Genomic DNA, 70397 nt, shown 5'->3' with positions numbered 1-70397 from the left:
ATCCTGCTACCAGTCACTTTCTCATAATCCCTGCCTACATGTGCATATCTACCTCAAATACGGCAGTATCACTGCACATTGTAAGATCTCTTATTTTTATTAGTTGTTCTATAGTTTCTACCAGCATGTCACGTGTGCCACCAGAGGAAGAAAAATAAATACTCGAGACCACTTTTACTCCACACACAGAGACGCGTACAAAGCTCTCCCTCACCCTCAATTTGGTAAATCTGACAATAATTATATCCTCCTGATTCCTGCTTAAAAGCAAGAACTCAGCAGAAAGTATCCGTGACTCGCTCAATACAGAAGTGGTCAGATGACGCGGATGCTAAGCTACAGGACTGTTTTGCTAGAACAGACTGGAACATGTTTCGTGATTCATCCGACGGCATTGAGGAGTATACCACATCAGTCACTGGCTGACGGTTGTTGGATATGGCAGGGCTTGCAAACTACAAAGGGAAACCCAGCCGCGAGCTGCCCAGTGACGCAAGCCTACCAGATGAGCTAACCAAGTCTGCAATATATACACGTTTCAAGCAGACCACCATAGTCCCTGTTCCCAAGAATGCCAAGGTAACCTTATTTAACCTTTATTTAACCAGGAAGGGCTCATTGAGATTTAAAATCTCCGTTTCAAGAGCGTCCTGGCCAAGATAGGCAGCACCAAGTCATTACAAAAATTACAGACAAACAACATGAAAAACTACAAGTAATCTAGTAAAAACCATAGAATTCACAAGAGTATAACAAAATCAAAAACAGCAAATTAAAAACATTGACAGGCCAGGGAATCAGTCTCAAGATCATTCATCAGTGTTTTAAAAATACCAATCGGGACAAGTTCTTCCAGTTTAAAAGTATTTTGTAAGGCGTTCCAAGACGATGGCGCAGAGTACATAAAAGCCCTTTTACCAAATTCAGTTCGGACATTTGGAACAGTTAGCAGGATAAAGTCCAGCGAACGAAGAGAGTACCCACCACATTTCTGAACAATAAAAATGTCCAAATGAAAAGGTAGTAAACTCAAAATGGCTTTGTAAATGAAAGGTATACCAGTGCCTGAGCCTACGAGTGACTAGAGAAGGCCAGCCAACCCTGGTATACAAAGTGCAGTGGTAAGTAAGGGTTTTGCAGATTAAAATAAATCTCAAAGTGCCATGGTAAAGGGTGTCAATTGATCTCAAACAATGATATAAAATATAAAATATCCCCATAGTCTAGTAAAGGCTTAAATGTATCTGATACTATATTACTACATCAATAACCTGCCTAAATGACCACCGCTCCGTAGTACTCACGTCTGTAGCTATGAAGTGTTTTAAAAGGCTGGTCATGGCTCACATCAACACCATCATCCCAGAAACCCTAGACCCACTACAATTCGCATACCGCCCCAACAGATCCACAGATGACGCAATCTCTATTGCATTCCACGCTGCCCTTTCCCACCTGGATAAAAGGAACACCTACGTGAGAATGGTGTTCGTTGACTACAGCTCAGCGTTCAACACCATAGTGCCCTCAAAGATCATGATTAAGCTAAGGACCATGGGACTAAACACATCCCTCTGCAACTGGATCCTGGACTTCCTGAGAGGCCACCTGTCAGGAAGGGTAGGTAACAACACATCTGCCACGCTGATCCTCAACACGCGAGCCCCTTAGGAGTGGGTGCTTAGTCCCCTCATGTACTCCCTGTTCACCCACAACTGCGTGGGCACACATGACTCCAACAAGACAACGGTGGTAGGCCTGATCTCCGAAAACAATGAGACAGCCTATAGGGAGGAGGTTAGAGACCTGGCTGTGTGTTGCCAGGACAACAACCTCTCCCTCAACGTGATCAAGACAAAGGAGCTGATCGTGGACTACAGGAAATGGCGGGCCAAGAACAACCCCATTCAAACCGACGGGGCTGTAGTGGAGCAGGTTGTGAGCTTCAAGTTCCTTGGAGTCTACATCACTAACAACCTATCATGGTCCAAGCACACCAAGACAGTTGTGAAGAGGGCACGACAAAACCTATTCCCCCTCAGGAGACTGAAAAGATTTGTCATGGGTCCTCAGATCCTCAAAAAGTTATACAGCTGCACCATCGAGAGCATCCTGACTGGTTGCATCACCGCTTGGTATGGCAACTTATCAGCAACCGTCAGCAAGGCGCTACATAGGGTAGAGCGTACAGCCCAGTGCATCACTGGGGCCAAGCTTCCTGCCATCCAGGACCTCTATACCATGCGGGGTCAGAGGAAGGCCCTAAAAATGGTCAAAGACTCCAGCCACCCAAGTCATAGACTGTGCTCTCTGCTACTGTAAGGCAACTCTAGGTCTAAAAGGTTCCTAAACAGCTTCTATCCCCAAGCCATAAGACTGCTAAATAGTTCAATCCAATAGCTACTCTGACTATTTGCATTGACCCCATTTTTTACGCTGCTGCTACGCGTAGTTTATTATCTATTTACATGTACATTAACTCAAACTGTACACCCGCACATTGACTCTGTACCGGTACCCCCTGGATAAAGCCTTGTTAATGTATTGTGTTACTTTTTATTTTGATTATTTTTGTAGCAAATATTCCCTAACGTACTTTAAAAAAAACTGTATTGTTAAGTGCTTGTAAAGTAAGCATTTCACGGTAAGGTCTACACGTGTTGTATTTGGCACATGTGACAAATACTGTTTGATTTGATATTGAATACTGCAGTGTTGGGTAGCGCTTGGAAATTAAGCATTTCGCTGTATGTGACAAATGTGGCAAATCAAACTTTAAACGAAGCTGAAACCACCCATGGTAAGGTTTAGTGGTAGCTAACATGCTGTTCATCTCTCTTCCTCAGGACACCATAGACAAATTGCACCCTCTGCCTTCAATCCTGAACCAGATTACAGAATCTCTGGGCCCAGATGCTCTACGGATTACTGTTAGCAGGTGAGGTTGGCGAGTGCACTTCAACATGTGCACCCTATGTGTATTGCACATACGCATTTTTGTAGACCTACTTGTGTGCGTACATAGTTTCACAATCTTTTTTTTACGTCTCGCTTCATTGTCACGATTTGTCTTTTTCACAACAGCAACATTGGTCATTCCAAGCCGACCTACGTGCCCCCTAAAGATGTGGGCAAGTACAGCCCTCTGCACAACTCCCTGCAGCAGCTGCCAACAGATGTGAAGGCCGGCCAGCGGAAAGAAAGTTTCCAGGGGGTCAAGCGAGACAGGATGAGTGCCAGAGAGAGGAAGCCAGTATCCAGGACCCAGAGTGCTCCGCACAGACGGCAGATGGACCCCAAACAGCAACTGAGGAGACAGAGCAGCACTGAAAATCTGCCGCCGGAGGACCAAGAGGCAGAGCAGGAAGCCAACCCTCCACTTGACATTTCATCACCACAGAACGTGAGTTTGAAAATCTTGGTCATGTGGTTTCAATTGTCAACATTCAAACATTCTATCTTATGTTGACATTATCCTCATGAAGTACATGGTTCATAGTCATAACCTTGCATTGCCATGTGGTTGTTCTGCTGAGAGTCGATGGGTGGGAGGAGTGATTGAATCTCACGAAAGCATCCCCTCTTCTTGTGTCAGAGTGTCGGTGTAAAGGCTCCTCCTGCTCCAGTGCCTTGGATCAAAGTGTCCCAGAGCAAGGAGACATACGAGAGGAAGGTAGAGAATGAAGAGATCAACCTACTGGACAGGGTGGGTTCATCTTCATATTATTTACCATCCAGCAATGCTGCTCCTTCCTCTTTTGCATTGATTACGTCAGCTCATCAAAGAAATACTGCAATGATGAAACTGCTTGATCACCATGATGTTGATTTGTGATTTAACCAGCATGCACAGGAGCTGTCGGAGCTCCGCCTGGGGCTGGAGCAGGTGACAGAGAGTGAGCTGGAGATGGCCAAGCGGCTGGAGGACTTCATTGTCCAAAGTCAAGATCAGAATGCAGTCTTGTTGGCTGAGGTTAACGAACTGCGTAATCATCTGGCTGTCCGTGAGGAACAGCTCGCTAGCGCCACTTTCAGGTGAGACAGTGGAGTAAGAGGGACAGATCGAAATGTCATAAAATTACATTCACAACCTTTCAAATGAATGAGTTTATTTGGTTTGAAGATGAACTAAAATGCAATTGTTAATCGGCATCATAGGCTGGGGGTTATCGAGGAGGAGAGGGAGGAGGATGAGAGGAAGCTGAACGTCGCCGTGGCAGCAGCTGAGCGAATGAACATACTGGTAAGACTGGAGACATCTACCACAATCATTAAGATAAAGATGAGTTATGACGAGTGTTTAGGCTACATATTAATTTTCAATTTCTCTTACTTGCCCACGTCTTTAGGGGGCATGTAGGTCGGCTTGGAATGACCAATGTTGCTGTTGTGAAAAAGAAAAATCGCGACAATGAAGCGAGACGTAACATGACTTGAAAAGCAAAACTAAATGTAGCCGTTTGTTGCTGTGTGTTCTCAGGAGGAGCAGTTTGCAGATCTGCTGAAGGACAGGCACCAGCTCAGTGGAGACTACACCGGTGACCAGAGCAACACACAGTACCCTGGGATCGGGGCCAATCATGTCAACAGCATCTGAAGTCAGGCTGGCAGCACAGAGTTGTATTATAGACATATGCCTAGTTTAGTCCCCATAGCTTTCACGTTCTCCCCCCCCAGAATTATGTTGTTTTGCCTGATGGGTGGCTTACTTTCAGAAATTCAGATACTGTATGATGCTTTTCTCATGATAAAACTGAGTAAATGTATGCATGAATCTTATCCTGTGTCCAATTGAAAAAAACAGAAATGAACTAAAAAGTCACAGGTATGCTACACCTGTTTAACATTGCACTTACTGTGTACACTGCACTTGAAATATTTGTGGAACATTTTTTGATTTGACAGGAACAGACTGATCGAATTTGAGTGTAGAAACGTCAACATCAATGATAGCCTACGGCAAGAACAGTTTCCCTCTCTGCAGTTTAACAAAATGAATGTAAGGATACCGCACCTTGATATGTAATTAAATACATCGTTGTCCTCTTTTGATTCACCACTTCTTAGAATGTTGTCCATTTTCCATCCATTTTGAATGCAGATTTACCATTTCTGTGAACTTAATTAAATAAAAACTTGAATAAAACAATGTACCGTTCAGCGTTTGTGTGAACTTGTGTTGTGTGTGACTATGTGGTCTACTTGGTAAGAATGACTGAATGACTATTGCTAAATAACAAAATAAACTGATATGAATGTCCATGAGTCAGAGAATAGTTGAATTGGTTTATTGGAGAGCATGTGCAGTTATTCTCCGTATACACACTTTTTTTATGGGCATTGTATATACTCACTTCTTAATCCCCACTGATGCGTATCAAAGTAGTGTAGTGGAGGTATACGCTGTATCTATTAATGAGGCTGATGAAACAGATCAGAATGTCTAATTTATAAATGTTGATATAGTATTATTTCTTCACATTTTAAGCGCAGCAAATGAACACCTGGCAGTAGGCATACGGACAAACGTTCCCAAATGCAATTTGCGGGAAAACGCGTTCTAAATTCGCACCGCACATGTAAGCGGTTTCATGGACAGAGACGAAATATATGTTTGAAATTTATGAAGAGAACGGTTCTAAAGATGCAACAACTATCCTGGGTTGCTAATATGACTAGAATAATGCCTTTTGCCACTAGACAATTAAATAAAGATGAATTGAAAAGCCAATAGAACAGGAGAGCGCATATGAAGAAGTCTTAAATTAAGTCTAACCATGTTTCTATGGTGGGATTTTGGCTATAGGCTACTTTGAAGCAAGTTAAGACATGCCTCATAATATGAAGTAAAACGTCCAGGTTTCAAACAATTAAGGAACAGGACAAATATAGCGATGCTAATGTTAGGCCTAACCGTCTTCTTGTAAAGATATCATCTGGTAAAGAGATCTTCTGTTGAATCTGACAATTAATCTTGATGATTGTACAGTCGTGTCAAATAACACTGTGAAGGACCTCGGCGTTACTCTGGACCCTGATCTCTCTTTTGACGAACATATCAAGACTGTTTCAAGGACAGCTTTTTTCCCCAGCTACATAACATTGCAAAAATCATAAACTTTCTGTCCAAAAATTATGCAGAAAAATAATCACAACAGACAAAGATATATAGTTAAGCAAACTTTACTAGGCATGTTGTCAACCAGCACATTAACAAAGTAAGTAACAACTGGTTTCCGTTTCCTGTGCAACATCAATATGAGTAACATCAATATTGCTACATGTTCTCTTTTTTCTTTTCTTTTTTACAACAAAGGCAGACTCCACCTAACTTTGGCTTGTAGTCCATGTCTGCAATAAACTGGAATGTGAACTGAATGTTTGTTTACTGTCTCCGACTGTCCATGAATTATTATTATTTTTTACCTTCACACAAATTCATTCAGGTGTATAGGTATTCGGATGGCGCTACCAGACCTTGTGTGGGGAGTGTTGATTACATCAGGAGTTGCTTGACCTGAGATGTTTGGATCTTGTTGAGGTGCAGTGGTCCGCCTCTAGGTTGTGTTCAGCACCCTGCTGGGCGTCAGCTGGTGCTCTGTTAACCGGCTCTGTGCCAGGCTCCTCAACAGTGGGGAAATCCTCCCCTATTTCTCTGCTCTTCCTCAGGTGTCACCTGTTCCTCCTGAAGTCTTGTCCCTGTTCAGTCTTCACCTCGTAGGACCTTTGCTCCACAGGTCTGACTACTGTGGCCCTCTGCCACCACTGTTTCTGTCCAGTGAGTGGCTGAACTCTCACCCTGTCATCTCGTTGCAGCTCTGTGAGATCCTTAGCAGAGGTGTCGTAGTACTTTGGCTGTTTCTGCAGGGCCAGGTACGGGACAGCACCTGCTCTCTTTGCTTTTTTGCCATCAGTCTTTTGGCTGTTTTCACTGCCGAGTCCACTTTCCCATTACTTTGCGGGTATCCTGGGGACGATGTTTCGTGTGTAAAGTCCCAAGCCTTGCTGAAATTTCGGAACTCGTCTGAAGAGTACTGGGGACCATTGTCTGAGTAAAGGATGTCAGGTATCCCATAGCGTGCAAAGTGTACCTTCAGTTTTCAAATGACCGTTTTCGACTGTGTGTTCTCCAAATGGTCCACTTCCCAGAAGTTGGAGAGATAATCAACTGTGACCATGTAGTCTCTGTCGTTGAACTAGAACAGGTCAGTCCCTATTTTTTCCCAGGGACGCTTTGGTGCTTCTTGTGGCCTCAATGTTTTTTTCTGCTGCTTCATACCCCATGCAGTGCAGGTGCTACATTGTGCCATGTTTGTTCTCAGCTGTGCATTCATGCCTGGCCTCGTAGACACACTCGCAAGCTATTCCCTCTGTTCCTATGTGTGAAGAATGGATTCCCTGCATTATCTCTGACCTGTGGGCAGTAGGCACAACGACTGAAGATAACTCCATTTTGCACACTCAGCTCATATCTGTTGTGAAAATACATGGCTACTTCCAAGGGTACATGTCCTTTCACGTCAGGCCACCCTTGCAGGATCACATGTTTCAGTGTCTGGAGCTCCCGGTCCAGCTCAGTGGCTCTCTGGATGTGCTTTAGTCTCTCGCTTGACACAGGGAGGTAGTGTATCATACTGATTGATTCCACTTGGACCTCCCCAGGGCCTCTGTTGTCTTGCTCTGTGAGGTACTCCCTGCTCAGGGTGTCGGCCAGCAACACATGTTTTCCCGGAACGTATCGGAGACTGACCTCGTAGTTTTGGAGTCTCATGAGCATGCGTTGTAGTCTTTTTGGTGCGCTGAGGAGAGGCTTTGTCATGATGCTCTCTAGAGGTCTTGTGATCTGACTGCACGTCGACAGTTTGTCCATATGTGAATTGGTGGAGCCTCTCCATGCCAAACACCACTGCAAGCAGCTCCTTCTCTATCTGTGCATACCCTTTATCAGTCTCTGTCAGGGCTCTGCAAGCAGCTCCTTCTCTATCTGTGCATACCCTTTTTCAGTCTCTGTCAGGGCTCTGCTGGCATATGCTATTGGTTGTCCTCCCTGCATCAAGGCTGCTCCTAACCCACTCTCTGAAGCATCACACTGTAGTACAAGCTGCTCTGTTGGGTTGTAGTATTTCAGCACAAGGGCCTGTGCAATGGTATCCCTGATTTCATTGAAAGCCTGCTCATGTCTCTCTGACCACTCCCACAGTGAGTCCTTGTGTATTAGATGTCACAGTGGTTCGCAGAGCTCCGTGGCGTGCCTACAGAACTTGGCTAGGTAGTTTACCATGGCCAGGAAGCGCTGCACCCCCTGTACATCTGTAGGCCTAGGCATCTGTTAGATGGCTGTCACTTTTCCTGGGTCCACTTTCAACCCCTCCGATGTTAGCAGGTGGCCAGTGTAGGGCACTTCTTTCAGCCTGAGCTGCAGCTTCTCCGGAATCAGCTTGATATTGAGCTTCCTGACTCTGTCCAGGAGCATTTTCAGGTTTTTGTCCTGGTCCAGAGTCGCTGCTTCATCGTTGTCTCCTTCTCCCACAATCAGTTTTACGAGGGTATGTTTGGCATACTGAAGTTTATTTTGTGCTTTATCCGGGTAGCCGGAAAGTAGAGCAATGCAATAGTCTAACCTAGAAGTGACAAAAGCATGTGTAGCATTGATGTTACACAGGAAACATAAACCAAACTTCAGTTAGTGCTAAACACGGCTGCTACAATCTTGACTAATCCAAAAAATGTGATCATATTACTCCAGTGCTGGCCTCTCTACACTGGCTTCCTGTTAAGGCAAGGGCTGATTTCAAGGTTTTACTGCTAACCTACAAAGCATTACTTTCTGACTTAGAATATGTGGACAACTACAAATACCTCCAAAATCCCTACTCAACCTATTGGATGCAGTCTATCACAGTGCCATCTGTTTTGTCACCAAAGCCCCATATACTACCCACCACTGCGACCTCTACGCTCTCGTTGGCTGGCCCTCGCTTCTTACTCGTCGCCAAACCCACTGGTTCCAGGTCATCTACAAGACCCTGCTAGGTAAAGTCCCACCTTATCTCAGCTCACTGGTCACCATAGCAGCACCCACCTGTAGCACGCGCTCCAGCAGGTATATCTCTCTGGTCACCCCCAAAACCAATTCCTCCTTTGGCCGCCTCTCTGGTTCCAATGACTGGAACGAACTACGAAAATCTCTGAAACTGGAAACACTTGTCTCCCTCACTAGCTTTAAGCACCAGCTGTCAGAGCAGCTCACAGATTACTGCACCTGTACATAGCCCATGTATAATTTAGCCCAAACAACTAACTCTCCCTCTACTGTATTTATTTATTTATTTTGCACCCCATTATTTCTACTTTGCACATTCTTCCACTGCAAATCTACCGTTCCAGTGTTTTACTTTCTATATTGTATTTACTTCGCCACCATGGCCTTTATTTTGCCTTTACCTCCCTTATCTCACCTCATTTGCTCACATTGTATATAGACTTATTTTTCTATTGTATTATTTACTGTATGTTTGTTTTACTCCATGTGTAACTCTGTGTTGTTGTGTCGAACTGCTTTGCTTTATCTTGGCCAGGTCGCAATTGTAAATGAGAACTTGTTCTCAACTTGCCTACCTGGTTAAATAAAGGTGAAATAAAAAATAAATAAATTACATGGGCTTGCTCCTACCTATTTTTCCGATTTGGTCCTGCCGTACATACCTACACGAACACTACGGTCACAAGATGCAGGCCTCCTTACTGTCCCTAGAATTTCTAAGCAAACAGCTGGAGGCAAGGCTTTCTCCTATAAAGCTGCATTAATATGGAATGGTCTGCCTATCCATGTGAGAGACGTAGACTCGGTCTCAACCTTTAAGTCTTTATTGAAGACTTATCTCTTCAGTAGGTCCTATGATTGAGTGTAGTCTGGCCCAGGAATGTGAAGGTGAACGGAAAGGCACTGGAGCAATGAACCGCCCTTGCTGTCTCTGCCTGGCTAGTTCCCCTCTCTCCACTGGGATTCTCTGCCTCTAACCCTATTACAGGGGCTGAGTCACTAGCTTACTGGTGCTCGTCCATGCCATCCCTAGGAGGGGTGCGTCACTTCAGTGGGTTGAGTCACTGACGTGATCTTCCTGTCCTGTTTGGAGCCCCACCTTAGGTTGTGCCATGGGGGAGATCTTCGTGGGCTATACTCGGCCTTGTCTCAGGATGGTAATTTGGTAATTGAAGAATGTCCCGCTAGTGGTGTGGGGGCTGTGCTTTGGCAAAGTGAGTGGGGTTATATCCTGCCTGTTTGGCCCTGTCCGGGGGTATCGTCGGACAAGGCCACAGTGTCTCCCGACCCCTCCTGTCTCAGCCTCCAGTATTTATGCTGCAGTAGTTTATGTGTCCTGTGTGAATTTAAGTGTACTCACTCACTCACTCACTCACTCACTCACTCACTCTCTCTCTCTCTCACTCAGAGGACCTGCGCCCTAGGACCATGCCTCAGGACTACCTGGCCTGATGACTCCTTGCTGTCCCTAGTCCACCTGGTCATGCTGCTGCTCCAGTTTCAACTGTTCTGCCTGCGGCTATGAAATCCTGACCTGTCCCAGACCTGCTGTTTTCAACTCTAGAGACAGCAGGAGCGGTAGAGATACTCTGAATGATCGGCTATGAAAAGCCAATTGACATTTACTCCTGAGGTGCTGACCTGTTGCACCCTCGACAACCACTGTGATAATTATTATTTGACCCTGCTGGTCATCTATGAACATTTGAACATCTTGGCCATGTTCTGTTATAATCTCCACCCGGCACAGCCAGAAGAGGACTGGCCACCCCACATAGCCTGGTTCCTCTCTAGGTTTCTTCCTAGGTTTAGACCTTTCTAGGGAGTTTTTCCTAGCCACTGTGCTTCTACACCTGCATTGCTTGCTGTTTGGGATTTTAGGCTGGGTTTCTGTACAGCACTTTGAGATATCAGCTGATGTACGAAGGGCTATATAAAAAAAATTGATTTGATTCTTCTCAAAATTGGGACAAATAATTACAGAGAGAAGAAACCGCATCAGCCCCTCGAAAGTGAGGCAGCTTGCATTTCTGAATGCAAATCTCTCATTAAAGCAAAATATGTTCAGCATTGCTGTGTGCTGCTGGTTATACCATGGCAATAAGAGATAAAAGAAGGACCAGTTTAATGTTTTAAGTGGGATGCTGCAGTTTTACACATTGTTATTTATTTTTCTTTGATATGGTGCAATATTCTATTGTGTTGTTCAGATTGTATTAGTTTTTATATGCACTTTGTTTCTATACATAAAAAAATGTATACTTTAAATGCACATCTGTAATAGCAACCTTTTTTACATTTATTTCAATTTGTGGGATGCTGCAGTTTTCCAAATTGTTATTTATTTTTCTTTGATATGGTGCAATATTCTATTATGCTGTCAAACTATCGCAAACTGTTTGACTTGAAAAAATACAAAAAAAGAGCCGGAATGCCCATCACTACTCATAAGTGCTAAACCAACTGATCTATTTTGTTATCAAAGCTCAAGTTTTGAAATATGATATGGTCTGATTAACAATATTGGCAGCCCAATCATACAGCCAATATGCTGTGATAATGTATTAGGCCTACAGCCCAAACCTCATTCCTACAAAACTGTATGTGTGAGGTTTAATGTAAAAAAAAAATACATCTAAGGAGTGGATCTCAGCTTGCTTTTTGACTGCGAAAGTGATCTTGACTCGGAAAAGGTTGGTTGACCACTGGCATAAGGGGACGACAAGTTGATAAGAGCCAATCTGTAATTTCGATTAAGACATTAATGAGCGAGCTAGGACAGATGTAGTCGATATAACTATTTGTATAACTAATGTACAGCAACAGAATTCAGAACATGGGCCATTCTTACAGTGTTCTCCCTGTATACTAAGTCAGAACTGTAGGATAAATAAAGGGGGCATATAAGCAGACAATAGAAGTTCTTACAATATTTAATTATTACATTTCTCTAAAACAGGTTATAGGCTACATGTGCACCACCAAGTCAGAACAGTAGGTGAAATGAAGAGGTGATAATAGACCAAATTATTTGGGTGAGGCACATGGGCTACTAACAGCTTACTACACAACATAGACTTAGTATTACTTTCTTAGCTACAGTATACATATCTTATTGGAATATTACATCATTTATGCAGCATCATACAATACATTTTTGGACTCACCTTGTTGTACTGTGATCACTTGAACAGGAACGATGGTCCTTCGTTGGCAAATTTTGTCCACCACAGAAAGCATTGAGATAGGCTGAAACATCTGCATTTTGGAGCAGCGTTACTCAAGAAAACAAAAGAGACCATGTTTATATGCGTCTTTATTAACTCAATAATATATATACAGGTATATACATACATTTTTTTACATTGTTTGCCAACTGATATGTGACAAAAAAAATAATATTATATATATATTTTTTTCATGTGGGGCTCAAGCCCCACCTGCCCTGAATGACAGGTCGCCACTGGTCATTAGGCCTGTCACCTGAATTGATGCGTCCATGCGCGCCTCGGTCTCAGCCACTCATCTCTGCCTTGTCCGCAAGCGTCTCAGCCACTCATCTCTGCCTTGTCTGCGAGCGTCTCGGCCACTCATCTCTGCCACTCATCTCTGCCTTGTCCGCGAGCGTCTCGGCCACTCATCTCTGCCACTCATCTCTGCCTTGTCCGCAAGCGTCTCGGCCACTCATCTCTGCCTTGTCCGCAAGCGTCTCGGCCACTCATCTCTGCCTTGTCCGCAAGCGTCTCGGCCACTCATCTCTGCCTTGTCTGCAAGCGTAAGTGTTCTCCTCAAACCACAAGGTGCATATACCACCCAGTTTCCAGTCAATTCGCTAATGTTTCATGCTGCTGATATGCAGTACTGTTAAATAATGGAGTAATAGCCTGTAGTTTTTTGGGGCTTGTTGTATTAATGCTTTCACCCCGAGTCTGTCATAAACCCTTAAAATAGAAGACTATCAAACCGCAACTGACTCAACATTCCACACAAAGCAATGTTGTTTACTCTCAGGTATGGCCGTGTATTGATGCCCCAAAAAACTACAGTGGAGCTTGTATTGGCATAGTGTGGGCAGTATGAGGGGGGAAGAGGCTGAGATCCAGTATAAGGGAGAAGTGGATACAGGAAATTAGTTTAAAGAGTATACTAAGTAGAACGTCATTATGTACAGTCTACATTTTTTGTTGTCTTTTTTTAAGAGAAACTGGGCCCCTCTCCAGTACAGTAGGTGGCGGTAATGCACCATAACGTTGGATGCCAACTGCGGATAAACCCCACCGAAGAAGAATCCACAGACAGCTACTCAGAACTCGGACAAGTCAGGGGACGTACGTAGAATACGTTTGTCAGCTATCAGTGGACTTTACAGCCTGGTAAGTTTGATTCCGTTGGCTACTTTACTTAAAATATCATACATGTTCAGGAACATTAAAAAAAAAAAAATCATGAAGGCCTAATAGACATACAGCTGGCCACTTCACTTAAGCAAATAATGTAATAACACAACATCTAATTTCTCTATCCAAAAGGGGAAACGGTAAGGTTAGAATCAAAATAAAGTAGATAATGACTTCGCGCAACGATAGTATCTTCAAAACGCAAATATGTAATATATATATGCACCACGGAAGCAAAGACTGTAAATAAGTTTCGTTTCGCCAGAGTGACGCACTGAAACTAGAATACCATTCTACTAGCGACAGGATTTTCTTTCAAAATAAGAGTCTCCCTGCAAGGATATGGAAAGCTTTGTGAGTATTCTTTTGTTTAACACTAGTTACGTACAATTGTTTTTCAAAGCATTGCAACCACCTTGGAAAAATAACCTTTTTTTTTTTTTTAGAATTCATTATTTATACCAGCATTTAATTTGAAAGTTTACACAAATGCTGTTCTGTAAATACAGAGTGTTGCTGGCCTTTTACTCCACATTGGCCACAATTTTTATTTAACCTTTATTTAACTAGGCAAGTCATTTACAACGACGGCCTACCCTATATACACTGAATTACATACTGGTTTATAGAGAAAAAACAACTATTATTTGTGCCGGTGTTCCCCAAGTTTTCACAATCATTGTAAAGCCCTAGTTATGTTTTTGCAACCTGTGTGAAATGGCTAGGTAGTTAGTCGTGCTTGCTTGTGGCGTCTCAATCAGTGACGTCGTGCCCTCAGACCTTGAAGTAGTTATTTCCCTTGGAAGTAGTTATTTCCCTTGCTCTGCAAGGGCCACAGCTTTTCTGGAGCGATTGGAAAGGGGCCGAAGCAATACACTGACAGTAATTTCAGAAGATTATTTATTTAATGTGATTTGTGATTCATTTAAGGAATTAAACAAATCTGTCCAAGATTTTAAGGTCAACCCTGTTACGTTAACTGAACTCGCATTTTAATATTGTGAAGCTATTTCTGTAAAACATCTAATAGTCAAATCAGTGTAAAAGCAGGTGAGCTGGTTCTACTCTTTTTGCCCATTTTCTGGTGTTCTGTGTTGGAAAACTGAGCGGGTTGAGAATAACACAGCAATCCTGCTACTTTATTTATGGTCAACCCTGTTTATTTATGGTCAACGTTCAACCTTGCTACTTTATTTATGGTCAACGGTCAACCCTGCTACTTTATTTATGGTCAACCATGCTACTTTATTTATGGTCAACGGTCAACCCTGCTACTTTATTTATGGTCAACCCTGCTACTTTATTTATGGTCAACCCTGCTACTTTATTTATGGTCAACCCTGCTACTTTATTTATGGTCAACCCTGCTACTTTATTTATGGTCAACCCTGCTACTTTATTTATGGTCAACCCTGCTACTTTATTTATGGTCAACCCTGCTACTTTATTTATGGTCAACCCTGCTACTTTATTTATGGTCAACCCTGCTACTTTATTTATGGTCAACCCTGCTACTTTATTTATGGTCAACCCTGCTACTTTATTTATGGTCAACGGTCAACCCTGCTACTTTATTTATGGTCAACGGTCAACCCTGCTACTTTATTTATGGTCAACCATGCTACTTTATTTATGGTCAATGGTCAACCCTGCCACTTTATTTATGGTCAATGGTCAACCCTGCTACTTTATTTATGGTCAACGGTCAACCATGCTACTTTATTTATGATCAACCATGCTACTTTATTTATGATCAACCATGCTACTTTATTTATGGTCAACCTTGCTACTTTATTTATGGTCAACCATGCTACTTTATTTGTCACCCCCAAAAAATATTTAAGGGATTGGGATTTTGAATTTTTTTATTAAGTTTAACATGTGCATTTTCACATTCAGCTAAATAAACTTTTTTCCCAAAAAGTTGCACTACTCCAAAGGCACCTAATTGGTGGAGCTACCCCAATATTGTGAACATACCAATAGCTATCTTCATTTTTTTTTTTACACTTAAAAAAAATACTTTGCATATAAGCACCATGTAAATGGCAATTGATTACAATTTAATATCTTTAGAATGAGTTATCAACATTGCAATGTTTTGAAATATGAGCTTTTATTTTGAAGGTTTCCATACAAAGGTGACGTCATCATTTCTGCTGTTGGCAGAATAGTAGTTTAAACAGAACACTCACAGACAACACAGCAGCAGACAGTTGTAGTTCCATCATGGCGGAGGATATGTTTTCCCTCATGAGTCTCGAAGACGAACTGAGCTGTAGCATCTGCCTCTGTGCTTTCGACTGTCCGGTGACAATTCCATGTGGACACAACTTTTGCCAAGAGTGTCTCCTAGAAACATGGAAAGACAACTACAGCTGTCCACAATGCCGGACCCACTTCACCACCAAACCAGAGCTGAAGAAGAACACCGTTCTCAGCACTGTTGTGGAAACGTTCAAAATGAAGTCGAATAAAAGCGACCTCCCCAGTGAGGTGGGCGACTTAATCATGTGGGATGCGGTCAAGATGGAGCCCAAAGAGGTGGCTATCTTGTGCGACACCTGTATGGAAGCCAAAGCATTCAAGACCTGCCTCACCTGTATGGCGTCATTCTGCCTTGAGCACGTGAGGCCTCATCATGAGAACCCAGTGTTTGGCGCACATCAGCTGAACGAGCCTCTGGGTGACCTGCGCGACCGTATCTGCACCGACCACCACAAGCTGATGGAGTTCTACTGTGTCCAACATGGCCGCTGTATCTGTGGTGTCTGTCTGCAGCAGGTGCATAAAGGCTGTACCTTCTCCAGCCCTGATGAACAACGGGCACTGCAAGAGGTAAGTTCACAATAGATGTTAATACACCCCATCCACAGTCAGGCATACAGTAGTGTTGTGCCAGCCCATTGCCCCCATGTAGTGCATTACAACTGTCTAGATGACTGGACTTTTTTATAACGGGAAAGGGGATAGACCAGAGCCTGTCGTTTTAATGGGAGCAAATGAATCATAGTGGGCAGAGCCAAGCACGAGCTAGTGAGATCCTATTGGCTCATTCTGGCATTTATTTGCATATTTCCGTTATGGAACGCCTACTCTGAAGTGTATGTACAAGAACTCAATTCGCCCTTGCACTCCTAAACAATGTCGTTTTAAGAAACTTTGGCAAAAGTTAGTCTACAAAACCCAGTTCACTGTTACAGATTCTAGTTTTGGAAACGGATAACTGAATGTTGGCCAAAATCCTTCAACCACTGCCGGCCCCTGGGCTTCCTCTCATCACAATATTTGGTAGTGAGTGGAAACTAACCAGATGTTTCACATTTATACATCTGGTGAAATACCTAGCATACTGTTCTGTTGGGATACCTAGTCAGTTGCGCAACAATGCGTTCAACCGAAATGTGTCTTCCGCATTTAGCCCAACCTCTCTGAATCGGAGAGGTGCAGGGGGCTGCCTTAATCGATGTCCATGCCATCAGCACCCGGGGAGCAGTTGTTAGGGGTTACCTGCCTTGCTCAAGGGCAGAACGGCAGATTTTTCCACCTTTCCGGCACGGGGATTCAAACCACCTTTTGGTTACTGGCCCAAAGCTCTTAACCGTTAGGCTACAGGCGTAAGGTCACTGGTTCAAGCCTCAGTACTGAATGTTTACCCTATTTAGCTACAGAAGTGATGTCATTGATCAAATCACTAATCCTAAAAGAAAACAAAAGTTAACCCATCTTAAGAGTTAGAAATGTTTTATTTGGTTTAAGATGATATTCATTCATGTCTCATTCAGTCTGATTTGAGGGGCAAGTTGAGTCTGCTGGATGGAAAGATTGACAAGAACCAGACTGTCATCTCTCAGATGAGTGACCAGCAGAGCAAGTTGAAGGTGAGCTACCATTTTTTTTTAAACAAAAGACTCAAGAAAATGTCTTTAACTACTCTATTCACTAGCAAGTAATCAATATACAAAGCAGTTTGAAAGCTTCGAGCACGTGGAAAAACGAAATATCGAACACCCACACAGTAAGAGCTGTGTGATATGCTGTGCGAGAGATCAATTTGAGAACTCCACGTATACCGTGTGTCCGTTTCCTCCAGGACTCTGCAGCCAGCAGGAAGAGAGCTCTGGAGGACGAGTACCGCCAAATCCGGGAGCTGCTGGACCGTGACGAGCGTGAGGCTCTGAACACCGTGGACCGCGAGCAGGAGAGCGCTCAGACCAAACTCCAGAACCTCATAAAGAAGTTCAACCAGAACATTACGAAGCTTAGTGCGGCAAAAGATGGCGTCGACAGCCTGCTCAGTCAGACTCAGACCGTGGCTTTCCTACAGGTGAGTCCAGTGTAGCGAAAGTGGCATTGGTGAACTGCTCGCACTCAGGTGATGAGAAACCTTGCCTGAAAGCAGAAGACTTGCGTCAGCTCCCGGCCTTAGCTCAGTGGGCTAATAGTCTTGAAATTATAATATTGACTATAATATATCTGGTTGGTTTTTACCTTTTCCTTTGGGACAGGCCTCAGTTGACATGCCGGCAGCGGTGGCCTTTGACCCCTATACCCCGAAGGTCAACCTGGACTCTAAGGCCTTGGCAGCCTGGCATGCCTACTCTGCAGTCCTGAGGGAGCATCTCACACATGTACTGAAACAGCCTGTAGAGGCCAGACTGCAGATACTCAAACCAGGTGTGTGTGTATATACAAGTGTATGAAACATGCTTATGGGCGGCATTTGTATGATGCCTTGTGATATTGAATTTAATTCCAGAACTTTGCATGGACATGTTCGACAATGGTGATTTTCTTTGGAGGGTAATAAGGGATCAAACAATGAGCCCAATCAAACAATAATTCATAATCCAACATCTTAACCCTTCAAATTGGTTACCAATCTGGTGTTGTGAGGCGTTTGCTTTCCAGATTCCAAGCATTATACTTAGAATACCTAAGTGAAATAGTCACCACTAGCCGGCCTCCGCCCAGTACGCTGCCCTGAACTTTAGTCAGTGTTACTAGACGGCTACCACCCAGTACTCAACCCTGCACCTTAGACACTGCTGCCCTATTTACATAGTCATTGAATACTGGTCACTTTAATAATGTTTACTTACTGTTTTACCCACTTCATATGTATATACTGTAGTCAAGGCCTATCGTATTTAACTACGACTTTAAATCCAATTTCTATTCATAATGTGTATACACACCATCATATACATAGTGTACAAAGCATTAAGAACACCTGCTTTTTCCATGACAGACTGACCAGGTGAATCCAGATGAAAGCTATGATCCCTTATTGATGTCACTTGTTAAATCCACTTCAAATCAGTGTAGATGGGGGTTACACTGGGATTTTGAAGCCTTGAGACAATTGAGGCGTGGATTGTGCATGTGTGCCATTCAGAGGGTGAATGGGCAAGAGAAAATATTTATGTGCCTTTGGTAGTAGGTTCCAGGCGCACAGATTTTAGTGTCAAGAACTGCAACGCTGCTGGGTTTTTAACACGCAGCAGTTTCCCATGTGTATCAAGAATGGTCCCCCACCCAAAGATTCAATGATTATGAAATCCCTGCTATTATCAAAAGTATCAACAGTAGTAGATGTAGGCTACCGTTAATCATTGTCATTTCCCCATTAATCTAGAATTTTTGGTTATGGTAATTTCCGTTTATTCAATGTATTAATATGGCATAGCGTTCTCATTCTCGTAGTGTACAGGTTGTTTGGAGAGCTCAAACTGTCTAATGTTTATCATAGAACGAATGTAACCATCTACATTTCCTAATCTAATGTTTTGCTTAAAGTTAATCTAGCATTTTACCAGAGAGAAAAGAGGCTACACATCAGAGCGATGTCTGTTGATAGAAATCCAGTTTGTGAATTCTCATCCGAGTGGACAAGTGCAACTGAAGCAAAAAAATGTGTCTGATACCGAGCAGAAACGAACTAAACTCACCCCATTCCGTACAAATGTGCGCAACCGCAACATTTAAACGAGGCTACAAAGAAAACGAATGGGACTGTAGCGACTGTGTTGACTTTAAAATCGGGGGTGTGAACTAGGTTTCTATTCAAGCGGTGATCGACATGGTAATGGCTCTATAGTGTTGGAGAAAAGTTGAGAAAACTGACCCTCCGTTACATTGTGCCGTGTCATGCCATAACGTACAGCACGCATAAAGCAACTATTTCTGTCTCACAATCTCTCTCCACCAGGTGTAGCACTTCTCTCATCCTTTAAAAACAAGAAATGGACAGTGACGGGGGGTAAGGGGGGATACCTAGCCATTTTTTGCATCATCATTGCATGCGATCATCATTCTCAAAGCCGCTGTTGACTTCTAAGATCACTTTATCACCGCCCTAAAAACCCGATTCAAATTCGACACAAACGTTCAAATCGGTATGTAATGACACATTATATAAACTCTTTATAGTGTTTTATTTACATTTTAGAGGCGATAAGGTGATAAGTTGGACAGATCGAGTGGAAAAAATGCAATTTTCCCACACGACATCTCTCCTTCTCACTATCACACATTAGTTTCGCTTCCCCACCCGCCATTTTTAAAAAGACCCGACGGGGCACATTGCCTTCTTGAATCATGCAGAAACGGGCAGCGTGGGGGTCATATAATTGATTCTGTTGGAAAGTGGAGAAATTGTGCTTTACAATGGTATTGACATTACAGTTGATCTGGAAGTATTACGTTTTTGGGGCGCTAAAATAAGGGCAATTGTACGGACCAAGGCGATGTACGAGTTTATGTTTACAACTAGATCCATGACAAATCACATGCTTATTAAGCACAAAGAAACGTTCTCGGCGCTGGACAAGCATCAGCAGACATCTCGCATTTTGTCTTTTGCCACTGCAAAGCACAGCTGTGACGCCACCAGAGCCGAACATGTAAAAGCGTCTGCTTGCTTCCCAGGCGAAACAGTTCGGTGCATATTATTGAGTTTGTGCATATTATTGTGACGTTTTTGTTAGTTTTGGACTTTGGTGAGATTTTTTTCCGGCTGTTCGGGCACACACAAAAAATTTTTCTGGAGGCAAGCTGAAGTTCGGAGCCGAAGTCACGCACCTTCGTCAGTGATTGGTCAACAGTAGGGATTCTTCAATAAAGTCTCTTTCATGCACATTTTTTCGTTGTAAAAAAACTGCACAGAACATCTTAGTTAGATGTGAAACTGCTTGACTAAGATTGTCGGCAAAAACTCAAATGTCATTAATTTTGACGGTAATTTTAGATGAATTCTGACTTTTGAGGAAGTGTATACTGGCTACAGCGTCTCAAAATGGACAAACAGTACTATTGCCGCTTTTTTTCCCTCTCATTTTTCAAGCACACTCATTCGTTTAGGCTAGCCAAGGTTGGCTAGGCGCAAGCCGAACTAACTGACGCCTTAACATAGCTCATTATGGTTTCAATGAATGGCAATCGAGCAATTAGAACTTATCTGTAATGGTTATGATAAGTTATGCATGGTTGCGTGCTGTTGGCATAGACAAATGCACACATTTTCCAGTGTGTTCCATTTATTATAATTTTTTCATTAGAGCACTCAAATTATTGCGAGTACTAGAACAGTAAAATGTCACATGCCCATCCCTATTGTAGAGTCCATGCCCCGACGAATTGAGGCTGTTCTGAGGGCAAAGGGTGGGTGCCACTCAATATTAGGAAGGTGTTCTTAATGTTTTATACACTCAGTGTATACATTTATTTTCCGCACTTTGACATTGCTTGTTCTAAAATTTCTTAATTCATTTTTTTTTTGAGAGAGATCTGGGTGTATTGTTATTACAGCACTGTTGGAGCTAGGAACATAAGCCTTTCGCTACACCCGCAATAACACCTGCTAAATATGTGTACATTACCAATAAAATGTGATTTCTTCCCAACAGCTGAGAGGTTTGCTCCTCCTCTGCTGCCAAACTTCTTTGAAATGGGTGAGTGCTGATATGCCCTCGTCTTTATAATAACTACATAACTCCTGCTGGCATACAGTAGCGGTTGTAACCTCCCAGAAAGGTATGGCTTTTGTCCGGCTAAATGGTACAGCCACAATAGTTTGTGAAATAAGTAATAGACTCGTTGCGGTGGTCACTCATAGCCTAATCACGACCTTGGGCACTGTATATACTTTGGTACAGTGTGACATTATCTAAAGTTTCATCTGGTCTTTCTTTCAGGAGGCATGCCACCACAAGGTCACCCGAGAATGCCTCGATCCCACAGCCCAGGAGCCCCCCTCAGGGCAAACCAGAGGAAGAAGCCTCCACAAGATTCAAACCGAGAGAGAAGTAGGCTATTACACGATGGGTCGTTGTGGCCTTGTAGCCTGATAAAGATGGCCTTTTTAGTGTCTAGGTACATTCTACCAAGACACTACATTGAACCATTCAACAAACATAGAATACGATGCACCGACTAGGTCTCTCCATTTCCTTATCAGACCAGACAAAAACAGGACAAATACAGCTTGTTCTATTCAGTCAGAAACATCTGTGACATGAAGGGTTCAAAAACCAAGTGGCAGATCATTGTTATACTGTCAATTTATTTTACCTTTATTTAACTAGGCAAGTCAGTTAAGAACAAATTCTTATCTTCAATGACAGGAACAATGGGTGCCTGTTCTGGGGCAGATTTGTACCTTGTCAGCTCGGGGGTTTGAACTTGCAACCTTTCAGTTACTAGTCCAACACTCTAACCACTAGGCTACCCTGCCGCCCCAATAAAGACTTACTGCCAAAAACTCTATTTACACCTCTGAAGGGTCAACTATGACCCAGAGTTACTTTTTTGATCATATAAGTCTCTCAACCATTTCTCCCTTTCAGAGTCAGACAAGAAACGAGATCACAAGGAAGGGAAAGAACATAAGGCTGACAGTGAGAACTGATTTTTCAGTGTTTTTCTGTGTGTTTACTTCAACTACTGCCAAGCTCAGATAACAGGTGTGCTGTGCATGACATGTTTTTGTTTATGATCCGGTTTAACAGGGTTATGGCTGTTCAGTCTGTTTTGCAAACCTTAGTTGGAGAGAGCGCTTAAAGGGATATTTTGTCAAATAAGCAAATGTTGGCTAGACGCTCCCATAGACTTCCAGACATTGTGCTACTACTAGTTAGCAATCGCGTTAGAAACTACCTTCAACTTCCTTCAAACTGCATGCAGACACTAATATGGTATCAATGAGTTCATCGGACTCTGGGTAAGTAAAAAATAAATAAAAGGGGGCTTAATTGCCAAAAAGTCTAACTATCCCTTTAACCTACATGCTTTAGGCAGCAGCTGACTCATACAATATTGTGTAAAAGTACTGCCTGCAATCATTGGATATGAAAATATATTCTAAATTAGTTGTTTGTCTTCCCTCAGAAAATCCCCAAAAGCCACCTAATGCTCCCAGAGAGTTCGCCACTCCTGTTCCACACACACCAAGGGACCACCCCAGAGGACAATCAGCAGAACCCAGGAACAGGGAGGACCCAGGTAGAACTGTTGTTCATGCAAAAAAAATATATATACACTTGGGAAATGTTGCTTAAAACGATATCCTCTGCTCGAGCAGCTGAATTCCATAAGTGAGCCTCCAATGACAAATTTGAATGCAATTCTGGATACTTGTTGCAACTTTGGGGGTGAGGGGGGTGTGTTCCAGAAAGATGGTTTTACATATTTAGGATTCCCTGAAAATATCCCGCTTCTCTTAACCAGATGAGGGAGTACGTGATTTCTTGGTTCCAGAACGTCTGCTTCTCGTTTAAGTAATTACGCTAAGTGAATTGCAGATTGGTTGATCCGACAACTGGCACGCAAACATTCAAAAATTGGCCTCGTGTCGATGACAGAAATAAACGACAGCTATGGATTCAAAAAGACAGAGCCCAACATTTCACAAGTTTAGAACAAGAAACTATTGTAAACATACAACAAACATGTTCACACATTTACCAAAAATGTAATACAGCTGCCGCTGCAATAGCCAGAGCGGGAGCCTGGCAGAAAATTGCAGACCGAGTAAATGCTTAAGTGAAGCGGCCCAATTCCAATATCTAATAGGCCTAGCTTACACACATGGGTGACTAGTGATAACGCTTTCACTTTATAGAGCACTGTCATTGCAACGCTGGTGATATTCGTGTCACGGCTATGGCCTAATAAGTCAATTGTAGTAGCCCATGTCACAATTGCAATGGTAGGCCCATTCCATAGCCTATATAGGATGAATAATTCATTGAGTGCGTTTCACGACAACATGGGCAACAATGTGTTCTATGTTAAGTTGTAACACCAGTGACTTTTGCAAAATCTGTGGGATGAATTAGGCTATTTATCACTTTTCATCGTGTTGCTTAGGTTTATTCATTTAGCGATTAGCAAAACATCGCAGCCTACTGTACCTGCAAGTCTGTTAAAGACCTCCTTGATTATATGGACCGCTTGATGGGCAGGAAATGTAACAAAGACATTAACAACAACAACAAAATCTCTAATGCAAGACGGGCTCTTCTTACGGCTCTACGCACAGTTGCCTTGCCAAATCGTTCAGCGTCATCCTCATTGTACAGGAAACTTCCAAACGATTGCTACGTAATACAGAGTTTGTAGGCCTTTAAGGCGAAACTACGTTGGATTACATTGGCTATGTACGGGTTGAGTAAATTGGCCAGATATTGATTGTGCGGAATAGGTTCCACAAAAAAAACCTCTGAATGATTTCAAGGATCTAGTCGAGGTCCAATAGTTTGTTCCCTTCGTTGTTTGCCGTGCGTTACAAAGGCTCTGATGTCAATTGTGTTTTCCGCAAAGCGACAGACCATAGTGACGGACAACAATCTGATTGGCGGAGAAGCCCCGTCTTTATTCACCAGGACAGGCTAAGATCAAGTTAACCTCTGAAGGTAGCAGGTTTGCTTCCGAGCATTCGTTGCTATGGTCGATCAGGCTACAGGTCGAGCTCTCTTTCTGGAACCGGAAATCCGGAGTTAGTTTGACAGATCTCGCCAACTCCCTAATCCGGCTTTCTGGACCACCCCTCCGGTTGATCAAAGTCACCTATGCACTCTACTAAACTAATGTCATGGTGTTTCTCTTACAGGACAACCAAGTGTTCTCCCAAGTATCACGTCTGCAGCAAAACGAAATGACCTTCTGCAATGTAAGTTCACAAGTGGTTTACCGCAACCACGTAGCAAACCGACTCTGGCTCCGTCTAGGGAGGCTAGGATAGGCTATATGTTTTTCCAGAAGATACCGACCCTACCGTTGCGCTTGTTTACACTGAGCTGCACTGGGGCCGGAACTCAATCATGGTTACATTAAGACACCGTGGAGCCAGCGTGAGATATGGGAAGGAAAACGTATCTCGATGCAGGGATGGGATATGCCACTGTGCTCCTTTTATCCACGCTGCTCCATCGGAATCTTCTGGCAAGTCTGTAACCTCTGAGTGTGCGTTCAACATAAGTCAACAGGGTGTTGTGAATGTCTTGAGGGGAGACGGCTCATGGTGGTTGTTGTCGCTCATATGATGACAAGTATAACAATATACAGAAAGGCATGCCAAACAAAAAAGTTTCAAACACTCAGCAGGAGATCCCCCAATGGCTTGGGATGCTACTCTTGATCCGCTTCTAAGATTGTTGCAGTGATTGCCAGTCAATCACTCGCACCTGTGAGCAATTAAACAATCCTTAACCCTGTTGGTACTCCTAACACCTGGCCTGGCAGCTGCTGCCAGCCGTGGAGGGATGTCTGTAGTGGAAATAGACTCTGTGGTCTAACCACTTATCTCCCTGTATTCCTAACACTAGCTTGAAAACAAGTACTGCATTCTGAAGGAACTTTTAGAAAAGTGTGTGCAATGGGTGTGTTTGTGTGCGAGAGAGAATCTTACCTGTTTCTCCCTCACCAGATGGCACGGTTCTCACCCTTGACCTCAAAACAGCCCACAAGCGCATCTCCCTCACAGAGAACATGACCGTGGCCTCTGTGTCAGACGAGCCCACCCCTTACCCCGATGGCCCCGCCCGTTTCTCCGTCTGCAGCCAGGTGCTCACTTCCAAGGGCTTCTCCCGCGGCCGCCACTACTGGGAGGTCAAGATGAGCAGCAACAACTTCACCGGCATCGGCTTGGCCTACAACAGCATCGACAGGAAGGGTCCGGCTAGCCGGCTGGGGCGTAACGCCCAGTCCTGGTGCGTGGAGTGGTTCAACGTCAAGCTGTCGGCCTGGCACGCCAGCAGTGAGACTGTACTGCAGAACCCGAATCCGACCCGCGTCGGCGTGCTGCTGGATTGCGAGGAGGGAACGGCCACTTTCTATAACGTACAGGACCGGGCATACCCGTTCCATACGTTTGTGTTCCAGTTCGCCGAGGCAGTGTACCCGGCGTTCTGGCTCTTCTCCAGCGGCTCATCTGTTAGCCTATGCAAGCTGCAGTCTTGAGAAGTTAACACACAAACACACATTCTTCTCCCTCGCAAATAATTATAATATACAGCATCTGGGTCAATAAATTACTTAATCATACTGATATTGGGAACTTGTATCTTAAAGGTTATTATTTGGTTGTGGTCACTGACTATAGTAATAATGCAGTGTAGGTCATAACATTTTGGACTTTGGTCTCTTGTAACTGCAGCAACCTCTAAACAGGCAGCATTTGTTAATCAGTAACTAATGAAAACTAAGCACTTGCATACAGGTAAAGGAACATTACAAATTATTATACAATATTATTGTATTGTCAAAAGCATGATTGACATCCTTACTACCTTTTTGTTTTACTACTGTTGTGATGTCAGCAGCATGCCGTGAAAGGAATTTCAGTCGATTTATTCCTTTATGGTTCATCAGACATAGCGAGTTACATTGGCTGGATAGAAGGAATTAGCTGACATTGTGATCATTCATGTTTGATTCGCAAGTGGTTACGTGACGTGCTATAGGCGAACACGACTTACAAACAGAACTACTAAGTGGTATTTGAACCAGGCGAATGAGTTCTTTCTCCGGCTCTGCAGTCCTGGCTAAATGTCTTGATCATCCAGTTTATTTACAGATACATTTAAGTGGTCTGTGGGTAGCTGTTTACAGCCTGTTTTATCAGAGCTTATGATCTCTTGGTGTGGGTCTTGGCAGTACACAGTAATCACATGTAATATACACAAAACGACGTGAATAAACATGTCTAACGTGTATGTTATCTGCTGTGTGTGAACAGTACCACAACGTTCAGAAGGCCATGTACTGGCACACCTATGCAAGAGTGTGGATGACTTTTGCTGGTGTCAGGCATCCCGCATTAGGGAATGTCATATCCAATAACACCACTGGATATAGAGAATCAATGAATCGAACAGAAAAGCATCCACATTATTCTTGAAACCCCCAAAGGAAAAGTGGGTATCGTTCACTTTTCTTCTTGATCTAATACATTTCGCTACAGTGTTTCACATAGAGCCTGGAAGTGAAGGGGGTTTCCGCATGGTGCAGTGTGAGGATGTGCTGAAAGCGCTTCCTGACACTGCTACTACAGGCTTGATAGAACCTAGCCTGGTTGCCAGATCTGCATTTGTTTTAGAATTACAGTGAACAGGGCAGAGGAGTTGGTTGATCTGGCAACCAGGCTAGATAGACCCAGCCTGGCCCATAAGAACAAGCAGAGGTCATTTAGACCCCGTGAACAGGACTTGTTCCAACTCTGTGGGTTTTGTAAATAGGGATGATTTAGGGCTGGGGGTTTTCCTGTCTATGTGACCAGACAAAAGAAAAACTCTGGGCCCAAGTTATAGCTAATTTAGCTATAGCCCATAGCTAGGGCCTTCTCATGTCCTAGAAGGGTACATATCTGTAGCACAGTGATGGTCTGTTGGTGTTAGTTTGGACATCTGTGGGTGTCACATTGTCTGTAACGTGGGTGCATGCTTCTCATAATTCATGCCTCTGATATTGTGGATTGGAACTTTTCCATTTATGGACATGCTACGATCGGAGAGCAAGTTGAGAATAGCATGTGATGGATTCGTTTTGCTTTGCAAAGCCCGGTGCCAAATGAATAGTTGGTGTCATTGCCTTCTCCCGCTATAGAAACACTAGTTTTCCTGATTTAAGGGATTTCGACTGTTAGTGGAATGAAGGCAAGCTGATATTTAAGGAAAAGATGAATTCATTTGCTGGATTTAAACCATTATTGCCACTGGCTTTTTAAGAGATCCCCAAAGGTTTGGACAAAGTCCGAACGACTCGCGTACACAACACCAGATAGAGCAAAGATCAGAGGGCCATTGTCATGGTCCTTGTGTGTCAGCACGTTATCCTCTCTGTCCATTCCTTCCGTCTTATAAGCTCGGTTCTTAATTAATGTGCTGATGGTGTACTTCGTGTTGGTTTGGTTTACTGACTTTGTTTGATTGAGTCTTGTTTAACTGAAAAATATATTTGAAATTGTTGGTTGTGTTTTAAAGGGTAAGGTATTGATTCTGTTTGTGTATAAGGGGTTTCATCTGGTTAATGACAACTTGATAATGTCCCCTCGTGATTTACTATTATAAGCTATTTTGTGCTAATGTATTCCTCCAAAAATGTATCACATACAAATACATATAGTTACTAATGAGTGTGGTGGTTGTGGCTTATTTGTTCCACATATCTAGACACGTTGATACTGCATTTGGGGATTATATTACTTCAAACTGCTCAGACTTACCGCAAGTGCATGGGAAGAAAAAACAATTGCTTTTCATATTATATACATGTAAAACAATGACATTCATAATATGAAAATATTTATTATTGGTGTTTCCAAATCCTAATTTACATTGCTTATTACATTCAGTGAAATGATCCGTTTCAACATCTGTAGTAGCAAATTCAGTAAAGCCGATTTTATTTTCATCTTTATGTCTCTTAAATGTTCCTCTGTTTCTTAATTGCTTTAAAAGTGATTCATTGTTTGCTTACAATAAAAGTAATTTATCCATCTCTCAATCCATCTTTTCTTTTTAAATGGCCATGAAGCAGGTGGCAAATTTCGTGCCAATTCGATGGAGAGAAAATGGAGTCATATGCATTCAATTCTATTATGCCAGTAAAGTGCTGTTATGACTAAGTGATTTTTGACACTTCCCACAGCAATCTTGTGCGTTTTATGTAGTGGTTTGACTGCAAAAACTAAATGTGTAGCTAAATATATTTCCAAATATACTGTACCTTGTGGTGCGCTGTAAATTTGACTCAAATCTTTACAGGAAAATGTATCAGCAATAGACTATCACAGGTCTCCTTCCATCGTTAAGTGTAGACATGACATGTACATAAACGACCAAGACTACTATTATCCATTACCATTCAATATCTGAAGTCAATCTAATTGAGAACATTCGGTGGCATACAGTACATGCTCTTTGACAAACACATGGAATGAGGCTATTTCTCCAGCAAGCATTGACATTTCTAAAAAACCTCACAGCCTATAAAGTACCACAGTATGAGCAATAATACCCATAAAACCTAGCAGTCACATCCCATGGGGGATTTTTTAGAAACATTTAAAATAAGGGGCTGTGTTTCTTGTAGGCTTACCCTGGCATGATGTTTCGATAACCAGACAAATCTCTCTAGTAAAAGGTGACCTTTATAAATATATTTGCCTGCATTTACTCCCCTAGCGATGACATGCAGGAGCTTGCGGGGATTTGTAGTTTTGCATTTCCACTTTGATGCTAATTAGCATTTTCAAATCTAAGACTAAATGGAGCTGAATATATTGACAAGTCACCTTGTCCGAGAGAGTTAGATGATTATCAAAACGTCACACCAGGGTTAGCCTATTTTTTTTAAATAGGAGAGCTGAATGGTGGAAAAACTATTGGAACCATTTCCGTTTGACCGCTAGGTTTTATGGGTATTATGACACCTCCAGTGTGGGGCTCTATACCCATTAAACTCAACTCTGGACATTGAAGCCAGTTCCACTGCATCTTTTCATTGTTCCCCTCTAATCAGGGACTGATTTAGACCTGGGACACCAGGTGTGTGCAAATCATCAGGTAGAACAGAAAACCAGCAGGCTCCGGCCATCATAGGGTAAGAGTTGAGTACCCCTGACCTATACTGTTTGAAATAACATTTCCGTCCACAGTTAAGATGCTCAGACCTGTTTCTAGAACATTCAGGTTTGTTGTAAACATACAGTAGAAGCGCAGATACACATAAAATGGGTGTCCTCAAGCAACGAGACGATTACCCAACGGCTTAACACACACAAAGGGAATGTAAGCACTTATATATCACAAGCATAGGCATTATATTGATAACTATGGACCTCCGAAGCTTTAGGTTAACATTGACAATCCTCCCATTATACAGTTGATGCCACTGGTTGGCTCTGGCATAATCTCTTAAGCGCCGAGACTTTTAGGAGACCTTCCAGGTCATATTTTTTTGCAGTCACGCTGCACAGATGATTAGGAGTGCTGATCAGTTTTCCCTTATAGCTCACACTGAATAAGCTTATATGGATAGGGGGGACCTGATAACCTGGTGGAACCAATCTGATTGCTGTGTTAATAGTTCTGTTCTACTGCACGTGATTTGAAATAGAATGGCAAACGCAGTGATCAGACTGGTTCCACGGGCTTAGGAACCAGGTGCGCAGCGTGACTGCATAAGAGACGACCTGGAACACCCCCTATACCTTTATTATGGCTGTAACAAACCTGATATCATCTCAACTTCGAACCTTGACCTCACTAAAATGACCAAAAAAAAGCTGACATTCTTGAAAGGTGACAGAGATTCAGAAAAACCCCAATCACAGATCATTAAAACATTCTGAGGTAATAAATATTGACAGTCGACACACCATAGAAATAGAATGGCTAGATGCTCACCTATTTCTATGTGACAGACATAGGGTGTGACCTAGCGGTTTGTCTAGTGCTAAACAGCATGAAGACATTAAAAAGTGTTTGAAATAAACCATCTTTCCATCGTAGACAACATAAACAAATTAGATACGGACAGTGTAATACAACTATACCTATGAACACTTTGAGCAGTTGCAACTCGGTTTTGAGGGATGGTACAATTCTAACTATGTCCTATGGAGTAATTCCTACAGTGCAACAAGAAGTATCCAACACAAAAGAGGTCTAATTTAAGAAAAGGACAAAAATATTGCAAAAAAAGTAGGAGCACGCTAACAGACAGTAGATTATAGTGGTAGACATTTTGTCTCCAAAAATTACAAGGTCGAAATGAAAAAAACCTGTGATTAAATCCTTCATAAGCAACGGCTATTTCACTAGGAATGGTTAACTAGGAGTCATAATAAACTCATAAGAAATATAGTCAAGTAACATTTTCTTAAGACTTAGTAACCACTAACTACTGTCTGCCCAATACAGCACATGTAATAGGGGATTTGGCCAACATGGCAGTAACAGTGCATCATCATGAAATACAGAGTTAACAAAACAAACGTCCAGTGATTGACTTACTAATATAAATATATATTCTATCATAGGAGTACGAGTGTCGAGGTCAATGCTTGCTCCTGAGTCAGGGACACACGGGGTCCATGTTGGGAAACACTGCCAAACTGTTATAACTATAGAGCTATTATAACTATGGAACAAGGGATCAGTGGAAATACGCCATTCTCCACTGAAACACCTGCCTCCTTTACCCAGAGACAGGAATATGCCTGAGCTCTCACTTATATAATCTGGGGAGTGTGCAAGCGTGGCATTATGTCATCAGCATTTACTATAACAAACAGAGGGGTATGGATGAAACATTGAGGAGGTGGAACTTGGGGGCTCAGGCACGAGCAGAGGCGGGACCTGCTGGCTTGGGAGAGTCATGGGGGGCGGAGCTCTCAGCCTCGGAGGTGCTGGATTCGTCGTCGTCGTCGTCCGTCTGCTCGGCGCTGTGGTAGAGCATGAAGGCCTGGGTCTTGTGGGTGATGGTGATGGTGCACGGGCCCTGGGCCCACGGCTCTCCGTCCACTTGCATAGGCATCCGGGACGTCTTCAGCACCAGCTACAGAGAGATAGGAAGGGAGAGGTGGTAAGAGAGGTGGGCGGAGAAAAGGGAAGAAGGAAAGAGGTGAGAATTTTTACTTTGGAAGAGCTGAACAGTGATGAGCACAGTAAAAGCACATTTTAAGTACATTGACATTCACTGTACATGAACTAACCACGTTTAAAGACAAAACTTGCAAATTGCTCCATTATTTACAAAAGATGGCCATTCAAACGGGTACCGTATCTATTCAGCTCAGTTCAAAATGAACCAGGAAGGAAACACAGAATACACCAGTCCAGTACACCACTGCTGTCCTCTCACACTGGAGATAAAACAGTAAGTGGTGGTGATGATGGAATGGTGCCGTAACCTCACCCTGACTGTGTGGGCCTGACCCAGCCGCACCGGGTTGGCCATCTTGACTTGGATCTGAGCACAGTGGAAGGAGCCAAACACACCCACCACCTCCAGCAGCCCGTCATCCAGCCTGGGAGAGAGGACAGGAGAAAAACACTTAGAAAACATAGAAAAGCTTTACAGAGCATTCATAAGCCCTAGATATATGCTTCACAAATCACCCTTTAGATCGCATGACATTAGCTTATCAATGACTTCCGAAGCATCTCTAAAAAGGCCTAATGTAGAGTTTATGAAGGCGTCACAAAAAAAAAAGGACAATGTGATCTTTAGTTATCCTTTCAGTGATAACACACAAGCAACTTTTCAATGGACATAGTCTGATGGTAGGGCTTATGAGGCCTTTATTGTTTCCATTTCTGCAGTGTCTAAAGTCCTGTGTGAGCCATTGGTGCTCACCGCGTAGGGGGGTAGGGCTCGTCCCCCATGCCCTCCCACAGACGACAGCCTCCGCCCCAGTAGCCGATGTTACACACGATGATGCCCTCCAGACTGGGCAAGGCCACCCTCTCTCCATCCAGCTCCAACTGTGGGAGCACACACACACACACGGGCACGCACGCACAAACACACACAAGCACACACACACAAACAGGCACACAATATTATTAAATGATATGAGTATCAGCTAGTTCAAGGAGGCATCCAAGGATTATACAACGCACAAAGAATGCTCGAGTTCATTTTAAATTTGTGACATCTACCAAGGCAACGGAACATTCTATTAAATTCTCCCAGAGACATAGAGGTGAAAGAGGGCACAACAGACATGAGAGTCGTTCCCTGAGGCCACAATGTGCGTGCCTGCGTGTGTGTTGTTTTTGTGTGTCTGCGTGTGTGTTTGTGTCTGCGTGTGTCTCATTGCATGCCTTACCTCAATCCTCTTATCCAGGTCTTTGCATTCTTGAACTAAGCAATCTTTGGTGCCATACATAAAATATACAGCCTAGAAGGAAAGGCAACAGTTTGACCAGTATAAAAGGGGAAAGCAATAGGACACGCGTTATCAAAAGCAGGTCACGTTTAAACGGATTCAAATATATATATATGTTTTAAATTTTCACCCAAATAACCACTCTTAGACTATTCTGAATCAGCCATTTACATAACCAACCAACCAACCACATAATTAATATTCATCAAGTAAAAGTAGCATTAAAGCATTTCTTTTCCAAATTGATGTGTCGACCATTACACTCAAGCAACCATCCTGTATACGTCCTCTCATACTGCATGTAGATTCAACCAAGACATTTGCATATGTTTGTTAACATTTTCAGATGCGTCTTCGGGCCGACTGACCTTGTTGATGATGCGGCTGGAGAAGAAGGAGGGGGTCTTCTCACGGTGGGTGTGGAAGTTGAGCGCCATCAGAGCATCTGGGCCCACTGAGAAATAGTTATTCATGGACAGGACCTGATGAGGATAGGACACGCGAGTTAAGAGGTCCTTTAGTGATCAAATCAAGGTTATAAACAGTGAATAATCAATCACGTAGGCTATTCCAGTAAGCAGGATTATTAAATTAACCAGCTAACGTTGATAAACAACCATTTACCTTGTTTTTCTGGTTCATTAAAAACGTGTATATTGGTTGTTGTTTGTCGAGGCAATTGTACCTTGTCAATTTTAAGTAATTTTCCTTAAAAATAAGTTATTTCAAGCAATTTTGGACAGTTAGCTGGCTTACTAATTGATACAGCCCAATGTTTGCAATGGATCGCTTGGTTGGAGCATGGTTCTGGCAGTGGAAACAACAGTTACAGGTGTGATTCCTGTACGGGCCACACACTGAATATAGTATGTGTTGCTGAATTCTATCAAAAATTCAGGGCAAATGGACAAGATCAAAAGAGGCTAGCTAGAGAGGGTGAAACGCAACTCACCTTTGGCTTACGAAAGTAGAGCCCCTTTGAGGCTACCTGAACTTTCCACCTGTTAGGACAATGAAGATCATACTGGATCATTTACAACCATGTTACAACACAAATGGAACTAGGGACATTGAGGGTGGCAGCATTAGCACAGAAGGCTACGTTACATGAGCTTTGTAGCATTAGCACAGAAGGCTACAGGACTTGGATTTCGTAGTATTATAAGCCATTGCTTGAGCTTCATAGCATTAGCACAGGAGGCTACATGACTTGCGCTTCGTAGCATTAGCCCAGCAGGCTACATGACTTGGGTTACGTAGCATTGTAGCATTAGCACAGGAGGCTACACAACTTCCTCTGGCTCTCCACTGACCTGTCCATCTTGACCACCTCTGCTTCGAGGATGTTCCGGAGCACCTGCTCCACAGGGATCTCCCCGGCGTAGCCCGACCCCCAGCCAAGGGAGTTGGACAGGTCGTTCCCCGTACCGAGGGGCAGGATCATCACCCTGGGGATGAACTGATCTTGGCCCTGGAGACCAATACACACGCGCATGTGAAGCAGACGTCAGTGTGCTGCTAACACATCTTCCTCCACTGTCCCTATACCGGGATCAAACCAGTGATTCTCTGCTCACAAACACATGTGACCGCCCTCCGTTACAATGTACCAACCGTTTGAGCTAAATATCTATAGTGATTAGATGCAAATGTGATTCCAATGGAACATGCATGCCATCTACAGACGTCTTATTCAATAATAACCAACAACAGTAGTTACAGCAACGTTAGTTATACAACAGTCTCTTGGCATAGAGCTGCACGACTCATTTGCTCCTGCCCATTGTCATGTGACGCATGTAAAAACACAGTCCTTTACCTTGAGCTTCATGGTGTCGATGGCATCCAGAACCCAGCCCACGGTTCCGTCCCCCCCACACACCAGCACCCTCACACTGCCTGGAGGCAGCAGGGTGCACAGCTGCAGGGCCTTAGAGGGAGGCAGTTCTGACAGGTCAAACACCTGAGAGGGGAGGGGAGGAGAGAGGAAAGGAAAGGAAAGGAGAAGAGAATAGGAGGGCGGAAAAGAGGAAAGTGGAAGAGGGAAGGAGAGAAGAAAGGAAAGGAGAGAGGAAAGGAGATAAGGAGAGGATAGCAGACAGAAAAGGGATGATATGGGAGGAAACAAAGGGGAAATGGTGGATAGGAGATGTTTATGCATCCCACCATCACCGTGCCACCTCCACAATCACAATCACTTTAACTCGAAAGAGTGCCTATTGTGCGCCAGTTCAATTTGACCTAGACATCTTAACAATTCCATAATATGCTACACAGAGGACTGACTGACCTGGACAGGGTTGAGGATGGTGCGGAACTCTCCAAGCAGAGCCTCCCCCATGTTGTTCCCACTGCGAGTGTTGGCCAGGACCAGCACTGGAGTCCAGCCGCTCCCGCAGGCAGATGCCAGCTAGACACACACACACACACACACACACACACACACACACACACACACACACACACAGTTAAAATTAAAGTAAACAAAACCTGTTTCAAGCCACAACCCAGTCTTCTAACCTGACTCAAGAGGGACTGGTAGTTGCTAGTAATGCAACCAAACAGTCGGTTCCAATCCACCATTTGGGACACCCTAACCCCAGACACTGACCCCTCCCTGGGTGTGACCTATGACCTTGCTGTACTCATCGGGGTGCCTGCGGCGGAGCTTGTTGACGTGGTGGAGGTAGTGAGGGGGGATGATGAGGCTGCGGAACTCGCCCAGCTCACAGCGCTCCCCGTCCGACAGGCTGAGCTTGCAGTCGTCGTGCACCGTGGTCTGACACCACACACACCTGCCAAGGGACAAACACACACCCATCAAGCTCAATTTACTCTGAGTTCACTGTAATGTCAAGGCAAAAGATGGACAGCGAGCTGGTTAAGAATTGTACATGAAAGGAAAAGGACATGATATTAATTCCTGTCAATTTGCAAATAAAGCAACGACAGCTTCCCCCATGATTGAAAAAGTACAATAGCACCCTCTCCATAAGACATAAACGTGAACGCCTTTGCATCCCGCTGGACTTCACTCTGATTAATGTGGCATACAAAAACTCACACAAATGACAGCCTAGAAGCAAAGTAATATTACCTAAAGTCACACAGCTTCGGTTGGTTCCCACATTGCTCCTTGCAGACCGCACAGACACTGCAGAGAGGGACGTTTCCCCGGACCCAGCGGTGCGCCAGTGTCCCATCCGTTCGGGACGGAGCCATGATCTCTTTGCACACAAGGCTCCGGTCGGCGCGACGCAGGCATGTCTCGTCGGCGCACACTCCGCAGCAGTCGCAGACCGCCCCTTGCAGAATGTGTTGTTGGCATACACAGCAGTAGGTGGGCTTGTTGAACAGGTCGGTGCAGTGCCAGCCGTGCTTGCTCTTGCGGAAGAAGTCTTTCATGTGTATTTTCCGTTTGGAGCGTTGGACACTGCACCACAAAGTAATGATCACGGGCACTACGACAGCGAGAGTGGTCCAAAACAGGAGTGTCCACTCTTCCCGTGACGATTGGTCGCGGTTTCCCTCGTCCCCCTCCATAGACATTCGAGGAAGGGTGGTTGGTATTAACGCGAATAAACTAATCAAATCATGGAATATCACGAGAATTCACAAATATAAACATTGTGCGCAAGTCGCGCGCATCATGATGTCCATGCAATAGCTACGAGAAAATGGCAACCTTCTCGTGTTGCGAAATAACGCACAAAACAATGCTCGAGCGAGATTGTAAACATTGGCTACCGTACATTTTTGGGGGGCAAAAATACGTAGCTAGACGACGACCACCAACATTTGGAATATTAGCATACTGTTCTTGTTATCGGAAGTTATGCTAGCTATAGTTACTGGGCACCTGATGTGCTCCTTACCTACCCAGCAGTGACTACATTAGAAACTGATAATCCAGCGTCTGTTAATTTTTTTTATTTTTTAAACACGAAACGCATGCCCAGGAATTTCTAATATTAAAGGTTGCATTGACATGACAGCTCCATTACTATATCAATAACACGAGTAAACAATAGATTCATCGATAAACCATATGTCCCAATTGCAAACAGTGGCCTTCCCACCTAATGGCCGTGTTCAAGCGCGTCAAAACCGTGTTGTATCATGGGTACATTTTGACGACTGATCTGCAAATAATATTGAGCAGTTATTTACATAGAGATAGATATGTGACATGGGCAGCGCCTTTGAGGCTATCTCCATTTTAAAGTAGTCCGTGTTCTTCTTCCCGATTGGCTGATCCCTCCCGATGACCCGGTTGGACATGACTCTAAAAGGGTCACCAGGGGCGATGAGCCAATGAAGTCCCACCCAGTTGACTACATTAAAATGGTGGAAGCCCTCAATGGCGCGGCCCATGCTAATAGCCTTTTGGCCACTAGAGGCCCCTATCATTCTCTATGGTTATTTATGCTGCAATGTGATTTGTAGATCAGTCAGTTTCGACTCCCCTGCAATGTTGAACGCCCTCATTATCAATAGTGTCGTTCGTTTTAATTGGCCAATATGCTAACGAAACCATGACGTACATTTTTACGTAATGCTCAGCTGACTCTGGCAACTGAATAACAGATCAAAAACAGTTTGTTGAGGGGAAAGATTTAGAGCTTTTCGTTCAACACATTTAAATAGTATTACTAACATTTGCCTCAAAGGCATCAAGGCCATCTACATAACACAATTATATTATAAACGCAGACAGAGCTTCACATTCACTGATAGGTTACTAAGGCCTATAGGAAGTTACCCGTAATTTCTTAAATCTTATATTTAGGAAAAACAGACACATTATTTGGGCATTTCTACATGATGATAGAAAGAAGTTGAACAATAACTTTATTACATTACATTTGGCTGGAATGACTGTTAAAAACGAGGCACCCTGTCAAAAAATCTTGCAATCCAAACAGTGATAAGGCCAAAACAATGTTTTTACGGCACGTCGATACTGAAGCCGGTTAGGAGAATTTGCGAAGGAGGTTAGGATTCTGAGGTTTAGGTTAGGACAAGGGTTATGGTTAGCGAAAATGCTCTCCTAACCTGCTACGGAAAAAACTTTGTATTGAAGTGCCGTAAAAATAAGTGTTGGCCCAAGGCCGATAAGGCGCATGGCTTAGTTTCCTGGAAACCAAGAACAAAACAGAATATAGCCTTTAAAAAAACCACTGCCTTGCGAAAAACACATCCATTATTCCTTAACAAATGATCTCTGTATAAAATGAGTTTTGCGCGCCATCAAGTGGATAGAATCAGCATTGCAAATTTGAAATCATAACACTAAATCTGCAACTGGATACAGATGTAATTCGTGCTAGAAGAAAAATGTATTTGAGTACGCTAGCAAAGTTCAAACTGATGAAAAAACAAGTACATTGCATGCTATAATCAACACCAAATAAATATACAAATAAATACATGTCTCATGCCAGAACAGCAGGCACATTGACACTCAACAGATGTTTTCACAGTTATGTGACCCAGTTTTGTTATATTTGGATTGGGGAGGGGATCGGTGACGTAAGATGAGAATTTACCCCCTCATCTCCTACGGACTGGGGTCTCAGTGCAGAAGTAGCCGGGCAGGAGAGCTGAGACCAAGATGAAGAAGTTTGTGGCATTTTCCCTCTGTCTGGTCCTCTTGATCATCTACACAGCAGGTAGGCTCATTTTGAAGAGGTAAATTGCCTTTAGAAAAATGTATTAATTCACCTTTTGATGGCTTGTGAAGGTCTCTGATAAAAAGTTTATCTTTGCATTTTTTTCTAAATGTTAATGCAATAGAAATGTTGTTTTAAAGATAATATGATTATGCAGTTGTTAAGTAGTAATTAATGCAGTACTTTATATGCTCAAATAATTACATGCAAAAAGCAAAGTAATTGCTTCATAATTAAACTTACAAAATAAAAATGCAATTCAGTCCTGCACAGAAAAGCAAATATTGTGTTGCGTCATTGTAACTAGTAAATATGAAACTGAATACATTTCTGTTGTATGAAGATATTGCATGAAAATATGACAAATAAGCTAAACAAATAATTGTTCATGTAAAACAAAACAAATATGACAGAATTGTTTTAACTGCAATGCACATAGCTCATTTAAATATTGTATTGATCTGCACCCTTTTACAATATATCATGTACTTCCATTTTTAAACTCTTATCAATGCCGTTTCAAAATCATTGCAAAAAGCCTGCATGAGCCCTGGGTAGTGCTTTGCCACGTCGCTGTGTGTGCCTGGCGCTGTTGACAGAGCCAGCCAGGTTCATTTTCATACCCCCTCACAGGTTGGTCTTTGGGGGTCACGTGCTCCACGGGCTGGCCTGGCTCTCTGGAGAGTGGGGGAAATGAATGGCTACTTTGTTGCTCCACCAAAAAACAACCTCCTAATGATATTCTGCTGCTGCTGGGGGAAAGACAGAGACAGAGCTCTATGAGACTAGGGTTGCATCTCAAATCACACCGTATTCCCTATAGAGTACCCCATGTCACTGATTTGCTGCAATATTTTCGTTTGAGATAGATGTAGACAAATTAAGGTTGACGTTCATTGTCATGAATCTTGCCCTGGAGGCAGAACTGAGCGATTTTCTGCTAGATGGGCCAGCTACAAAGTCAAACTTGGCTATATCATAAAAATGTATGTCTTAATTTAAGGTTAGGGTTAGCTGTGTGGTTAAGGTTAAGGTTATGTTTAAAATCCGATTTGGGGGGGTATTTGGTATTTATTAAGATCCTCCTTAGCTGCTCCAAAAGCATCAGCTATTCTTCCTGAGATCCACATGAAACATGACATTATACATAGTACAGAACATTATTAGTCAAGGACTGAAATACATACATTTACAACTTCACACATAGCCTACATGCAGTGCCTTTGGAAAGTATTCAGACCTCTTGACTTTTTCCACATCCAGAGATGTTCGATCGGGTTCAAGTCTGGGCTCTGGCTGGGCCACTCAAGGACATTCAGAGACTTGTCCCGAAGCCACTCCTGCTTTGTCTTGGCCGTGTGCTTAGGGTTGTTGTCCTGTTGGAAGGTGAACCTTCACCCTAGTCTAAGGTACTGAGCACTCTGGAGCAGGTTTCCATCAAGGATCTCTCTGTACTTTGCTCCGTTCAGCTATGCCTCGATCCTGACTGGTCTCCCAGTCCCTGCCGCTGAAAAACAACCCCACAGCATGTTGTTGCCACCACCATGCTTCACAGTAGGGATTGTGCCAGGTTTCCACCAGACGTGACGCTTGGCATTCAGGCCAAAGAGTTCAATCTTGGTTTCATCAGACCAGAAAATCTTGTTTCCTGTGGTCAGAAAGTATTTAGGTACCTTTTGGCAAACTCCAAGCGGGCTGTCATGTGCCTTTTACTGAGGAGTAACATTTTTGGTACCCTTTCCCCAGATCCGTGCCTTGACACAATCATGTCTCGGAGCTCTACGGACAATTCCTTCGACCTCATGACTTGGTTTGTGTGAGACATTATATAGACAAAAATATCTAAAAACTTGTTTTTGCTTTGTCATTATAGGGTATTGTGTGTAGATTGCTGTGGAAAAAAATACATTTTAGAATAAGGCTGCAACGTAACAAAATGTGGAAAAAGTCAAGGGGTCTGAATACTTTCTGAATGCACTGTATCAGTACATACACACAATCTCTAGGTCTAATACACAGTGCAGTGCAAATTACAATACAATATATATAAAATGACTGTGTCGATTCACAGTTCCCTTTGTGCAGTAAGGTGTTGTTTTATCTGTTGTTTTTTTTAAAACTGGTTTTATTGCTAGCTTAAGTTACCTGGGGTGGCAGAGAGTTCCATGTAGTCATGGCTCTACTTAATACTGTGCGTTTCCCAGCCTCTTATTCTGGACCTGGGGACTGTGAAGAGACCTCTGGTTGCATGACTTGTGTTGTACCAATGGGTGTTCGAACTGTGTGCCAACTGCTTGAACAGACAGTTCAGTACCTTCAACAGATCAAACACCTCGCACAAAGACCAAGAGTGATGCAGTCAATCTCTCCTCAACTTTGAGCCAGGAGACATGCATGCCACTGACACTTTCCCTCTGTCTACATCTAAGTGCGATATGTGCTGCTTTGTACTGGACCAACTGCAATTTACCTTTGTCATTCTCTGCCGCACATGACCGCACATCTGGGCAGTAGTCCAGGTGTGACAAAACTATGACTTTGTTGCTCTGCCAGCTAGTGACCACTTTGCAGAGCTGCCTCCAGGGCAAAACTTATGACAATAAATGCCAACCTGCGTAGGCAAGCAGTGATGTTGCACAGTCAGCTCTTTGAAAACGAAGGGACATTGATGTCTTGAAATGCTTTGTCTCTCTATCGACAGATGCAAACCCAATCATCAAGGAGAGCTATGCTAAGCAACTTCTGCGGACCAAGAGGCAGAAGCCCGGCCACCCCGATGAGCCAATGAGGGTAAGGTTCAAAGTGCAAGGGGCACAATTCGAAACCTGCAGCGTGGTGCTCATCCTTCTAAGAATCCATAAAAAATGTTTCACTTATCAGTTACCCTGTAATTTCTTCTGTTTTGATATGATAATGAGAGCTGCTTGCGGCTTGATAAACTAACAGCACTTTAGATAATATGTAGTGATACAATGAAACTGCTTGTCAACTCTTTCTTTCCCTGGTGTGTTTCATTCCAAAAAAAGAAAAAAGACAGCCCACACCATTCATGATTCTCTCACACTCTCTTCCCCCTCTTTTGACTCTTGCCCTCCCTCCCTCCCTCCCTCCCTCCCTCCCTCCCCCTCCCTCCCTCCCTCCCTCCCTCCCTCCCTCCCTCCCTCCCTCCCTCCCTCCCTCCCTCCCTCCCTCCCTCCCTCCCCCTCCCTCCCTCCCTCCCTCCCTCCCTCCCTCCCCCTCCCTCCCTCCCTCCCTCTGTATAGGAGCACTTGCTCCACATGCAGGTTCTGGATCAGAGGGCCCAGGAGACCAACCTGGAACACTGGCTGAACCCCCACTGCTACCCCCGCTGTGACAGGAACTACGGACACCCTGTCTAATCCCCAGTGACCTCGCCTTGACTCCTCACAGCCCAGGTTCCTGTCTGTCCAACACAACCATAAAACATGCCTGCTTGGGTCCCCTGGGGCTTTTTGAGTAGGGAACAGGGTAGCAAAATGCTGTGTAACAAAAAAAGTACCAGAAAGTACATCATTTCACTACATTTTGGACACATTTGAACACAATGTACAGTACCTATAATTAGCCTATTGGCTGATCAGTTTTGTATTTCCCTCCTGATTGGTTATAGTTAGAATTGGGGTAAACTGATTCTAGGTCTTTTGTTTGTTGTCTTCTGGCGAACAACTTTTTCTGTGTGGCAGAAGGCGTTGACGGCAAGAAGGATGTTGAAAACTGTGATGACGACAATGATGATGATGACCATGATAATGATATGAGGGTGAAGCTCAGAGTGTAACTCTGTCACATGCATTTCACGATGAAGCCTCAGCAGGGAACATTAGTGGCCATCAGTAGATACTGGCCACAAGAGCATGATCAGCTTATTCCAGCAACATTAGCATACAGGAAACATATAAAATGATGTTAACAACATGATCCGTTTATATGTGGATACAGTTATGAGAAAATATACATTGTATTATGTAAAACAATGTTTTAAAAAAACAATAATTTAATAAACAATCTAATCAAATAAATAAAAAATATGGAAATGTGGTGGGTTTTTTTCTCTTCCGTTTTGAAACTGGACTTTGAACAGGCTTCGGTAAGACTTTAGAGAAAATAAAGACTTGAACTACTAAGAAAGAGGAACTGTGAAGCGGAAGATTTTCCATGGTGACATGAGCAGTCATGTGGGTTGACCACGCTGCTGACCCGGGGTTACGGTTGTTGCGGTCGGCCATGACCCGAGGTTACTATCGTAGTTTACTGATGTTTGGGGAATTTAAGACAGTGCCCTTCCGTCGAGTTCACTGTATGACTCTGCACAGTGCTGTTACTTTCTCGCCCAGGAGGCTCTACAGAAGAACGGCATGCTATTGACCACAATGAATAACAACTTGTGAAAGGATAGAGGGGAATTATTTGATACAAAGTATTGAACGCTTTATCGCAGATAAACTGAATGGCCGGGAGCACTAGGCTAAATCCTACGCAGTTCTGGACGTGTGAAGGGAGTAAATATATCCAGACAAGAACAAATACAGTTAATCTCCGAAGTGAACGTCGTGCAAATTATTTGTAACATTGCGTAATATATCATTAAACTGACAATGGCCATATATGGCCGTATACGACTGAACCGGCACACATTTTACATGCAATTTAAGAAATGGGCTGCTGATGTTTGGGCTGATTGATGGCCAAAACTATCGAACAATTATTGATGCATTTGGTCAATTTTTTTGGAAACTTTTATTGTATTGTATTATATCCCCATGATTCAATGACAACATCTAACACCTGACGTGTGTTTCATCTGGAGAAATTGCATTGTAGCCTATCAAGAGTCAGATTGTTCAATTACTATCTGCATGAGGCATGCGACCATCATCGAATGATTCTGCAAAACGAATGCACCGATAGGCGTACAAATAGGCCCCTGGAACCAACCAAGTAAAAACAGAGTAAGCCCGCAACAATCATGCAAATTAATCATTAAACATTAAGCCATAGCCTATACAGAAATGACCGGAGTCTTTTGTCAGGCAAATGCATTCCTGCCAGACATAAGTGTAATAGCAGGTAATAACGTACATTTCGTAGGCATTCTATGTTAGCTCTGATGACCTATTTGGTAACACAGGCCTACCTACCTTTTGACCCCAACCATCGTGTCCATTCCGCAGATACCGATGGGCGCTGGATTGTATTGGTTTATGATTTGATTTTTTTTGTTGCAAAAGTACAAATAAATTCTTCACGTAAGCCCAATGTCAACCATTTTAAATAATTATAGTCTACGGTTTTTTTCTGTGAAGTTTGCCGGACGACAGCACAATTACATTTAAATAGAATTCAATATAAAACTCTTATTAAAGTGCTTTATCAGCTGTCTCTGAGTCCCTACTATCCCATTCTTTTAGCAATCTTTGTCATTTTAATAAAAATAAGAGTGAAATTAGTATTATATTTTTAATGAAAGCAAATAGGCCTATACATTTGAGTTGCTTCCTGATTTGTTTTTTAAAAATCTGAATCATTACAAAATATATAAACCAAGGTCTTGACTTTCTAGGCCTTTGTGGACCGTTGCCAAAACGCACTAATCTCAACGAAAAATAGGACCTATTTCTCTACTATAATTGGCACTACAATATTGCTAAGAAAATGTCATTATGAACCACGGCAAAGACGAGGTAAACCTATTCCTGCAATTGGTCTATAAATTCGAAATATGGTCAACGTTATTTGAAATTAGGACAACGGGAAACATGCGAACTAAAGCAGCTTCCTAAATAAAATTTAAAAAAACATGTCACCAAAATATTTCTGAAACCTGTAATTCTATAAAGCACATTTGCAACTTTCATCAGTCCTTTTCACAACCAAGGCAAAAAAGGAATCTTAAAATCAGTTGGTCGAAATCATGACAACCAGAAACCGAGACAATTGCAACAAGTTTACTGGAAAGCATCTCAAAAGCAAACTGTGACATCAGGTTGTGATCATCCTGTTACATTGAAAACATCTGATTTATACGTCCAACACAGATGTCAACAGAAAGACCTTATGTTCTTCGACAAAGACAGCGTCATAAACATCAAGCAACTTTCTCATTTTTATTAACAGTTTATAAAATCTGGAAACAAGACCGACATCTGCTGGCCTATAGCATTGTAAAGGCTATATAAACTCTTATAGAGGACATGTAGGTCAACAAGACATCGATTTGATTCAATTTTTTATTAAACCTTCCAAAAAAGTGCTTGATAAACTTTTGCAATGAATAGGGTAAGCTACACCTCAAACTGAAACGGCATGACCTGGAACATATAGTTCACACTACAATTGGTTTAGGATTTCTCCATATTTGTTTTTCTCACCGACATGTGAAATCAAATGACAAATGCACCCCCATTATACCTCTTAACATTTAAAAGGTACTAGCTTGACATAATTATAGCCTGTCTGACAAAGTATATTGTTTGTTTAAAAGCGGATTGTTGAAAACTAAAAGCCATTTGTAAACAAGTAAACGCTGTACACAAGGCATGCAACTCTTTCAAATAGCCTACGGGTGGTGATTAGCTTCAAATGGACTTCCTTTCATTTTGGTCATTACATTTACTAGACTTGCAACTATAGTATATATATATATATATACACACATATACACACACACACACACACACACACACACATCTGCACATACAATCCTGTAATTTGCTTTTATACATTACATAAAAAATCTGAATGATAAATGACACTATAAAGTACGGACTTTTTGAAATAATTTGGTACAAGATTGACAGAGCTGAAGAGAATTAAAATCAGAGGAAATCATCTTTTATCTTTGAAAAATCCTTGATCTGTGCTACTCTCCCGGATAGTCACTGTCAAAAAGTTTGTGGTCACATCAGTCACCAGAACCTTCTCCACGTTGTTCAAGCAAGGCTTCCAAGTCACCTCATCCGTTTGGCCCAGGATCCGCGACACAGGGATTTTGGCGATGAGTGAAGGCTTCCCCCTCTGTGGCAGCTCTTCGCTGGGTTGATGCACATTCTTTTTGGATAGGTGCTTTAGTTGGGGAGGGGATATGTAGTTTGAGGGGCACTCTTTAGTCCTGCAGGCCTGGGAGTCTGAGCCTATTCTGTGTGAGTGCAACATGCCCCTGTCTGGGCCGCAGTGCTGCTGTGTGCTCCCACTAGCCACGGGCCTAATTTGCTTGTGGGGATAACCACCCAGCTCCTCCTGGTGCCTGTGGGCTAGTTTAATCCCCCTCATCTCAGACCCCCTCTCTTCACCACCGGACAGGCCCAACTTGGCCAATTTGAGTGGGCCGTATGTCGCCTGCTCCTCTGCCCTCCTCTTGGGGGGCGACAGGGCGGCGGGAGGAGCGTTGAAGGGATTGTCCTTAAATCGCAGCTTGGGTTTGGGCCCTCTCTTCTTGGGGACAATCACAAAGCCATCGGGGCCTCGGGGCCTCTGGAGGACTGGTTGACGGTGCTCTCGGATCGGTTCTGGGGGCCTGACCCGCACACTCTCGCCCCTGTTGACGGTGCTGGGTGGGAAGATGGTGGGGACCACGGCCCTCAGCCCCTCTCGCGCTCTGGGGGTGATGACAGGCTCTGGGGTCGGGTAGGTGACGCGTATCCCCCGGACCGCATCGCTCCTGAACTCGTACAATTTGGCTTTAGCTTTAGCTTGTGCCTAAACGGGGAAGGAAACCAGAGAAGAAACACTTTTGAATGGGGAAAATCTTATCAACAAAGATGGAAAATTGAAAGTAGGCTATTGCCATGGCAATATGGGAAATGTTTTTCCACTTCTCTAATTTCAGTGGGTATAATGTTCTCTTTCATAAAGACAAATTTAAAATGTCAGTTGAGGATACTCTTTATTTGTCATTAAAGATATATACTAAGAGTATGCCAGCCGCTTTATAATGTCTTAATAAATGCACACTTGCAATTAGCAAAACAATTTTATAAAGAGTATAATTGCAACAATACATGTACACAATTATAAATGAAGAAGGTAGAAATCTTTACTTCTCATTATATCCCCTGAAGAATTTACAGGCTACACCAGTTTGCTAGCACTTTTACACTTTCACAATAGTTACTTGTTAGACATGTCTTTGCAGCTCAGTTTGAAAACAGCCATTTACAGGCCTGCGAGAAAACCTGCACTCTAAATAAGATGCTGGTATTAAGCAATTGTCATAGTCGGCTCTCGTGAAAAGACACGCGCATTCGTTTGATGACGTCTTCAGATTTTAAGATTTCATTTAAAACCAGTCCCATTCAAACTTTTGGTCTTAGCTGTAACGATTGCTTTACTGATGATTACACGTCAAAACGTGCTAACTTTTAACCGTGCCGAATAATCGATGCACACCGGAATAGACGAACCCTCGCTTTTATAAGCACATTTTATATTCCACCCGTGTAGGCCTAAATGGAGTTCATTTCGAAATATAAACAATTAACCTGGCATGTTTATTGATCAATTTGGCTACCTGTCAATCCAACCAATTTACCACGATTCGTTTAAAAAAAAAAACGTCTATTAGCACCAGCCTAACTAATTAGTCAAATCAAATCAAATTTTATTTGTCACATACACATGGTTAGCAGATGTTAATGCGAGTGTAGCGAAATGCTTCTCCCTAAATACACATTCACACCTACACAAATACACATCTAGCAATAAATATGTTGCCTTAATACCGGTAGAAAAAAAAGGTGATTCTCATGGGAAAACTTGACACGTGGGATCCTTCAAACTTGCATATTTACGTTAGTGCAACAACTGCTATATATTAACCAGATGAAGAACCTGTGGATACACAGTGGGTGGAGACTGTGGTCTGTTTACATGACACATGCTAGAAATCGTGTCCAACCATGCAGCCCTAAATTCAGTAGATTCCACAGTATCATTGCGTGTTGGATGGATTATTTTCAACAATGCATGCATATCAACATAGCTACCTTTAGCAGGAATGTCTTCGGTTTCGGGCCTCTCTTTTTGGGCCCAAATAGTTCCCTTTCGCGCTCCCTGGAACAGCAAGACACCCATTTTGAGTATCAAGAGAGTGAAGTGCAATAGGCGACTTGCGTGACGGATGCATTTTTATTTTGCTGTGCAGCTAACATTGCATGCAATGAATGTACAACATGAACAGGCCCATATCCATACAATTTACCTCTCTTCGAATGCGACGAATAGGCGGGAGTCCAATATATTTTCCTCCGGTTCCCAAGTGCTAAATCTATGGAGAAAAAATACAATTGACAGAGGTTAGTTTTCCACTACATTGGGAAAGCAAGCGAAGATACGGGCTAACGTTAGCTAGCTTGCTAACACTGCCAGCGTGCTGCGCTGACTTTGTCACTAGCAGATGCCACCTAGCTAGCAAGCGAACACTACAGTTAGCAGCCAGCAACAATCCATGTAGAAGCAAGGTTCTCTTGCATTAAATTCAACGCAACTTACTTCGGTGACCAGCCCTTCCATTTCACAAGGTATTCCATTCGACCCTGCGTGTCATCAGAAATAGAAAAAGAACGCTTCGTTAGGGAACTGCAGTAGCGCGTCAAAGTATATTATGCATGTTAGGGAAATGTGTTTCACATACTCTCCTTATTCGCCGTTTGATGATAGATTCGGCTGCGAAAACCCGTTCCCCAACTGCAGACAGCTCCATGTTTACTTCAATCCAGCTACCGTTAGCTAAAGCTTGGTGGTGAACGCTAGATATTTTTCTCCCCTGTCTCGCGGAGTGAATTCCAGACATCCCATAATACTCCTGCACAGAAAAGACGTCATAAAAAAAATGTGTTGCCTAGGAACCGCAATCGGTGGAACCATTTAGAGTAAGCCCATTGGGTTACCCGTTGCTACGTGCCCGCGGTTGCTAGGTGAGTAGGAGGAGCGTCCACTTCTGGAAATTCTTAAGGGGAAAATGGTGGCATTAGCGCGGTGGATCAATTACTCGGATTATTCGGAGATCTTTAAAAACATATGTCGCCAGATATATAACGCAGAACATGTGCAGAATGAAACAATGGGAGCAACGTTCCTCAAATGTAATACGCCAAAGAGGTGAAGGAAAGCAGATTGAATGTGTGCACATTTCAGTTATCAACTGAACTGTCACACAATATTTCAGTTTAAAGTGCTCCTAATCAATAGTTTACAGTCATGGTAAGGTAAATTGTATGAAGAGACTAGGAGACAATATAGGCCTAAAGGAAATGCCCTATGTCTAAATAGAACATAGACTATAGATCACATTCATGTGCAATAGTTTATCCTTATTCCAGTTCTCTTGATCCCTACAAGCAGCGTCATGGGTGTTTTGTCTTTTTTTCTTGCAATAAATGATGTCAATTATAGTCTCCATTCAGTAGGATATTCGTTTAAACCTAAGCTACAGTTTCCATACACGTTTGACTTCATTCAACGAACACAGTCGTAAGTATTTACCTAATTTATAGCCTTTAAACTGTTTGAGTAGGCTATTGCCATCAAATTGTTAGGTAGGATCTCAAATAAAATTATTTAACCTGAACATAAACTTTTAGACCAATCGGGAAAATATTGTAATTATAGCCTATTAAAAGTTGAGCGAAACAGAAATTGGCCTATTGTTTGAGTTGGAGTATGGAAGTAGGCCTATGCAGTCTAATTAGTTGAGTAGGGCTAGGCTTCATATAGAAAAACAAAAGCTTAGAATAGAGCGTGTAGGCTTATGCATGGGCCTCAATTAAGCAAAAATATGTTCAACTCACAACACCAAGTGATCATAGCACAACCACTCAACAAGGGATATATTTAGGTCTATAATTTCCACGAACCCGTCACTTAAAACTAACCATCAAATCTCGTGAGTTGCGGTCTCTAATAATTCAGCCTTGGAAAATGAGTTCGCTGACTTGAAATAAGTGCTTTAAATAATTTGCTTACTTTCATTACGATCTGCTCAAATAATTAGACACATGTGTGATAAATCATGTTGTTTACACAGCATAAATCAGTCAGCCAGGCCTACTGCGTTTATCCACGTTATAGCAACAACTAAAGGAGTATGTGGAATATATAGGCCATATGTATAAGAAAGACAGGTTTGTCAGACCAAAATAGATAAAATAATAATAATAATAATATCCTTGTATTTATCGTTATTGTTAATTGGATAGGCCTACATATTTATTTTAATTGTTTATTTATTAATACTAATAATAATGATCATATTATTATTATTGTTATTATCTGTATCATTACTATTTAAATATTATTTCTCTAAAATAAAATTAGTATGGCATTATAGCACAGATTCAAATGAACAGCTTCATGAGACTTGTCGGATCGGAAAAGGTCCATTTCAATAATGTCCCGCGTGTTGGATTATTGTCAAACTTTCCATTCGATGTTTTTTTTGTCGGATCATTAATTTGTCTAAATATTAATTTGCAGTGCATTCAACTAAAGGTTAAACTCACGACACCAATTGATTGGCGGCAGGTAGCCTAGCGGTTAGAGGCGAGCAAGCAACCGGAGGGTTGCCAGTTAGAATCCCGGGTCTGGTGGGAAGTGAGCTGGCAACCGGAGGTTTGCTGGTAGGCCTATCAAATCAAAGATTCCATTGCCTGCTGTTGTGTCCTTGAGCAAGGCACTTAACCTCTCACAACAATAGCTCCCCGGGCGCCCAGTTGTGGCAGCCCCCTGCACCTTTCCACAAAACCTGTAGGCTTATATGAACGGTTTGGGTTAAAAGCAGAAGTCACATTTCGGTTGGACCTTGTGTGCAATTGACCGATAAACTGATTTTCTTAATCTGACAGCTATTTGGCTGATCACACATCTACAAATCATTCGCAAATATATTTAATTGAGGACTAAAAATAACATATCCATATGCTCTTGAAACTTCATATTAATTCAGACCTCATCACCAAGTCCCCTTAAAGAAAACAGACTCTAAAAGTTCAGATTGATTTTCAAACAAGATTACAGACCTACATTATGAACTAAATTCCACGAACAAAAAGGCATTCATTTAACACAAACATCCTTCCATTTAAGAATATAGGCTCATACGAATGATGATTTCCTAATTAGGTTGATCTATGCCTAGTCATATAAATACAACTATATCAGATAGGCAAATCAATCGGATAATATTGCTGTTAAGGCCAACACATGAGTTGAGATGGACGCACAACCATTCGACAAAAAGTACATTGATTAAAATATGTCTCAGATGTCGGCCTTTATTATGGTCAAAGTTTATTTGCACATGTGAAGAGCAACAAAGTTTTCTACAACTTTGGTATTGGCATTGTCTCATTTCAATACGTTTGCACTGTCAAAGCATGCAAAGATCACGAAAGCCTTCATCTTATACTTCTAGACTATAGGCTTTTACTCTCTGGGATCATTTGGCCCCCGTGAGCAACTCGTTTAGGAGAAAACTCATATAGGCCTACGATAACATTGTTTCCCTGATAGACCCAGCCATAATCTATTTCAAATCATCTAATCTTGACTAATAAGCAATACTTAAATACCATTTTCCGATTCCTCGACAAGAATGGAGAGAAGAGGCAGGCCTTATATATAATTGAATAACCTAACTGAGATAGACTAATGGTTTCAGTGTAGCATGCATGTCGATTTAAATGTATAGCGGGCCACCCTAAAGCTTAGAGACATGCAGGTCCATACAGTCCATACACAAAGCAAATCTCAAACGCTGACTTCATGCCTAAACCACGAAATAGACTCTGCATTGCTTAATTACACGCCTATAGGTCAATCTTGATCAATTGTAAATCACAATAGGCTAATGGCAATATTGCGCTGACAGGCTGCAATGGATATGGTTGAAACAAAGGACCCCCTCTTTGCCAATCATTGCATGTTATTGCATTGTTTGTTATGATATCAATTAGGCCCATGACGGCACCCATGCAGACACATCAACATCTAGTCAATTACAAGCAATTTCCTAATGTAAATGCTCTCAAAATCCCTGTTGAGATAGCAGCAGTACAGGACAAAGAAGACATGCAGAAAATAGGCTAGATGGGATATTGTACCGTCCCTCGTGTTATTATTCGTCATATGCATTTACATTAGGTTTTCATTTTGTCTCATGTATTTTTCCACAAGCAAACATGATGCCAGTAATACATTTTGTGCATCGCTTTACCGGAGGAAGACGGGCTGCGGGACTCCTTTTATGGAGTAAGCATTGGTCTCCGCGCGACTGCAGTGCAGCAGTGGTTGCAGCCATATATGGGTGCATGGTCGACCTGTTAGAAGAGTATTGGTTCGCTCGTATCTGGGCAACCGCCATTACCTATCGCTCAGAAAAGCAAAAAACGAACATCATGCAAAGGCGAGGACATCATGCACAAGGTGAAGAACGAATTTTAATTTCTCCTCTCCTATGCAGACACGCGAACACATAATTGCCACAAGCGCGCACGCACTCTCTCTCTCTCACACACACAGAGAGACACAGTTATCATGTATTTCAAGTCCTCTGTGCTTATTAATTATTTTTTTTGTGAAATTTGCATAACAACACAGCTTCTTGGGGCTAGTTGTCTAAAAGCTTGGCCAACATCTGTCACATTTTTGCATCGGACATAATTAAAATGTCACCTTTATTTTCATCCAGTTGGTCATGAAAGGAAGTCACATCTATAACCAAGACCTTCAAGCTATTTTCATTAGGCCTCTAACCAAGATCACATTGCCGTGCACACAATATTGCCAACACAAAAGTTCCAGGTTACACTTTTTGCTGATTAGGAGGAGGGATGTGGAATGTGTGCGCAGAGGAAGAGAAAGAGGTGTCGGCAACTTCTGTTTGTTTCGATAGAGCTTAATTGTATAAATTACAGGGCCAGCCAAGGTATCTGTGAAAATAAACAATGGCACAACATTAAATCCACAAGACCCAACGCGTTACTATAGACTAGCATATTCATAATGTCAAACGTTTCCAAACATAATTTAGAACAATATAATTCCCATAGGAACAATTCACAGAGAATGGAATGTATAGGCCTAAATGAAGTGACATTGGTTGCAAAAAACAACAAATTATGAACATTCTGAGATGACTGAAATAGACTGCCAAAAGAGATCACCGCTCTCGCGGATAGGGCTGTAGAATTAGAACACTATTATACAATATATCTATATCTCTATGGTTGGAGGCAACAAGAACAGAATTGATCTAATAATGTAATATAATAAAGCAAACGCTAATAGTTTTGTTATATTGCCACAGAGCCGACACTTAACAAAATGGGTTGGGTTTGTTCCGTTGGCAGGCTGGTAACATTTTTTACTTATGGTCTCCAGACAGTTAGGCTACAGACATTAACCTTATAACATTAAGACATCTAATTTATTTAATTTATATCGGTTTCGGTGGTGTCACATGCGCCCATTTTAAAACCTCGATAAAAAAATAAGCTGGATAGACTAAAAGAGACAGCCATTTTCTCTCTCGTTCTCTGCGCGTTAAGGTGTCGATAGCAGTTTTTTGTTTTATTCCGGGGCTCCGCGGCAATGGAATGAAATAAAATGGTCGAGAGTAAAAGCTTCTGCTCTGCGGTTTGTGGTTTGGCAAGGCGATGGGTTTTTGCGACACATCATCCCTGAAGTTTCGTAATGAGGCGTAGGGGCTAAGGGCAACTTTTGCTCTCGACTGTGCAGCTGCCACGACTCAATTTACAGTCAGTCCGCCATGTTGGTGATCATTTAACTGGAATTCTTCACACTCTTTACACTGTCCCTAGTTGCGTTTGTAAATCTACTATATCAAAAAACTGCATGACAAATAGGGGAAGACAGATGATAAATCGGCCACAGGTTGACCTCATTTGTCATATTTTCCCACATAAATTAGACTCGCATTGTGACAAATGCAGGGCATAGCTACAATCTAAGCCAAAATGTCAACATTTGTTTGCCAACACTGTCAAATAAGTAGGGTACACAGAAACATTGGCTTTATAGACAACAAAACAACATTTGAATCATGCATGAACAAACAACCGGGAAATAAATACACAGCAACAGCCGATGGATTTATGAACGAGAAAACGTTCAGTGCCATTGTAAAATAACAAACAATTTCATCACTCCAATCCAGTATGAAACATTTTCCTATAATACATAGATTTCCTGTCAATCTCCAATTTAGCTAATGTGTGTGTGTGTGCAGGTTAGAGAGAGGACATGCTTTACTTCAAACAAATTGGACCAAAAAGTATACGGACTTTAATCAAACTTGTTTTTAGGGCAGGGACACACGTTTTCCTTTTCGGGAAAAATTAATGTCAAAGGTGCATGCGAAATCATTGCAGCAATCTCTGCAATTCGGAAAAAATGATTAGGCCAACAAAACATGCCATATAAACCCGGTCACTTTTTAACTGGATACTCTGCTCTTTACAATTTGGTACCACATTGTCCATATAACTTCAAAAGGTTTCAAAATAATTTATGAGAATGGATTGGCGGGGGAGAAGAGTTGGCATGGGGAGGCAGATCAAGTTGGCTAGTTGAAGAGCGAGATATTTGCAGCGGTATTATTGTTTGGCCCTATTAATTCACATTATTGTGGGCAACGACTGATTTAGGAAAATGTGGCTTTTTTCGGGTCATGTAGCCTTCTTAGGCCTACATCTGATCAGCTAAACATTGTCACCCCCACTTACATTGTGTAAGCTATTTGAGCGTAGCCTATAGATTTAATTGTCTCTGCATAGTTTCCAAAGTTAAGTTCATTTATGAGCAATTATAGGAGGCATATCAATTTATTCCTTCAATATAAATGGTTCAATGACGCACCATGGTAAATCATCTCGATGGAAATCGGTCTGCAGCCTATAATTCTATAGCTATTTTAATGCTTCAATAATGCCACCCAGTGAATGTTTTTTGGGGGGGATTCTTGTGCCAACTTCTACAAGTAGACTACAAGCCTGTGGAGCCACCCGATTGCAACAAAACTAATTAATATGCTTGCAAATTAGCCTACATAGGCGATAAAGGCCTTGTTGGCCTTACAGGTGTTGATTAATAGGCTTTCTAGCTTCAGTTGCATATAGACAAACAGTTTTGTTGGACAGGTTCATACACATTGGGAATGAAACCATATGCATCCAAGGTGGATTTCATAGGCCTAGGCTAGAAACTCAGTCATTTCCTCACATGTGAACAACAACCATGGATTATGGGGTTGTACCCTGGAATAAGGTAGCTGACTAAACTCAACTCCACTACGAAGGAAGTCTCTGATTAACTCCAGCAACAGAGTTGAGTAGAGACCAAGCTTTGTGGAATTCAGCTTTGACTACTTCCATTTGCCCAAGGTCGATACAAAATGTTTGCAACATTATAAAACGCTTACCTTGTACCTAACTTTGTCCTCTGTCGTTGCATGTCTTTCTTTGTTTGCTGAAATCCATACTTTTTCAATAAACATGAATCATATACAACCGCAGACATTTTGCTCATTGCTGTTGCTCTAAGATGGGAACTCAGCACAAATGTGCATGTGCTAATTGAATCCCAACAAGGAAACAGTCAGTGGTTGTATTTGATTAACGTTTTATTTTAAAAAGTATTGATTTCAGCAAACAAAGAAAGGCATGCAACGACAAAGGACACACACAGGTACAAGGTAAGCGTTTCATAATGAAAACATGCTGAAGTATTGACATTGGGTGAATAGGTGGATTTGGTGGAGTTCATCAGAAACAAGCTTCACAATAGAGTTGAGTTTAGTCAGCTTGGAATAAGGAATTAGATAAGATACTGTCCTTCAACATCTATATATATATTAAAAAACTGACCATGGATGAGATGTCATCTGAAACTAGGAGGGCTTATTGTAAAAGAGCAGTTAGGTTACTGTGATTGTCCTTAGGCCTACATGCATTTGCCACAACGCCTTTGACACATTTTAAAGCACTATAGCATAATGAGTGTGACCAACACATGTCTACGGAGTTGTCTAGACTTGCTGCTAACCTTTGTGCTCGGCCTCCAACTGCAAGGCACTACAGAGGGTAGTGTGAACAGCCCAGTACATCACTGGGGCCAAGCTTCCAGGACCTCTATACCAGGCAATGTCAGAGGAAGGCCCTAAAAATTGTCAAAGGGCCGGCCCTCGGCATAAGCGACACCCCCCAAACCTCCCCAATTTTTTGTTTGTTTGATGAATGAATCTAGCCATGTATCTAAACTCATAGTAACCATGGTCAAATTTTCTGACTAGGCACGCAGGGCATATGCACAGGGGACCTGACCACCAAGGGGTCCCCAATAATATAGTTAGTTTCTATAGTTGGAAAAAGTACCCAATTGTCATACTTGAGTAAATGTATAGATGCCTTAATAGAAAATTATTGAAGTAAAAGTGAGTCACTCAGTAAAATACTACTCAAGTAAGTCTCAAACTATTTAGTTTGAAACATAGTTAAGTATCAAAAATAAATTTAATTGCTCAAATATATTTAAGTGTCAAAAGTATGAATCATTTCATATTCATTATATTAAGCAAACCAGACTGCATAATGTTCTTGTTTATTGTAATTTACGGATAGCCAGGGGCACGCTCCAACACTGAAAGATAATTTACAAACGAAGCATGTATTTATTGAGTCCGTCAGATCAGAGGCAGTAGGGATGTCCAGGGACGTTCTCTTGATAAGTGTGTGAATTGGACCATTTTCCTGTCCTGCTAAGCATTCAAAATGTAACGAGTACTTTTGGGTGTCCGGGAAAAAGTATGGAGTGAAAAGTATTTCATTTTCTTTATGAATGTAGTGAAGTAAAAGTAAAAGTTGTCAAAAATATAAATAGTCAAGTTAACTACAGATGCCCCCAAAAAATGACTTTAGTACTTTCAATTATTTTTTACTTAAGTACTTTAAATCACTGGTTAGTGACTCTCACTCATCATATTACATCAGAATAAGACATGACAATAGGCCCTAAAATGTTTTGCCCGCAAGGGGGGGAGGCACCCAACAAAATTTCACTTAGGGCCTCAAAAGGCTAGGGCCAGCCCTGCAGCAGGCCAGGAAGCGAGGTTAGTTCTGCATCTATTTTAACCTCCTGCCTGTGATGAGTGCCAGTGCAAGAAGCAAGCAATGCGGTTTCTACAAGATTGTGTTGCAAGACCGCAGTTCATCGTCTTTTGCTCACCTGAAGACACCCTTGAGACAATGTAGATCTGTATCACCCAAACATCTGATCATGCACAGTGACGTAGCCCATAAAGAAGAGAGATTCGGCACATAACTTTCTTACCATTTTATTCTTGCCAAACACATCAGGAGAAGCCTTTTCAGTTTAGTCTGCTCACATGAACAACAAAGTCCCTCTTAAAGCAGTTACAATGCATATTTGATAAAACCAAGTGCTGAAAAGGGGTTTCAAACAGAACATTGAGAAGGTCCCATGAACTCAGGTTTTTTGATGATACCAATATAGGCAATAAACTAGCCTAGGATACCATATACCTTGCCCTTGCAATGAAAACACTGAATGCCATTGAAACATTAACAGTGGTATACGCCCGCAAAAGGCCACAGGCCTATCAAACGCATAAGCATTAGAGTGTAGGCCATGAGAACAGGGATTCATAATTACTTCTGTACTTCTAGTTATAACGGAGAGTGAAGAAAACAGGGTGAATAAAAGAGTAGCCGGACATTTCCTTAAATGCATTGAACAGGAAAGGCCACCTGTGTTAACTGTAGTTTACATTCTGAATATGACATGTAGGCGAAGTCATCATTAGTTCCAACAAAACGGCAGGGATGAATGTGATTGTTAGTTGGCCTACACGACCTTCTAAAAATGAATACTACATAAATCATTTCCAACTTCCCTTCGTTTCACATTAATAGTGAATAGCTACAATAAATAGGATCAATTATAAACATAGAATTGTTTTAAAATGAATAGTATCCATGTTATGGGTCTTGAAGAAAGAACTAGGCCAATGCGACTTGAATTGATATCTAAAATGCCACATTGTTACAGAGCTACAGGGAATGAATGATATCAGTGGGTATTTCACATATTTACAATAATTGAAACCAGTAATATCTATCTTCCTAAACGTTACCCTCAGATAAGAGGCTAAGGCCATCCCCTTCGCAGCAGCCATTCACCCCCCTCAGCCAGCCTACAACAGTGCAAAGTACATGTTAACTCCAAGGTCCTTCATTGACTTGTGCAGTTTGACCCGGGAGGCCCTGTTTGTTTGGCTCTCCCTGTCGTCACACGTGGCATGATGTGTCCAAGCAACAGACTTCTACCTTCCTAGTTTGAATCTGTCCATCTTGCAAACACACACACACACACACACACACACACACAGTACCAGTCAAAAGTTTGGACACACCTTCTTATTCTAGGGCTTTTCTTTATTTGAACTATGTTCTACATTGTAGAATAATAGTGAAGATATCAAAACTATTAAATAACACATATGGAATCATGTAGTAACCAAAAAAGTGTTAATCAAATCAAAATACATTTTCTTTTGAGATTCTTCAAGGTAGCCACCCCAGCTTTGCACACTCTTGGCATTCTCTCAACCAGCTTCATGAGGTAACCACCTGGATTGCATTTCAATTAATAGGTGCGCCTTGTTAATTTGTGGAACTTCTTTCCTTCTTAATGCGTTTGAGCCAATCAGTTGTGTTGTGACAAGGTAGGGTTGGTATACAGAAGATAGTCCTATTTGGTAAAAGACCAAGTCCAAATTATGGCAAGAACAGCTCAAATGAGCAAAGAGAAACGACAGTCCATCATTACTTTAAGACATGAAGGTCAGCCAAGAACATTGAAAGTTTCTTCAAGTTCAGTCGCAAAAACCATCAAGCGCTATGATGAAACTGGCTCTCACGAGGACCGCCACAGGAAAGGAAGGCCCAGAGTTACCTCTGCTGCAGAGTTCATTAGTTCATTAGAGTTACCATCCTCAGAAATTGCAGCCCAAATAAATGCTTCACAGAGTTCGAGTAACAGACACATTTCAACATCAACTGTTCAGAGGAGACTGTGTGAATCAGGTCTTCATGGTCAAATTGCTGCAAAGAAACCACTAATAAAGAACATCAATAAGAAGAAGAGACTTGCTTGGGCCAAGACACACAAGCAATGGACATTAGACCTGGTGGAAATCGGTCCTTTGGTCTGATGAGTCCAAATTTTAGATTTTTAGTTCCAACTGCCGTGTCTTTGTGAGACGCAGAGTAGGTGAACAGATGCCCTCCGCATGTGTGGTTCCCACCGTGAAGCATGGAGGAGGTGTGATTGTGTGGGGGTGCTTTGCTGGTGACACTGTCAGTTATTTATTTAGAATTCAAAGCTACCACAACATTCGGCAGCAATACGCCATCCCATCTGGTTTGCGCTTAGTGGGACTATCATTTGTTTTTGAACAGGACAATGACCCAAAACACACCTCCAGGCTGTGTAAGGGCTATTTGACCAAGAAGGATGACCTGGCCTACACAATCACCCGACCTCAACCCAATTGAGATGGGTTGGGATGAGTTGGACCCCAGAGTGGAGGAAAAGCTCAGAATATGTGGGAACATCTTCAAGACTGTTGGAAAATCATTCCTCATGAAGCTGGTTGAGAGAATGCCACGAGTGTGCAAAGCTGTCATCAAAGCAAAAGGTTGGCTACTTTGACGAATCTAAAATATAATATATAAAACTTTTTTGGGGTTACTACATGATTCCACATGTGTTATTTCATAGTGTTGACGTCTTCACTATTACTCTACAATGTAGAGAATAGTAAAAAAAATAAAGAAATAAATAAAAACCCTTGAATGAGTAGGTGTGTCCAAATGTTTGTCTGGTACTGTACATGCGCACACACAGCCCATCATTTTGCAACGTCGCTACACATGAACGCACAGACACACACACACACACCACACGCAGGCAAATAAACTGAAAGAGGGTGTCATTTACCAATAATCAATACATAGACTTTTTCTTTCTCAATATATAGACCTGAAAACCAAAACGGATATAAAGCCTTTGTCAAAAGTAAATCATATTTACATGAGTAAGTGCTTTTTCACTGAGCCCTGATACCATGTGTCAAAATAGCATGTACTAAAGTAGTTTGTAACTCAATTAGAAGCCTACATCGTCAAGTATGACAAAAACTCTGGGTCTCATTTAGAGAATGATAGCCAAAGTTACGTACATGCAAATTATAGGAGGGTTAGGAACCCCGAAACGAAATGAATCACAATCCCACTTAATGCAAACTTTAAAGGTTGTTATTTATATTCAAACATCTGAAAATACCAATATGTTCCAACACACATTTGTACAAATTCACACAGTTGCTGTTAATCCCTCGTCCTCAGATTGTCTTTTGTCAGCTTCGTTACACTGTAACGTATTCCTTAAATGTCACCGTGAGACAGTTTGTTGTAATATCCGTGATGACTATATTCCCAAGGAAAGGCTTGAATGAAGGAAAAGGCTCCTCCTCCACAGTCTGTTCTGTTGTGATAGCCAATGGCGGTTCTGTCTGTTCTGTTGTGATAGCCAATGGCGGTTCTGTCTGTTCTGCAGTCTTCTCCTCCTCGGCAGAAGGAGCCACCTGTGTCTCTGTGGGAACTGGAGCCTCCCGTCTGGACCTCACACAGCTGAGGTCCATGGGCTCGTCCTGGTTAGACTCCAGGAAGTCGTAGTCCTGCTGGCCATTGTGGCTATGGTGGCCATTTTGGTCCGTGGAGTTGCTTTGAGGAGGTGAGGACACAGTGCAGGGTATACTGATACTCTTGGAGTTTAGAAACTGTTTACAGCCACCCCGGTCCTCGCCCTTGTCTGCCTCCGAAAGATGACGTTTGAGGGCTGGAGAAGAGCCCTTTCCTGGCTGAGTCCTATGAACCCCCATCTCAATGGGCCAAGGGGCAAGGTTAGGTTTGTTGGTCAGCTGCAGAGGCTGATCCTCTGTAGCCTCCTTCTGAACCCTGACATTGAAATGTTTATTCTGCTCTGTCGCACTAAGCCCCATTTTGGGCGAGTCGACCTTGTCAGCAGGACACTTAAATACGTTAGATCTGTTAGACCCTTTGTTGCAGTCTTTCGCGAATCCGTTGGTGAGACCCAGTTTCTGGACGAGCCTCATCTTTTCAAGTTGATTTTCAGCTGCATCATCATTATTGTCCGGCTGCGGCTCGCCAAGGGTTTCCACGTCTCCATTTTTAATCCTTGCCGCCTGCATGCCGTTCTCCATGTACTTGCTCATGACAATGACGATGCGTCCGTTCTTGTTTTTGTTCTTGACGATCTTCAGCTTGCTGTCGCTGACACCGTCGGCCTCCAGCAGCGGTGTGTCCTCTTTGGCCGTGGCCTTGCTCTGCTCCGATTCGCCACTGGGGCCGTTGAGGTGAGCCGGAAGCTTCTTTAGCTCCATGGTGATATCCTTGACTTTGCTCAGGCAACCAGAGTCCTTGTCCCGGACCCACTTCTGCTGCAGCGCGGGAGGCAGGTTCCAGCTGTGGTTGGTGGGCAGTTCCGGAGCTTTGGTGGCCTCCCTTGGCTTCATGCACTGGGTGCTGTCGTACATCTTGGGGTCAGGCTGGTAGTGGTGATGTTTCTTGCTGTTGAGCTGGTAGTAGAGTTTCTTCTTTCCGTTGGCCTGCTGCTCGGCCTCCCTCTCCTTGGCCAGCAGGGGCTGGTACTGGTGGTGCTTCTTGCTGTTCAGCTGGTACTGCTGGGTCTGCGAGCGCACTGTCTGGATGGGGTCCACTTGCTGCCGGTTGTCCTCGTCCAGGGTGGTCTCCTGAAGGCCTGAGAGGACGCTGGATCTCCGGGCAAAGGACGGGACCTGCGAAAAACACAGCTGTTAGTTAACTGATAGAGTGGACTTGTTGACATCCCAATCTGACTGATTTTCTCTCTGTAATGAAGGTTGGGAAAATGCTATCATCAAATGGTGTTCCTCTAGATGACCTTTGGGTGAGTCCTGAGCCCTAAACTGGTGTTTAGTTCTAAACTGGTGTTTAGTTCTAAACTGGTGTTTAGTTCTGTGAGGGCCTTTCATACAGAATTGTAACATTTATTTGATCAAATGTATCGTAATACAGGAGTTAATTGTCCCCTCCAAAATATGTGAAGACTCACCTGGCCCATCAGGTGCTTTGGCTTTGGCCCTCTTTTGCGATATCCCATAAGCTGCTCGTATCTCTCCCTGTGAAAGGCAGAAACCGCCACCATGTCACTCAAACCATCCACAATAACGGTGATGTACTAACAATAATGAAATACAGTAATGCAATGCAGTCATTTATGGGGGAAATCCCATGCACCATTTCATCCTAATTGGTGACATGAAACATCAGTGGAATACCCCTCAGTCATATCCCCCTGTTTACCACTAGATCCTCTAACTGAACCCATGAGACATGAATTACTCATCCTTTATGTAGTGCAGGGCCTACAGACTTCTATCCTTATTACTTGTTTACCAGGCATTGCTGTATATCAAAGTCCTTCTCATGTCAAATATGGTTTAGGCCCGACTTAAATCTGCATTACTCCAAAATCATTTCCACATGCAATTAATAGTTTAATAGTTCAACATTCAATCCATAGAAGGATGGAATAGATTCAGGGCTTGAATTAACTACGCATCTATAGACTATGTAACGGGTGGATAGGATATTTTTCCTATAGCACACTGTTTTCCATTTTTACTCTAGAGCAGTAAGTCAATACCCAATGAGTACTGATGTCACCCCCCTTGCACACATCTAATTACGGTGGCGACTCCGTATATTTTCATAGCCTGGTACTCTGCCCGGTGATGCCCCCTGGAGAGTCACGTAATTAGCTACAATAAAAAACTCCCCCGTTTAGAGACAGAGATGATGGCGAAAACAGACACCGCCCTCCGTCAACATTTTCCCTACTGAGTGACCTGTCTCTTTTAAAAGCTGGTTTGCGCACACTGCGGGAGAGGATGACAGCAAACCCTGACCACAGGCCGAGTCACTGCATGGTTTTTGCGCCATAGTGTAGTTGTGTGTTCACGTCCAGAAAACCCCCACAGGAGGTTTAGCAATTACCGGCTAATAGTAACGCTTGTCCAGCAAACAAGGCATCTTGAAAAGGCACACGGTGTCTTCAAGCGGATGCTTCTACGGTTGTTACAGAGATGTTGCCTATTACTAAGTACTATTACTAATTAATATTACTAATTACTAGTGCCCTTTTTGTCTATCTAATGTTGTTATCAGTGCCTTCCTCATCCAATGCATGCTGAGGTGAAGCGGGGATGGGGGGATAAGACAAAGCATGCAGTCAAGGAATGTTTGGGCCTGGTGTCTGGATAAGCATATAGCCTGTGAAAGATGATAGCCTATTGTGGCATGGGCAAACTGAAATCAATCCATCTATTGTTATAGGCCTAATCACATAGGGACAATTCAATGTCCAATATGGTCGACCACGAAATTGTAACAGTCATACGCAAGCTATCTTTACAAAATGTTTTCAATCCGATGTGTGTGGTCACTGTGTAGGCCTACTGTTAATATAGGCCTACTGAGATTTAAAAAAAATATATATATATTTTTTAATTAAAAACATTGTGATCACATCAGGTCCTTTTTTTAGGGCTTTGAAAAGTTTTAACATTGCCATAGGAAAATGTAATTCAAGTAGGCCACATTTTACGCACACCATGAGATAGAAGTGGTGCGCTATGCGCGCACACACACAGACAAACGCACAGAGCAGCGCCAACCACCCCCATTGACTACGTAAGGTTGTCACGTCAAATCGAGTCTGTCAAACTCACCTGTTTTGGAAAGCGTCAAGCAGCCGCGGGTCGAGAATGTTTTCTTCTGGTTCCCACGTGTTATATCTATTATTAAGACAGAAAGTGTGTGAGAGAGAGAGAGAAAGAGAAAGAGAGAGAGAGAGAGAGAGTGATATTAATATCAACATCAGCAGAGGTCGCCTTCTATCAACCAAACTACAAGCATATATCAAATGTGGCCGTCATCCGCTTGATTGCAGACAGAATCCATTGTAAAGTAGCTAGGCAACTTCTGTAATCAGGTTAGCTGTTAACAGTTAGCAGTCAGTCTTGACGAAATAGACATACGAAACACAAACATTATTGATAAATGTGTAATAAAGTAAGAGCAAAGTGTAGCCTATACTCTGGAAATAGGTCATTATAAAGTGTTAATAATTGCTAGGAAGTGTACTTCACAAAGTCAGCACAAGCAAAACAGCAACTCTATGGGAATCATGAGGGTGATTAGGGTAACGTGGGGTAACAAGTCCCCGGAGTAACTGCCCCCCCCTACATTTCTCACAGAAACCACTTTGTCACCCATCTAATCTAAAAAAAATTTAAGTCACTCGAACAAAACGATTCTGAGGTAAGGTGATCTAATGATTGTCATTTAATAAAACGTACATATATATTCAAATTACGTTAGACCTATACACTTTTTATAGATGTACCATTAGGGCAATCCAATGCAAGATAATGGTACCTAACTTAGCATGTCCGAGTCATCTGCAAATAACTCCATTGAGTTACACAGTCAGTTTTTTCTATATACTGTAGCATTTGGACATGATTTGGTGTGAAAAGGAGAAGAGGAACCTAACATCAAAACCTCATCATAGTGAGGATATTAATAGTGAGATGTGCAATGCCATCTTGTTTCAATATTTGATTTATTTAACTTTAATAAGATACATAGATTATAGCTTTTAAGAGAACATTTTACTAGAACATGTTATTGGGGGGCTAGTTACCCCACGTTACCTTAATTTTCACTTAACACATCAATTAGTGATAGCATCCTAAACGCCATCGATCGATTCAAACATTCTCTTCAACGCGCGCAAAGACGCACCCGCGCCACACACACACACACACACACACACACACACTTGAAAACTTGAAATATTAATTTGCATTACTAAGGTAGTACTAAAGCATGCTATAGTATTTTAAAAGGTAACTTACTTTGGAGACCATCCTCGCCACTTGACTAGGTATTCCATCCTCCCCTATACGCAGATGAGAGAACATATTGGTTCATTTGATTATAAAGCGGTTCTTTGACATTATAGTCTATCTGCAAAAACACAACAACAACATAATTTACTTCCATCAATTACGCAATATATGGTATAGTGACACCAAAGAACCCTGTTTGTGGATATTGAGCAGTCATATATTTGAAGTGTTTTCAAACCTTTCGATTCCGCTTCTTCTCGATGCTCTCCACCGCAAAGACGTGCTCTCCCGCGGCGGGTAGCTCCATGTTCGATGCAAAGGGAAGGTTTCTCTTCCAATCCCTGTAGAAAATGTCACCCTTCCCGCGAGTGTGCTGTTTTTCCGTCGTTCAAATTGATACGGGAGATTTCCCTTCTCTCCGATCTTCCCTCTCTTTCCCTCTCACTCTATTTGGAACTCGTTGGCAGTAGCAGTGCGATACGTTTTGCTTTGCACACGAGAAGGGGTCGCAGAAAACTGTTAACGCAAAGAGCCATTGACGTGACGTCAGGAGGAGGAGGAGGCGCTTTGGGGGGCTGGGGGCAGTTTCATGCTTTAGCCCATGGATGTGTAGGGTGAAAAGGAACTGCAAGAGGGTACTATGAAAAGTATAATGTTGTTTTATGATATGTCAAATTGGGAATTGGGACTGAATATTTGCCTTTTACGTATGTCATCCATATCACGAAAAAATAAATCAAGGTCCTTTGATCTATTTTAATTAATGTAGCCTATTTGTTAACGTATTCATTAACATTTTCACAAGTGTATGGTAGATATTTCTAAAGGACACACCCATGATTTCCTTAAAGGCTGAAACCGATGGATAAATGAAGTGATTGTCATTGGTGTGCGACTCATCATCAATAGGCCTACTGAAATTCAACGTTGGGGTTCCACACCAAAACAAATATATGCAACAGTTAATTATGGGTATGGTAGGCCCTATGTAGCCCATAACTGAATGATACAATAAATGGTACCTTGAGCATTTAACCACGATAGAAAACCAAAATTATGCACACTGATTAAGCTATAGAAGATTGTATTAATCAGTCCCCTATCTAATTGACACATTAATAATAATAATAATAACCATCATCACCCTCATAGGATTGTGATAACTGTAATATGGATTTCCCAGGTTATTTATGATCGTTTTCCAAAGACTTCACACGGGGATCTTTGAAAGAAATTCCATAAACGTGAGCTTTGCTATTTGCCTTAGTGACTTGGCTAACATACCCAATGGCTGAGCAAGGCTGCGTCGTGCTGGTAGGCATTTTCCATAAATATCTACCCTCTCCATCCATATGATCTGTCCTTCTTAATACAAGGTCATATGTAAAGCCATTTTCGAGAGCCAGTGTCGCGGTACGGGGCATCTAGTGAAATTTCTCTGCACATCAATGGCCCGTGGTTGTGTCAGAGATATGTAGGTCACATCAGTTAGTCTTAAACCCGGTTGGCATTTCTTCCACCGCGTTTATTTCTGCCATGACTTTGACGGGCACCAGCCGCTGCGTTATCACTTGGGCGACAGACGCATGGGCCTACCTCTGGCACATAGAAAAGGCAACATAATGTGTGTTTGCTTTTTTTGCAACCTACAACAGCACAGTTATTGCCGCTGGTGGTGGTTCGTGTGTGTCTTATGCCCGCTGTCTTTTTGAAACATGAAAAAAGGTTGAACATGTTGACAAGTAGGCTATAGTCACCGCACACGCACGGTTGTACACGCGCACGGTTGTACACACACGCGGGCGCGCACACACACAAGCACACATACACGCGTAGATTTGGCTTGTCAAATGACCTGTTATATTGTATAAGTCTTACACATTGTACAATTATTGGTATTTGTCTACATTGTTATTTATTTCGTTATATGTTTTCGGTATAAAGGCGCGAGCGTCGAGTATAATTTTAAACCTAAATAAAATTCAGCAGCTCAAGGGTTAAAGGAGAACAGTTCATGCAGGCGGCAATGTTCAGCCTATTGCAGACAGGCACGACTTCCTTTCCTTATAAGGCAATGAGCTCAAAACGCCAGACAAATATCACATGAACTAGTTGAACGACCAGCTTAACAAGAGTATTTGGGCACAAATTTACTCCCATACTCACGCTGGCTATCAAAACATTCATTCCTTTTCAATAGGTTCAAAGGAAAGACCACAAAGCATTGTCATCGTGGCTCGAGCAGCGAGCTTTGAGCGGTCACAAAAAACAGCAATTCTATAACATTCGCAATCTTCTTCACAATAAATACCGTTTACTGCAAGGGCCACAATACTCAAATATACGTATTTGGATGAAAACCATTTGAAACGAAGTTTTGCCATCTTTTTTTAGTAGATACGCTATTCTCCAATCACACCTGACCCTTGATATGCCCATGGAAAAATCATATTTGTATGTCACCAAAAGGCTGTGACTGTCGTATCACCTATCTTGTATAGGCTATGCGTAATATTACAATTTATGAGCCATATCAGTTAAAGATGTAACACTGGATGTAATTGGAATGATAAAAATGGGCACCAACACATCATTTCCACTTCACTGTCTTTCAACTTGCGCGTGGCACATGTTCAAGGGAACGCGATGCACGTGCAGTCCAATTAATATGTTATCATGTCCATGCAAACTCCATACAATGCTCATTCAGTTCGGAGAATAACCCGACAGAATGAACAGACCCTTTCAGCAACTGAAAGCTCAATGTCACTTATTAAAAAAAAATCAGTAAAGGGATCTACATGGCCAAATTGAGGAACAATTATATCGTAGACTAGGCTTGCATCATGTCATAACTGCAACCAGCCATTCCAAAACTACAGTAATTCGATGTTTATTAGGGGCATTTCTTGTGAAGTCATCACATGATGAACCTCTAACCCACAGAGATAACGCATGATTCATCTCACGATAATAAACCTATGTGAAACTCAGGTTCAATGTTTAATTGGAGATTTCCATTCTTACATAGAATGATGACCACACATGAGACTGCAAATAGCCTACACAATTTCCTCTTAACTTAGAAGGACAGTTTATGCATAAAGGACTTTCAAAGTCATTAATTTGTCTTGATAGAAAATGATGTTCCTGACAGCACAAGGTTTACCAAATAGGTTACAATGGACCGGGTGATCTATTTCATTTAGGTTACAGTTGCCATGGTTGTTGGGATGAACAGCCAGATTGTATAAAGAATTTGAGAAGACTTGTAGTGTGATATGCCCTCCTTTCATGTAAATCCTCTATTATATACGTCAAGCTTTTATAAAACAACTCATTGAATGCCTGACATGTACTCCATAGCCTCCAATATGTCAAATGGGATTTCAACTAAATGTATTGAGCAAAATGAATGAACAAAATGAAACATACACACTAAAAACAAATGGTTCGATATAGTGCCATATATGGGTTCTTTGGCTTGTAACCAACCTTTATTTGAAGGTTCTATAAAGAATAATGCTCATAAGGTTCTAACTGGAACTCGTATGGTGCTATAAAGAACCCTTTCCCAAGGTTCTATAAAGAACCATTCAAAAAAAGTGATATTATAGCCCCCAAAAAAGATTTTGCTATGGTCAGAACCCTTTTTGAGACTGTATAAAACCATTTTTGAATTGGATCTTTATAGAACCTTGATGGAAAATGGTTTTATAAAGAACCTTTCTCAATCATCTCATAGGCTCTTTGTAGAACCATACAGGTTTTCCTATTCTGGTTTAATAGCCATATTACATTGTTAAAATTCCAGTGGTTTTATTATTGTCTTAATTAACCAGTTGAATCAGGTGTGCTAGCTCTGGAACGTTTTTTTTTAGAAACAGACAACCATTACATTTACATTAGGTCCACATGAATGGGTCCAATGACATGCATTAAGTATGGGAGAGAGAAAAATATGAATTATGTTAAGCAATGGGAAGTATAGGGGACATGGTTGGTCAGAAATTGAAATTATGGCCCTCAGAACAAGGGTAGGGGATGGTGCAGGGTAGGTACAAAGAAGAGGCGGGCATTCGGGTCAGGGGTTTTGAAGGGAATCGTTGCTGCATGTATGAATCTGTTTGAAGGGATGTGGGCAAGAGAGCAGGGAGAGCTAGGCAGTGTACAAAAGGGGCAGTATGTAGTGACAGGATGGTTTATACAACAGGGCGACATCTGAGTAAGATGACATTTAGCCTACACATAAGAAAGAAACTGACTTTATGTGCGTCAGAGAGAAGAAACCTGACAAAGATCAAAATGACGAAGAGCTTAAATTACGACCAAGAAACTCTTGGGGTGTGTATGGAGAGAAGACATGAGAGTTTACACAAGAGGAAAGGACCAGGAATGAGGAATTTATTGTCCAAGTATGTAATGGTGGAGAATGATAAGAATAATACAAAGGATTTACAACTGAAAGGGACTGTACAGGCAGGTAAATCAAGAAGAGTCTCAGGTGGATGTGACAGATGGGGAAGGGATGAAGAAAGGTTTGAGAGATGAAGCAGGAGAACAAAGTCTTGGCTTTGGAAATTGACTAACTCAACTAGATAATATAGCATGGTAATTTACATAATATTTACACCATGTATATGCTAATTAGGTGGAGTTAATGACACCTGTTAAACTATTATAAACTATCACGATTTGGAAGACCAAACAAGTGGCTACCAATGGAGCTCTTCGTCATTAGTATCAGTGACTTTTATTCAACTCAATCATTTAAGTCCTCCACCCACATAGTAATCATTACTTTCAATAATGAAAGGAATCATTTCCAGGTTGGGGCACATTCTTATGGGAATAAAGAAACAAATGTGCCTCTGTGAGTGATGAATATCTCCATTGAGCTTCAATATTCCGGTTATTCAAGAAACATCGGCTCTGATATTCAGTCATTCATAATAGGGACCATCACAAAGCTCTAAAATAAATAAACACACATATGACTCATTCATAATGGCTTTTATGCCAGAGGGCCGTTTTAGTAACGTCAAACAGCAGCCTTCCCAGCAGCCTTCACCAGACACGACGCAAGTCGTTCACGTCTCTCCACACATCAGGGGAGAGAGCCACGATGTCACGATGACTCAACACTCTCCTTAGAACAGGCAGGGTAATTGGTTGGGAGTCTATGGAGCAGCTCAGGACGTCAGAGGCAGGTAACAGTTATGACTTTTGAACAGTCAGCTGACTCACAGTTGAGAATGTTCTATTCATGTTTTTTCTTCTTTTTCTCTCCCCTCTGCTTCGGTTCTAGTGACGTACTCTCTCCCTCCCTCTCTCTCCTCTCTCTGCGTCTGTCTGTCTGTCTGTCTGTCTGTCTGTCTGTCTGTCTGTCTGTCTGTCTGTCTGTCTGTCTGTCTGTCTGTCTGTCTGTCTGTCTGTCTGTCTGTCTGTCTGTCTGTCTGTCTGTCTGTCTGTCTGTCTGTCTGTCTGTCTGTCTCCCTCTCTCTCTCTCTCTCTCCGCCTACCTCTCTCATCCCTCTCTACTCTGTCTGTCTGTCTCTCTCTCTCTCTCTCTCTCTCTCTCTCCGCCTACCTCTCTCATCCCTCTCTACTCTGTCTGTCTGTCTCTCTCTCTCTCTCCGCCTACCTCTCTCATCCCTCTCTACTCTGTCTGTCTGTCTCTCTCTCTCTCCACCTACCTCTCTCATCCCTCTCTACTCTGTCTCCCCCTCTCTCTCTCTCTCTCTCTCTCTCTCTCCGCCTACCTCTCTCATCCCCCCCGCCCTTCGTGACGTTCAAACGG

At 42.4% G+C, this 70397-nt stretch overlaps 6 protein-coding genes across 11 annotated transcripts in view; 3 read left to right on the top strand and 3 right to left on the bottom strand.

The window, feature by feature from the left end:
- Positions 1-5153, top strand: part of LOC112230337 (ras GTPase-activating protein nGAP) — a 17210-nt gene extending 12057 nt beyond the window's left edge. For all 4 annotated transcript variants that reach the window (XM_024396578.2, XM_024396577.2, XM_024396580.2 and 1 more), the window contains 6 exons: positions 2847-2938; positions 3085-3403; positions 3596-3706; positions 3845-4035; positions 4159-4243; positions 4481-5153. In XM_024396578.2, the coding sequence (XP_024252346.1) occupies positions 2847-2938; positions 3085-3403; positions 3596-3706; positions 3845-4035; positions 4159-4243; positions 4481-4597 (915 nt within the window). In that variant the 3' untranslated portion in view covers positions 4598-5153. The remainder of the gene's footprint in view (positions 1-2846; positions 2939-3084; positions 3404-3595; positions 3707-3844; positions 4036-4158; positions 4244-4480) is intronic.
- Positions 5154-13289: 8136 nt separating this feature from the next.
- LOC112230338 (E3 ubiquitin/ISG15 ligase TRIM25) lies at positions 13290-28443 on the top strand. Of its 2 annotated transcripts, XM_024396581.2 has the most exons (11): positions 13290-13416; positions 15568-16278; positions 17226-17321; positions 17534-17767; positions 17949-18117; positions 21348-21392; positions 21636-21746; positions 22287-22337; positions 22828-22941; positions 24551-24610; positions 25367-28443. In XM_024396581.2, exons 2-11 carry the CDS (start codon positions 15670-15672, stop codon positions 25897-25899), a joined length of 2022 nt encoding a protein of 673 aa, XP_024252349.1. In that variant the 5' UTR covers positions 13290-13416; positions 15568-15669; the 3' UTR covers positions 25900-28443. The 2 variants fall into 2 exon arrangements, with proteins under 2 accessions (XP_024252349.1, XP_024252350.1); XM_024396582.2 differs by lacking the exon at positions 22287-22337.
- On the bottom strand, positions 28229-36962 carry LOC112230339 (diacylglycerol kinase epsilon). Of its 2 annotated transcripts, none has more exons than XM_042310780.1 (11): positions 35934-36962; positions 35448-35631; positions 35127-35246; positions 34656-34799; positions 34150-34307; positions 33789-33837; positions 33205-33318; positions 32777-32848; positions 32302-32429; positions 31861-31972; positions 28229-31500 (listed from the first exon to the last, which is right to left on the bottom strand). In XM_042310780.1, the coding sequence occupies exons 1-11, from the start codon at positions 36383-36385 to the stop codon at positions 31279-31281; spliced, it is 1755 nt and encodes a 584-aa protein (XP_042166714.1). In that variant the 5' UTR covers positions 36386-36962; the 3' UTR covers positions 28229-31278. The 2 variants fall into 2 exon arrangements, with proteins under 2 accessions (XP_042166714.1, XP_024252351.2); XM_024396583.2 differs by having other exon boundaries at positions 35472-35631.
- Positions 36963-38378: 1416 nt separating this feature from the next.
- Positions 38379-42567, top strand: LOC112230149 (uncharacterized protein C17orf67 homolog). Its single transcript, XM_024396343.2, has 3 exons — positions 38379-38508; positions 41210-41298; positions 41772-42567. The coding sequence occupies exons 1-3, from the start codon at positions 38451-38453 to the stop codon at positions 41886-41888; spliced, it is 264 nt and encodes an 87-aa protein (XP_024252111.1). The 5' UTR covers positions 38379-38450; the 3' UTR covers positions 41889-42567.
- A 1892-nt stretch (positions 42568-44459) lies between these two features.
- LOC112230340 (chromobox protein homolog 8) lies at positions 44460-48342 on the bottom strand. The gene is made up of 5 exons (XM_024396585.2): positions 48158-48342; positions 48016-48059; positions 47726-47791; positions 47511-47577; positions 44460-46224 (listed from the first exon to the last, which is right to left on the bottom strand). Exons 1-5 carry the CDS (start codon positions 48314-48316, stop codon positions 45355-45357), a joined length of 1206 nt encoding a protein of 401 aa, XP_024252353.1. The 5' UTR covers positions 48317-48342; the 3' UTR covers positions 44460-45354.
- An 11518-nt stretch (positions 48343-59860) lies between these two features.
- On the bottom strand, positions 59861-65125 carry LOC112230341 (E3 SUMO-protein ligase CBX4). Its single transcript, XM_024396586.2, has 5 exons — positions 64836-65125; positions 64604-64647; positions 63413-63478; positions 61735-61801; positions 59861-61438 (listed from the first exon to the last, which is right to left on the bottom strand). The coding sequence occupies exons 1-5, from the start codon at positions 64902-64904 to the stop codon at positions 59987-59989; spliced, it is 1698 nt and encodes a 565-aa protein (XP_024252354.1). The 5' UTR covers positions 64905-65125; the 3' UTR covers positions 59861-59986.
- Positions 65126-70397: the final 5272 nt, after the last annotated feature.

Source organism: Oncorhynchus tshawytscha, linkage group LG32, assembly GCF_018296145.1.
Source record: "Oncorhynchus tshawytscha isolate Ot180627B linkage group LG32, Otsh_v2.0, whole genome shotgun sequence".
In the NCBI taxonomy this organism is placed as follows: domain Eukaryota; kingdom Metazoa; phylum Chordata; class Actinopteri; order Salmoniformes; family Salmonidae; genus Oncorhynchus; species Oncorhynchus tshawytscha.
The sequence above is the reverse complement of the archived record's forward strand: the minus strand, read 5'-3'. Positions and strand labels throughout refer to the sequence as shown.

What these genes read in the sequence shown, in the direction of transcription:
- LOC112230149 (XM_024396343.2), top strand. Translation starts at nt 38,451, where the DNA reads ATGAAGAAGTTTGTGGCATTTTCCCTCTGTCTGGTCCTCTTGATCATC. An exon ending in CTTGATCATCTACACAGCAG is followed by an intron (nt 38,509 to 41,209) that starts GTAGGCTCATTT and finishes CTCTATCGACAG; the next exon opens with ATGCAAACCCAATCATCAAG. An exon ending in ACCCCGATGAGCCAATGAGG is followed by an intron (nt 41,299 to 41,771) that starts GTAAGGTTCAAA and finishes CCCTCTGTATAG; the next exon opens with GAGCACTTGCTCCACATGCA.
- LOC112230341 (XM_024396586.2), bottom strand. Translation starts at nt 64,904, where the DNA reads ATGGAGCTACCCGCCGCGGGAGAGCACGTCTTTGCGGTGGAGAGCATC. An exon ending in AGAAGAAGCGGAATCGAAAG is followed by an intron (nt 64,648 to 64,835) that starts GTTTGAAAACAC and finishes ATCTGCGTATAG; the next exon opens with GGGAGGATGGAATACCTAGT. An exon ending in CTTGACGCTTTCCAAAACAG is followed by an intron (nt 61,802 to 63,412) that starts GTGAGTTTGACA and finishes TGCCTTTCACAG; the next exon opens with GGAGAGATACGAGCAGCTTA.
- LOC112230339 (XM_042310780.1), bottom strand. Translation starts at nt 36,385, where the DNA reads ATGTCTATGGAGGGGGACGAGGGAAACCGCGACCAATCGTCACGGGAA. An exon ending in CCGAAGCTGTGTGACTTTAG is followed by an intron (nt 35,632 to 35,933) that starts GTAATATTACTT and finishes GTCCCTTGGCAG; the next exon opens with GTGTGTGTGGTGTCAGACCA. An exon ending in TCTACTTTCGTAAGCCAAAG is followed by an intron (nt 33,319 to 33,788) that starts GTGAGTTGCGTT and finishes TATCCTCATCAG; the next exon opens with GTCCTGTCCATGAATAACTA.
- LOC112230340 (XM_024396585.2), bottom strand. Translation starts at nt 48,316, where the DNA reads ATGTCTGGAATTCACTCCGCGAGACAGGGGAGAAAAATATCTAGCGTT. An exon ending in TCAAACGGCGAATAAGGAGA is followed by an intron (nt 48,060 to 48,157) that starts GTATGTGAAACA and finishes GATGACACGCAG; the next exon opens with GGTCGAATGGAATACCTTGT. An exon ending in TGGAAGGGCTGGTCACCGAA is followed by an intron (nt 47,792 to 48,015) that starts GTAAGTTGCGTT and finishes TTTTCTCCATAG; the next exon opens with ATTTAGCACTTGGGAACCGG.
- LOC112230338 (XM_024396581.2), top strand. Translation starts at nt 15,670, where the DNA reads ATGGCGGAGGATATGTTTTCCCTCATGAGTCTCGAAGACGAACTGAGC. An exon ending in AACAACGGGCACTGCAAGAG is followed by an intron (nt 16,279 to 17,225) that starts GTAAGTTCACAA and finishes TGTCTCATTCAG; the next exon opens with TCTGATTTGAGGGGCAAGTT. An exon ending in ACGAAATGACCTTCTGCAAT is followed by an intron (nt 24,611 to 25,366) that starts GTAAGTTCACAA and finishes CTCCCTCACCAG; the next exon opens with ATGGCACGGTTCTCACCCTT.